We start from the raw sequence: 70,815 nt of genomic DNA, 5'->3' as shown, positions 1-70,815 counted from the left end.
CGTACCCCTGGTGATCGGGGAGATGAGTTTTCTGCTTTCAGGCTCCTTCTTTGTGGAGCAAACAGCTCTGGGGATCTCAGCAGCAGCTAAATGTTGAATTTTAGGTCATCTGGACAAAATGCCTCATTGCACAGGAATGGGAGAAGAGCCCCCGAAGCTCTGATTCGGAGGGGCAGAACAGGTCCTGTTCTGTGACCTGCACCCTTTCATCTCTGCAGCATCGGGAAAACCTCACCAGATCAGTCACACATCCTCGTTGTCAGAAGATTTTTCTCCACAAGTACAAGAAACATCACTTGGTTTAGCCTGGAGCAGAGATTTTTGGGCCAAATTTTGCAGAGAGAAAGCTCTGGAGCAGTGAGTACTTAGGAAAGCAGAGCCCCGGCTTTGGCCAAAAGCAGCTCCCCCGTGCTCTATGCGTGGCGGGGGATGGGGCAGGCATTGGGGTGCACGGAGGGCTGTGTCACAGAGGGGGTGCTGTGGCGTGACCTGAGTGATGGCAGCCATGCCCCACGCCCCCCCCCCGGCCCTGGCGCTGCCTTGCTTTTGTAGCAATTTTCTGCAATACTCATCAGGGAGGAAGCAATAAGAGGGGTTTGGTGAGAGCACTGAGGGCTGCCCATCACATCGGAGGGTCTTGGAGCAGCATTTGCAGAGACCGCGAAGACCAAACAGAGAAGAGAGTTGCTGGTGGACCTCAGGCTTTGAGGCACAGGGAGAAGGCACAGCATGGAGGGGTGCTCTGGAAGGCACCTTTAGCTAAAGACAGAGCATGGATGAAGACATAGTCTACATCCCCCAGCACAGGAGAAACAAATATTTTGCCTCATCTCCCTCCCTTTGCAGGTCAGAAGGTGAGAGTCTGGAGTGCTGGAGGACTCGGGGAAGTGAAATGGGCTGGCAGTGGCTGCCGTGCCCCAGGCACCCAGGGGAATCGATCAGCCCAGCCTGATGGAGCTGCACAGGGAGACAGTATCGGCTCAGTCCCTGCCCTCCCCTGACCCTGCAGGAACAGGGTGCCCGCAGCACCTGCTGCTGGCGGCAGCTGGCAGCTCTGCATCCTTGTCCCTGCCTCCAGCATGGAGAAAATCAGAGCTGCTGTTGTGGGAAAGGCCCACAGTGCCATAGCAGCCCCTCTCTTCAGTGTGTGGATGGTGAGGGCAGGTGTCTCAAGCCATCAGCTGGGGCAAGCACAGGGTTTCTGCAGCTGAGCCCACCACAGTGCTCAATTTTGGGAGTGACCCATCCTACCTAGAGTCTGATTTCCTCATACAGCGCTTGCTGCTGTGGCTGGCTGAGAAGCCTTGTCACTGCCCAGCCCCAGAGCTGCCTTTGCTCTGCTCCTACAGGCACAGGGGGCAGCCAGAGGAAAATGGTGCCTGGCATGCAAGGTGCCCCCAAGCACCCTTTGGACTCTGGATTCCTGGGACGGCCCCCCAAGGGGACAGCCCAGGGACACAGGGTGCACACACACCAGGGCTGCCAGGCTTTCTGCTGTCACCAGCAGCCCCCGCCTGCAGCTCGTGTGCCCGGGCACAGCTGGAGGCACTGCTGTCCCGAGGAGATACAGCCACAACAGAGAAACACAAGGAAAATGATGAAGGGGCTGAAGGATGGGATTTAGGAGGCAGATTAAATGAACTAAATCTGTCTAGCTTTGCCGATCAATCATGCAGGCAGGAGCCGGATAACTGTCTCAGAGTGCCTGAAGGGTGCAAACACTCAGGGAGAAAGAAATTACTTCGGGGACTTCAGGGTGTCGGGCGGGAAGAGGAATGCCAAAGCTGCTGACTCAGCTCTTCCTGATGTTCGTGATGGGTCTGCAGGAGCAAGGGATGGGACTGAGCCCCAACCAAACCATGTCTGGGCTGCAAGGGAAGCTCTGGCCCATGGCTGGCAGGTCAAGGAGGTCTGCAGAAATTGTGTATGGGATGAGGGGAGGGTGATGTTGCAAGGAGAACATGGTGGGATAACGGGGCTGGGCAAGGAGAGCAACGGGGTGAGGAAGGTAGAGCTGGGACTGATATGCAAAAGCAAAGATTGCATTTTCTGCTGCATCCATGTTGTTACAGATCTTGACTTCGGCAACATGGCTTATGGGATGCTGGCACCATGCCTACATGGAGTTTGTCTGAGTCAGCTGTCTGTCCTGGGAGAAAGAGGGTCTGTGCAGCAGTCCATACACAGTGCTTCACCATCCCCTCCTCAAATGCCATAGGGATAGAGGTCACCCAAGTCCTTGGCATCATGGAGAATGCTCAGGCCAGCTGCTGCTGGGGAGGGCTGGTTTTGGGTGCCCTCCCACCACAGAGCCGTCACTCCTTCCCAGTGACATCCACAAAGCACATCTCCCAGCGCCGTGGGCCAGCCCTGCTGTGCTCCGCGCTGCCTTCCCCAGCTGCAGAGCAGGCAGCAGTGCTGGTTTGCAGGACAGATCGTTTTAACTTACCCACCCCCCCAGACCTTCCCCCATCAACCCAGCCTGCTGGTTTATTAGGACCTCTGGCAGAGCTCTGCCTCGTTCGAGCTCTTTATCTGTTTTCATTTTCTATGCACACCTCTGGGGCACTGTGCAGATATAAAATAATCAAAATGACAGTCCCCAGATAAAGGCCACTTTTGTTAGGAACACACCAAGTTCTCATGTAAAAGCATACAAATGGCAGTTTATTTTCTATCTCAGCACCTTTTGGGTCTTGCAAGCATTGAATACCTTGCAAGTCCAAAGGAAAATATCCTGGTCAGCTCTTTCATGCCCGTGAAACATGGTGCAGTGCATAAAGTTCAGAGCCAGGAGTGAATAACAGAGACTTTCATTAACTGTCAAGTGAAACCAAAGGCAGACTGAAGTGCTAATTCCAGTTGGGACCCGTTCAATAGCAAATTAACCTGCCAGCGATCTCCCAGTAGGCTACTGAACAGAGCAGAAGGAATAATTTGAAACTAGGTTTGTAGAGGTAGGTAATATCTTTTTTATTAGATCAGCAGATAATTTGTAGCCAGATATTTATTCAATGAGGCTCTGTGTGCGTGAGTGGCCATCTGCCTCTCCCACTCCCCCCAATATCTTAACAAATGATGAAAAACTCTTCAGATCGTGCCGTGGACTGTTTGCACGTAGGCAAAATTGGAGCGAAGGGTCTCTGATGAGCCTTGCACATCAGGAGATGGGGCTGACGACCCGTGGTGGGAAGGATGCAAGAGCGCTTTCAGTGCTGAAGCTGGTTTCTGAAAACCCCTGCTCGCTGCAGCCATAGGAGGAGAGAGAGCACCGCACAGATGGAGGAGGCCACAGGAATGCCTGTAAAGGCTTTTGCATTTTCCTCTCCATGGCTGGCGGGGAGGGACAGGGCCGGCCGGCTATGAGCAGTGCCGGAGGAGCATTACATCACCGGCGCAGAGGCACGTTGGCTGCGCAGCGCCCGAGGAGGAGGATGCTGTCTCCTGGCAACCCCTGCGCCTGTCACATACATCAGCAAAAGCAGCGGATTCACTGCAGGACCGATCGCCTCTTGCAGCACCCCTCTGCCAAGAGGGGAGCTTGTGGCCGTGCAGAGGAGGTGCCGGGGCTTTGCTGGGTGCTAAGGAGGTCTCCTAGCTGATATGGCTTCCCAGCTGCAACTCAGCTCCCCACCACTCCTTGAAATGGGCTTTTCTGACACTGTGAGCAAGAGCAAAGGGGCTTTGGGGCTGGGCAGTGACAAGGCTTCTCAGCCAGCCACAGCAGCAAGCGCTGTATGAGGAAATCAGACTCTAGGTAGGATGGGTCACTCCCAAAATTGAGCACTGTGGTGGGCTCAGCTGCAGAAACCCTGTGCTTGCCCCAGCTGATGGCTTGAGACACCTGCCCTCACCATCCACACACTGAAGAGAGGGGCTGCTGTGGCGTTGTGGGCCTTTCCCACAACAGCAGCTCTGATTTTCTCCATGCTGGAGGCAGGGACAAGGATGCAGAGCTGCCAGCTGCCGCCAGCAGCAGGTGCTGCGGGCACCCTGTTCCTGCAGGGTCGGGGGGGACAGGGACTGAGCCGATACTGTCTCCCTGTGCAGCTCCATCAGGCTGGGCTGATCGATTCCCCTGGGTGCCTGGGGCACGGCAGCCACTGCCAGCCCATTTCACTTCCCCGAGTCCTCCAGCACTCCAGACTCTCACCTTCTGACCTGCAAAGGGAGGGAGATGAGGCAAAATATTTGTTTCTCCTGTGCTGGGGGATGTAGACTATGTCTTCATCCATCCTCTGTCTTTAGCTAAAGGTGCCTTCCAGAGCATCCCTCCATGCTGTGCCTTCTCCCTGTGCCTCAAAGCCTGAGGTCCACCAGCAACTCTCTTCTCTGTTTGATCTCCATAGTCTCTGGCCATGCAGTTCCGTACCATCCCATGTCTGTACCCCTGCTCCGATCTCTCCCATGTGTGGTTGCTGGCTGCAGATTTGTGCAGGCACCCCGGCAGGAGCAGCACAGACCCTGGGATAAGAGGCAATAAGGGCTGTGAATTGTCCTGGGGCTGTCTGCCAGGGCCTCTGCTAGCAACTGGCAAGATGCCTTCAGTCTCTCAGGAGAGTCCTACAGCACCAGCCCATTCAGGGACTTCTGCTACTAGCCTGGAAGGAGAATGAGGATGAGGCACAAAATGAGCACTTGGCCTGCTGGAGGATGCAGCTCCAATGCTGAGATGGACTGAAGGAAGAACAGAGGGGTGGGGAAGTGAGAGTAAGTCACAAGCATCCAAGGGGATCTGCTTCCGCTTGCAGGAGATGTCAGCTCCTGAGCTGCTGCAAGCCAGGGGCTTAATTTGCAACCGATTCAGCAGCACAGCAGCATCCAAGCCAGCAGGGGGGCTGGAGGCACTCAGCATCCCCAGGCTGCTTCTGGCAGCTGGGAACGTCCCCAGAGCCCGGCGGCCGGGGCAGCGATGGGGACAGCGTGGGAGCGCTCAGAGGTCCAGCTCCTGGAAAAAAGCCACAACAGCCCCACGCTTCCTGGCCACACTCATGGGCTCTCACAGAGCAGGGGGGATGAGACAGGAGGGAGGAAAACTCTGTAGAAGAGAGATGGAGAGAGATGAGGAAAAGGAGGTGGGGGGAGGGAGAGGGAGCGCCTGATGAAGAATATGGGAAGAGGAGGCAGACAGAAAAACTAATCGAGGATGATTGAGGGAGAGAAGGAGGACGAGTGAAAGATTGAGACAGAGTGATAAAGAATATGTCAGATGGACAGGAAAACTAATAAAGAATAATAACCGCCCCTGGCTGAATGCAGCACACGCACCTGCCTGTGGCTGCATGTGTGAGCACAGGCAGCGTGTGCCCCCCCGCCCCATGCCCAGAGAGGACATGCAGGGACACGCTTGGCTGCTGACCACAGGCACAGTCCTCCCGTGGACATACGGTCACACATAGAGCATCTCTGCCGGCGCAGGCTCACACGCACCCCAAGCCCTGTTGATACCCACAGGCGCTCTCAGTGTCTGTAAACCCAGGTGCCACCGGCAGCCACTGCTCACACACGGGTGCTGGCCCCTGTCCCCCAGTATGTGCTGTGTGCAGTGTGCTGTGTACCCCAAGGTACCCAGGCTGCCGTGGACACCCGCTCAGCCCAGAGCAGGGGATGAGGGTGCTCAGAGGGAGGTTTGTCTTCAAGGTGTTTTTCTTACCTGGCTTAGTGGGCAGGACCCAGCTGCTCAGCCCAGGACACAGGGCCACACCAAGCCTTTCCCACCCTGTTCAACACTGTTGTTTCTTCAGTGGATCCACACATGCCATCACGTCTCTGCCCATCTTTGCAGCAGGTACATACACTGGCCGGTCCTGGCATTGCTTCTCTGTTTCTTTTACAACTTGAGATGCTGAGGGAGCCTGGACATGCTTTCTGCTCCTCCCTCTTCACAGCCAGTTTCCCTGTGCTTCCCTCCAACCCAGCCCTTGCTCAGAACCCTTCCTGCCCCAGGGATGCTATGGACCAGGACTCACAGTGCCAGGCTAGACAGAGCTGTCCCAAAAAGGGCTGCATGCCATGGTTGCTGGCAGGGCAGGCTCAGCCTCCCACTCCTTTGCTGTCTCCACTGAGCCTTGTAGGCTGGCAGGTTAAATGAGAGCTGATAGGGTAAGTGGAGGATTGCTCCTGGAGAAGTGTCTTGCCTGCATTGATCCCCCCCCACCACCACTGAGCCCTGGCCCTGGAAAACTCCCAGAGAGTGTCCACCCCCAGACAAGACACGAGTTGATTAACTGAGTCCAGCTCAGGAGCGTGCGGGAGCTCTGTTTTCTCTGGTTTTGTCGTGGGGAGGTGGGATGCTGATTTCAGACTGGCTGAAAAAATGTCTGGTGCCACAGGACAGAAATGAGGAAGGGCAGACCTCAGGCTGGCCAGGCTCTGGCTGCTGACTCACTCTAGGTCACGGCAACTGGGGACACACTGCCAAGGTGACCAGGACCTCTCTCCAGGCACAAAGCAGGCTCTGGGGCTTGTCAGGGGCTGGCGCCAGGCTGCCCTGGAGGAAGAGGATGGAAGACAAACACAAGGGATGAAGAAAGGATGGAGAAAACCAGATGTGACAGCCCACAGTTTTAACATGAGAGCTGTGTTATTTGGTGTTTCCTGGTAGCTCCCAGGCAGGGTGAGGATCAAGTAGCAAGTAGCAAGTGCTCAGCTTTGCCAGGAGTGGGGAAAACCGACTCCCAGAAAGCTCAGCTATGGCTGATTTTATTTTATTTTATGTATGTGACTCATTTGGGATCTCACCATGTCCCAAAAGCTGTTTGATGGGCAACATCTGGGAATGGTTCAAGCGCTGCCTCGAGTGTGCTGCCACACTCAGCCCTCACTAGTGGCTGTGCTGTTGGAGCATAGGCCAGCATCACATTGGGCTGGAGGCAGAGCCCTGCCACAGCAAGTAGGATTTTATCCATTCTTCATCTCCTGTAAATTTGAGCCACGAGCATAATTCAGCAGATTTCAGGCTACAGAGAGCTATGCAAGCCAGGGAAAAAGCAGCCTCTCCTTTGCTTTCTGCTCTTTGGAAATGGCCAGTCCTTCCCCACCTGCCTTGCCTCTAGCAAAGCATTTTGGGGTGTAGGTGATGTCGGCAGCATTTCAGATGAGCTTGTCTACGTGGTGAGGTAGCTATGGCATGGCAGACCTACCTTAGCAGCCAGAGCAGCCCTGGGAAAGACACCATCCTTTCCAGCAAGGTTTGGAAGGGCTGGTATGAGTACAGCTTAACCCAGGAAAGGAACGCTGCACCCTTGCAGTCAGGCTTGGAGGTGGCTGCTGGGCTGTGACACAAATAAGACAGGAGGTGTGGTGCCACTGGGCCTCCCACATGTGAACGATGGGTCTGCTTGCAGTCAGCAAGCACGGTGCGTGGGAGCTGCTCAATCTGTGCGCCAAGTGTGCACGGAGGAGCCTGACCTGCCGGGGCCAGAGGAAGTCCCCTGCGAAACTGGAGACAGCAGAAGCACCATTTGGGACCAGGAGCAGAGCAGCGAGTGAGACAAGATGGACATAATGGGAGAAAGATTTAGTTCGGTTAAGATAAAGCAGCGAAAGAAGGCTCCATCCTTCCTGGCACCTTCCCACTCTCCTCACTGCTCTGCATCTCCCTCCTGCCTCGTTTCTTCTCCTGGTCATGTCTCCCCAGTACACAAGTCCAGCCGCAGTGCTTTGCACACCCAGTCATGCCCAGCTCTGTCCCCACCATGCTGGCCACGGTGGGTGCAGGTACAGCTGAGTGCTGCTGACACACAGGTATTTGCTTCCTTCAAGGTTTTCCTGCTGCTTCGGTTTTCATCGCTTCGAGGCAATACGCATGCAGGGGCAAGTGCAAGTGGTTGCTTGGGGTGGAGCACATGGGATGTACCATCAGGGTGATGTGTTTAGTGTGTGGGCAAGGCAAGATGACCTGTATTTTCCATTTCCTAATGATGGACAACCTCCATTTGCAAACCTCCAGTGTGCTTTGGTGGAAAGCACTGAGCTTTGAGGGTTTCCCCAGCTTTGTGAGTGGTTTATGTTTGAATCTGCCTCAGTGAAGGATTTGATATCACCATGCAAGCAATGAATTGTGAGTGGTCAGAATAGCCTGCCCCAAGGGGTTCTCCAGATCAGAACCATGGATTCACGGGGAAACTGAGGCCTGACCCACTCCAGCTGACTCCAGAAATGTTGCCCAAAGACTGCACGAAGTCCTGGGAGAGCCCAGGACCAGCATTGAAGGACTTATCCTAGGTCTGTGCAGTCTATAGAAAAGACATTTAAGTCACTCCCTGCTACTTTTCTGAGTCTGGGAAGCAGCCTGTGCAGCCCTTTCCTCAGATCTGAAATTATTTCATACGGCAGGAGAAGAAGTGAAAAGCAGCAAAGAACAAGGCTGGGAGACAAAGCAGCAAAACACCCATGGATTTCTCCTGCTGACTGCAAAGAGGCCCAAAGCTGTTGTCTGATGGGTGTAGGATGCTGCTGCAGCTCACCTCCCTGATCCTGCCATGCAGCTGCCCACAGACACCTTTTCCTGTGCAGTGGTAGACCCAGGAGCAGTTTCTGCAGCAGCAGCTCTCTGTTCTTTCCAAGCTGCAGCAGCCAGGAGAGAGTGGCTGGACCACACTGCTAGGACATCACCCTGACCGTGATGGACTTGTGTGACAGCCGCTATGAACTTTTCCTCATTACAGCCCCCTTCCAGCTGACACCCATCTTCCTGCCATCTCCAAGGGCTCATCTCAGCGGAGGAGTTACAATCTCTGATGCCCAGGTTCAGTCTACACGTGCCCGCTTGCAGGCAGCTGAGCATCCCAGGTGGGGCAGCTGGTGGGGAAGGTGTCTGCTTGGGGTTGTGGTTGCGTGGGTTGGTAGTGTGCCCACACCCCAGCATAAATATGTTATAAATCACATCAGTGTGGCAATGCCAGAGAAATGAACAACTCTGGTCTGTGTTTGAATGGTGCAGAATGTAACACCGCAGTGGTTTATGGTGGAAGCCTTGGTGTTATTGGTGTTATTGCAACACTAATTAATCAACGGTAGGTGCTGATGGTCCTCCAGAGACTTTCCACCCTGCTGAGAAAGACAAGGAGAGCATTACAAGGCTCTGGAGTGCTCTGGTTCCCTGCAGCACTGGAGCTGTGACAAGGCGGCTGCAAAGAGAGAACTGAGGAAGTTTTGTATCCATCCTAACACGGCAAAACTTCATTTTTAAAGTGTTTCGAAAAAAGTCTTTCTTTAGAGGCAAAACTAGTAGCATTGCAATTTGGGGCTGTTTCACAAGCGAAAGTGGGACTCAACCAGTTTCTGCAACAGAAGCTGGCTATCCATAATGAGATCAGGGTGGAAAGATATCTCAGGGAGCTGAGATATCTGATGCGTCACGTCTGTTGATTTGGAGGAGCTCAGGACAGTGAGTTTTAGAACGCTGCCTTTTCTGAGGAGTATGGGTGCTGAGATACCTGGTGATTGGCACCCACTCAGGGTTGATGGACAGGTGAGGAGGGAAAGGAGAGCTTGGGGAGGGAGGGCAGGCACGCTTCCCTCTCCACTGGAACAGAGCGTGGCTCCCATTCACACTAATCCCATTAGGTCTGTTTGCACTAAACCCCTGAGAGCTCTCCCTTGTCGAGAGGGTTTCTGCCTTTGTGTGAGCCAGGCTCTGGTCTACAGCCACCATAAGCAAACAGGAAAGAAGAGCACGGTCCAACCAACTCTGCCTCCTTGTGTGATTAAAACATGTTTCCAGACCATCCTGGTGTGTGAGATCAGAGGTTCAAGCCAGGCGAAAGGATGGTTGCTGCATGGCAGAGGGGCTGGACCAGCTCAAGAAAGGGACAGAAACAGCGACATGGAGTGAAAGCTGCTGGGGGCTGAGCATCTGGCCATGGAGGAATGATAGACTCCTCCTGTCTTGGATGATGCCAGTTCCATGCTAGCAAAGGGGAAAAAACTCCTGCTCTTAGATTAGCTGCTGTTAGCTGCACCCCAGCCTTCTCTCTATCAATCTGCCTACCGGAATAAACTGAGCTATGTATTCTGCTGGGGCTTCAGTTGGAAAGCCCCCTGGAGAGGGGGCTGGGCTTGTTCTAAATCTCCTAATCCCCTTCATCATACCACCAGACAACCCCAGACAACGCAGCAAACTGCCTGGGGCTGGGCCCCCCCGCATCCCCTGAGCTGCTTCCAAATCCCAATCATCCTGTGGGCGATTAGAGGGGCTTCTCCTGTAGCACAATATCCAATCTCCCCCAGAGGCCACCACAACATATGCAGGGCTGGGCTCCAAGGCCACTGCAAGCAGAGGCAGCCCAGCTCATCCTATTAACGGCAGAACATGAAAGGGATGAGTGGGGCAGGGGCGACCTCCCCGCACCCAGAGCCAGCCAGGGCAGTGAGGCTTTGTGGCTTCCCCGTACCACAGTCCTGCTCCTGCTGCACGGGGGCTCTGTTCCTCGCAGGGGCTCACTGTGGTGTGTGGTTATCGAAGCCCATCACTGCCCTCTCCACAGCCAGCCCTGCTCTTGTGGCCCCACATCTGTCCACAACTGCTTATGGGCATCATGATATAAAGACATCCCCTGCCAGAAGAGATGGTGTCGACTCTTAAACTGCTTCCAGCTCTCTTTGAACCTCCACCCTGAGCATGACATTGGCACAGCAGGGGCCCAGTATCCTGCTCTCATGTCAGGAGTGCATCTGTGGCCACCATCCCAGCACAGCAGGCAGTAAAGTCTGTGCTGTCCCATCGCTCATCCAAGCCAGGAAGCCACCATGGTGGGAACTCATTGTCTGGTCACTTCGGCCAGCTCTATGTAGAGCTCTACGGGCTCCCTTTGTCCTCCTACCAGGTCTGCCTGACCCGGAAACCATCTCAGGATAATCTTATTTCTTTAAAGATTCAGTGAAAATGAATCAGACAGTTCTGAGATTTCCATCAAGTTCCCTGTTTCCAGCTTGCAGAAATGCCCATTGCTCTACAAGCAAGGAAAGTAAACACAGGTCTTCTCTGGTTACTGACAACACTGCTTTAAAATTAACCATGCTTTTTACTGAGCAAAGCCATGTTGGGAAACAACCTCTGGAGAGGCAGCCTCCATGAGGAAGATGGTGCCTCTGCACCTGGTCACTCCTGGTTAGAGCCAGAGAGCCCAAACCTCATCCACTTTACCATGAAAACACTGAAAATGAACCTGCCAGATCTGTGCAGACAGCTGGAAGCTGAAGCTGCAAGGTCGGACCCTCAGGAGATGTGAGAATTATGTTTTCCATCAAAATGGATGTCCCTGGCCTGGCACATTCCCAGTTCCTGCTGTAAGCCGAAGACCCTATTAAACCAGATGTATTTGAAGAACTCAGGTCAGAGCAAAGCTTGTACAGCAAGTGGTTCCTTGCCCAACCCGTCTACCTTCACATGCTCTCCCCACCTGGCAGCCAGTCAGACCATCCATGGCCCCTCCTTGCAAATGCCCCCACCCCATGGGAGGCTGCCAAGGAGTGGACAGGAGGAGCAGCTTCCCATCTCCTCCACCTTAGCCTAGGAAAGGTGCTTGTAGAGGCCCAGGCTGTGCAAACCTCCAAGGTAGACCTGGCAGGGACACCAAGGCCATGTCACTCAATTCCATTTCAGTTACTTGTGAGGTCTAGCCCAGTGGGACAACCCTGAGCTGGAGGACAGCCTTTTTATGTCTACCTGTGGGGCCCACTGGGCACCAAAACCCATCCCAAGAGCAGCACTGACCAGGGAGCCTTGTGTCCAAACCCCAAGCTGTGTCAGGCCAGATCCTCAACAGCAGCATCTGTGAGGCCCCTTCCTGTCTCAGTAATCAATGTGTGTTGCCATGGAAACAAAACAGTTTCCAGACCAGCACATATCTGGCTGGCTTTGATGCTCGGGGCTGTGCTGGAGGACCAGGAAGGCTTGCTGCACCAGGATGGGGCGAGGGCAGGGCAGGGCACACTGGAGGGGACACAGTGGAGTGGAGAAGGAGAGACAAGGAGGGCATGGAGGAGGTGAGGACGTGGGCATGGTGGGGGGGCAGAGAAAGCTGGAGTAGGGGGGAAAGAGGGCAGGAACAGGGATCACAGGGGCTCTACACAGCCTGGGCTGAGGAGGAGGAGGGAGCCTGAGTAGCAAGGGCAGGGCACAGCACAAAGCCAGGCATGTTCAGAAGGAGCAGGGAGGTCCTGGAACTGTGTGTCTGCTTACAAAGACAATCTTTGGTGAACCTGGTTGTCTTAGTGGGGGTGGGTGCTGAAAGCTCTGCCTGGATGCTACCTGCTCCCCTGTGCCAGCTGTGGGAGTCTGGCACCATTCCCAACATCTGGATCCTCCTTCCCTGGGATGGGGTACGAGGAGGCAACCAGACCACTTGGTTCCCCATGACCCTGGAGGCACATCCCTGCTGCCCAGCTCACGTGTGACTGCATGGAGGGGCAACTGAGATGCCCCACCCTTGAGCTCTGTGCCACATACTCAGGGCAGCTTGGCCATTATCCTTCAGGAGCTGGGGCATCTGTTCCTCTCTACGTGGCCCAGAGGAAAACCCAGGGAGATGGGGATGGTAGAAAATGGCTTTCTACAAAACGCCACAGAGGGGACGATGGTCTCCATCTTCATTTGGAAACTCTTCCTTCCCAGGGACACTTGCCAGTGGCCCCCAAGTTGGGGGTGAGTCTTACCTTTGCCTGATGCTGACCATGAGAAACCCAGTGACTGCAGCTCAGCAAAGAGAAAAGTGTGATGCTATGGGAGAGCTGAGACATGTCGCACCCATGTGTAACCTAACTAATGAGGGAAGCACCTCTACTCTGAGCTAAGAAACTACCTTGCACAGCTTTTGATCTCACCTAACACAGACCTGTGCAAGCACAAAAACACAAGAGCCACAGCTGAGCAAGCTCCTTGAAGCTGCAGTAGGAAACAGCTGCAAACGTGCCCTGGTTTGAAGTGGCCCAGCTGTTTCAAAAGGGTCTAAACAACCTAAAAAAAATCAACTGTGCTTGGTAAAGAAGACGATGAAATGGTGGGAAATGGCATGAGGTCTCCAAGGAGCAGCGACGGAGGTGGCAGGGAGTCTGGAGCTGGTTGGTGGGACTTCCCCTGGTTCCCACCTCAGCTGGTGACAGGCACAAGTGCAGGCAGCCTTGGGGCTGAGGATGTCTTTTTGCTGTAACATTTTGGATTTAAATAAAGGAGGCTTGTCTGTGGCAAACTGTTTTGCAGGGTTATCTTACTTGTACATGTGCAGAAGCGTGCATAAGCTGGAGATTAGGAGAAGGGAGGCAAGAATGGCCATGCCAGGGCTCCTTGCAGCTGGAGGAGAGCAGCCACAGCCACCAAGGTTCTTCACTGCCTCCATGTGCTTTCTTCCCTGAAGATGCCCTTGGCCACCCTCAAGGATGCGACATGTGGGAAGAATCCATCAGGAACAGGCACCCATGTTTTCACACTTTTATTGTAAAGCTTTAGGAAGGGCTAATTACAATGGAGTTGGTCATCTGACAGCTCAGCAAACAAACAGAACAGGAGAGAACGGAAAGGGGATCACGACGGTGTCATGCTCACTGCTCTGAACAGAAAGAATTACAAGGGAATCAATTGTGCTCACAGCGCCCGGGGAAAACCAAGCCCAAGGCCCAAAGCCTTCCCCGCACAGGGAAATGCATCACACATTGAGAGCAATACAACCTTAGCAAGAGGCATTGCCTTAGACATAGGTCACCATCTGAAAAATAGTTGGGTACTTTACTCTGCCATAGGATTTCTCCTTTAGAAAAGCTACACCTGCATGTACATAAAACTGTACAAAAAACAAGGCATCACAAGCAAGGAAATGAAATCTCGTATAAATAGAACCAACACTGAAGAGCTACAAAGGGGTCGCTTAGATCCTTCCCACGCAGCCCGCCTGCTCCCTGGCTCCCACCTTTGGTTTTACCCCTGGCTTGTCCTAGTGCAGTGTGAGATACAGTGAACCCCTCCACAGGGGTGTTGAACCCCCCCTACTCTTCCCTGTGCTTGTCTAGACTGGAGCCCGTGGGGAGCTTCCCCCTCCCCACGTGCACGGAGGCTTTATCCTTCTGGCTTATAATTGTGCAAATGAGCTTCTTTCCGACAGTACCTCTTCTTCACCCTCCCCCAGGACTGATCCCCAGTGACACTGTCAGCTTCACCCCGGGACAAATACCCAATGCCCCCTCTCCCAGGACTGATGTCCAGCACCTTCTTCCCAGGGACACATCCCTCTGCACCCCACATAGCCTCCCACCCCTTTGCACCCCACTGCGGACCCACTCTGTTCCCATTCCCAGTGTCCCCTTTATTCCTCCCCACAAACCCACCTTTCCCCCCCGCCATGATCCCCCTGGTCACTCATCCCCTCTTCACACCCCAGATACAATGCCCTCCCGCACTGTGCTCCCTCCAAAGACCCAACCCCACCATCCCTCTGTGCACACCCACGAGACTCATCCCTCCCTCCCTTCCCCATGGTATCCCCCGCACCCACCCCTCGGGGATGCCCTCTGCACTCACCGCCCCTCTTGCACCACACTCGCACTGAGAACATCGCCAGGTGCTCCAGGAGACAAGACAGCAACCCCAGCCACAGGGCTTCAAGCTTCAGGGTCCCTCTGATGACCCCCAGCAGAAGGTAAGGAGCCCACCCACAGGTGAGGGGCTGGGGGAAGCTGGTCTTGGACAAGCACCCCTCAGATGTGGCTACATTGCTCTCCTGGGGAGTCCCCAGGAGGGGCACTGGACACTGCCACTGCCTGAGCCGAGGGGAGGCGTGAGCAGTCGAGTTGGCAGTGGAGTCAAAGATCCTGGCCAGCGTGGCCAAATTGCACATTCTGCCCAGTTTGGCCCTGAAACTACAGAGCTACAATAAAAAGAAGTTCAGGAGCATGACCTGCTCAGGCAGCCAGGCCAGGGGAAGTGGGCCCTGCTGGGCAGCCACCGCGGGCAAGGGTAGAGCAGAGATGTCCGGACGGGTAGGTGGACATCCACGGGGAGCATCACACTCGCCTCGAGGGACCCCCGGCCGGTCGGCGGGGAGCAGCAGCAGGAGGCCGGGAGGAGGGTCCTGCCTCCTCCGGGTGGCACCCCAGGGTGCTGGGGCCGTGGGCGATGCAGCGTGGCGTGGTGCTGCCTGGGGAAGGCGAGGAGCAGGACTGGGGCACAAGGGAGCGCGTGCGACCAGGTGCCTTCTGCTGCCCTTCCCTTGTCACCCAGGCTCGGCTTGCTCCATGTCCTCTCAGGTCAACCGGAGCTGTGCCGGGGAACTGGCCACATCGTGCCACCACCGCTGAAGCAAAGGGAGAGGAGCTGCTCAGAGAGGGGATGCTGGAGAGGGGGAAGAGACTGGGCAGGGTTCCCCCCAGAGTGCTGCACCCCAACAGGCACTACAGCTGTGGCAGGGCAGTCTCTGCCCTGTAGCGGCTGGGGTGCCCTGTCCCTGTGGTGTCCCCATGCCAGTTCAGTCCAGCAGAGCCATCCACGAGCCCCATGGTGGTGGACTGCGTGGAACAAAGATAAACAGTTGGGGGAACCATCCTGCAGCTACCACTGGCCTTGCTGCCTAAGGAAGATCCCAGAGATGAAGACAACCGACGCATGCGTGAGTACGGGAAGAACAACGGTGCAGCACAGCCCCTCCCCACATCCTGGTGCAGGGGGCCTGGGAAGGGCAACCCAGGGATAAGGTGTCAGTCTCCCAGACCCCTTCTGCCAGGGGTGCATGCGGAGCTCCCCAAAACAGAACTGTGCCCCAGCTCTCAGGGGAGCAGAGAGGTTCAGGAAAGCAACCAGGCATCCCTGTCTGTGGAGTCTCTTGGGGGGCGAGGTGGTCCTGTCCCCTCCGCATGCACAGCCTCACCCCGCTTGGGTACCCTGCAAGGGAGCCGAGAATGCAGGGCAGCAGGGACCCGGTGGGGAGACCAGTCAACCTTTGACAATGGAAGAGAAAGCTGGATCCCGTGAGAGTGGCCCGTGGCCTAAGGGCAGCAGGATTCCAGCGGGCAGGGGCTCAGTGGCCCCTGGTGTGACCCTGAGACAAAGCTCCTCCTCACAAAGGCAATGGTGGCTTACAGGCAGACAGGACAGAGGTCGAAGGCATGGCACAGCCGGCCTCATGGGCATCCCCTGCCCCGGAGGAGGCACGAGGCGATGGGCTGAGACGCCACAGCCAATGTCGACCTCCCTGCCAGCAGAGTCGGACTGAGGGCTTCTCCGGACCCAGCCGGTCCCTTTACTGGGGGCTTCCCCATCCCTCCTCCAGCTGCCGGGTGCAGGGCCACCACCAAGGAACCCCCCCTATAGACCCCATCTATGGCACCGGGACCTAGGGACCCTGCAGCTTGTGGGCACAGTGACAACGTTCAGAAAGAGATCCAGGCTGAAAAACAGCAAAGTCCCTACAGTCCGGCTAGGACGCTGCCCCTCTCCTCCAGCTCCCCAGCTGCTGTTTCAGGGACTGGTCACATCTCTATTTACAATATAGAACATGAGTGTGGGCCAGACGCTGCGCTCCCGTGGGCTCTTCCACGCAGCAAACCATTCAAAGCTGGAACTTGCTCCCTGTGGTTTGTTTCTGTTTTCTTTTTTTTTTGTTTTTCTTTTTTTGTTTGTTTGTTTTTTGTTTAAATGTCTTTTGTTTCAAGGACAATAAAAAGTTTCAATCAGGCAGGACTTGAATGTCATTCCTAAGATTCGTATTTACAGGAGTCTACAGCAAAGAGACAGGCAGCTCACTCCCTGTGTGCAGGGACACCCCTCGTCCTATGCCCCAGGAACTCCACGAGCTCTGTGTGGACCTTTGGTACATAAGCCCTTCTCCCCAGCCATGCCCTCTGCACCAGGAGCCTGCCCAGCCCTCCCCGGTGACACAGCAGTTCGGAGACATGCACCCGCAAGTGCTCAGAAATTGGGTTTCGGATGCTTTCATCCTTCCCACCCACCCCGGCCCCAGGAAAAATGGGTTAAAAAGGCGCTCCTCGCATCCCTGCCTCGCCCTGCCCTGCTGTCCGCCGAGCCCACTGCCTGGAGAACTGGCCGCCGGAGCGATAAAGCATTGAAGTTTGAAATGTTCCTCTGGACACTGGCCTCAGAAGCGCCTCTGCTCTCTGCTCCTCAGGCCCAGCCTCACAGGTATATCTCCCTCTTGGTGGTCTGGGACGAGGGGGTGGTGGCTGGCTGGAAGTCCGAGGTCTGGGTGAGAGGAATTTCCTCCATGGGAGAGTCCTTGCAGGGCTCATGGCTACTATTGGAGAAGGCACTGTACGTGGGGAGCAGGCGGAGGTTGGCCATTTTGGTGCTGCGCTCTTCTGAGAGTCTGGGGCTGCCATTCCCGACTTGCTCTTGACTCCCTCTGTCTTGGTAAGGCACAAAAGTGGAGAGTTTGAGGGCGTTCTTGGGCCTGCGGCTGGGGGAGGACTGACCAGGCATCCAGCAGGTATCGGAGTGGCCGAACTCTGTGCATTCCCGGGTACAGGTCCCAGTCATGGCTACATCGGGCAGAGGCCGGAGATCTGCAGAGAAGCAAGCGAGAGCATCGTTACGTACACCTGGATACCACCGGCTTGGGATGTGAGGATGGAGCACAGGGACGAGCAGCAGAACCTGGATGTCTCCATCCTACCCACAGTGGAAGGAGACAGCAGGAACCATGGCCACCCAGGAAGCAAAGGCAGAGCTGGGAGGGGAACCCAAGGCTCCCGGCAGCTGATGCCCCCTGTCCAACCTCACAGCCCCAGCTCCCCCTGGACAAGCATCCACCCTGCAGCAGGTGTGTGCAGAGAAATGGGAGGCAGAGCATAGGGCCAAAGCACACTGACCCCACCGCTTTTGGAGATGAGCATTGGACAGAAGGAGCTCCACAGACTGGATTTGAACAGCAGGAGACAGGTTGCCATTGGACTCATCACCCCACAGCTGTGGGCACCACCTGGACACTGCTGGGCTCCAGCAACTCCCTTGTTCCAGCACCTTTGGGCACCACTGACAGCTTCACCGTGCAGAGACAGGGAACTGCCTTAAACACAGTCAGGCTCTTCACTGCCCTGAGGCACAACCATATTTCCTGAGCACCATCCTTGGGCAGCCCTGCCCTGCTCACCATCAGGCATGCCAGGCCACCTGCAAGCCTCCCCAGCACCCAGCAGCAGGAACCCCAAGCCCAGCCAAAAGTCCTCAGGAACTGGCTGGTCTCCCACAGAGCCTGGAATCCCCAAGCATAATGAAGCACACATGGTCCAGCCTGTGTCTACCACCAGAGGGGCTGGACACATCTGATACTCCTGAGTCCCTGCTCCAGGAGTGCACAAGCCTCTCTGTGCACCAAACACCAGCCCCTGAGAGAGCCGGGTATCTGAGGGCACCAATAGATCCTTGCTCCTGGCATAGCTGGGAAACTCTGACAACCAGCTACAGCAGTTCATGGTTTGGTGTACTCACATCCCAGCCACCCTCCATGCCAGACACTACAAGGTCTTCTTGAGCATTGGCCATGTGTCCTTAACACAGGGAGTATCTGTCACAAATCTTCAGAGGCCAAAACTTGGCATTTCCATGCAGAGGTGAGTATCCCTCCAAGAGCCATCCCAGACACAAGCCATCCGTTGCCATCTACCCCAATGTGGGGCACAACATAGCCTCCTCCTGCTGCCTGGGACACATCCCTGCCCACTTCCACAAGCACCTGCTGGCAGATCAAGCCCGGTGCTGATGCTGGGATGAAAGGGGGAGCTGCTCATGACCTTGACACTGCTCTGACTTGCAGATACCCTGTCTCATTCACAGAAGTCCTTTCCGTCTCTCCATCCAGCAGCTCACTCCACTGCATTGCTGACAAACAGCCCTGCAGACTGACAGAGGGAGATACTAAGGAGCTCTGGAGACCTGAGACATATGGGGCTTTCACCAGCTCAGGGCATACCCCTTCCCACCAGATACACACTGGGTTCACATAATCCCTCCTCCCAAAAAAGGACAGACCCACTGGCCCCCCTCAGCCCTAGGAAGAAGCAAACCAGAGCCATTCGCACGACCCTGGGGGCTCTGCCCTCCTTGGCACACGACTTCTGCCACCAGGTCAGGGCTCTTGGACAGAAGTGTCCACAAGTTACGATGGCACAGCTTTCAGACACAGGCAACCCCGGGATGTGAGGAAGGTCTCTACAGGAGAAGGCTCCATACAATGCTGGGAACAGTTGACAAGGATCATAAGTGAGAGCTAAAGAGATGGGCATGGAAGAAGTGGCAAAGTTAGCCACAAACCAGTGCATGAGAATGTCTTGCCCTAAAACAACCCCCGGTGACTGTATCCCAAATCCTCAGTTCCTCTGGTGACTGAGGCACCCCAGTTTTTCCCCCTGGTTCCTGCAGAGGCTCTGGCACCCACACTGCTCCCCGTGCTGGGAGCTTCCTCCTGCATCCCGTCCCCTGGCGCACACGTAAGCTGTGATATCCTGGCAGAAGCCATAAGGACATACCTCAGCGCAGACCCCCTTCACAGCCTGCTCCGCTCAGGGGACTCTAATGAGGAGCAGAAAAAGGACGAGAGGGTCACATCATTGCACAGGCCCCAGCCTCCACACCCACCCTTAGGATCCTCCTGGACCCTTCAGCCTCTGCCAGCCCTCCCCATCACATCACACCGAGCCCCACAGCATCCCTCTCGTACTCACTGCCTTCAGGAGTCTCCTGGCCTCTCCTCACCCTGCTCCAGCCTCCTTGAGGCTGCTTGGCCAGCACTGCTGATCTCTCACTTGTTTCTCCAACCTTATCCCAGCCTCCCTGGAGCCCACTGGCCATGCCAGGACTTGCATGGGAACCTGACACAAAGCTTGAAGCCACCTGGTTTGTGGCACCCTGACCCCTATGTGCAGAGGGACTGTGGCTGTGCATCCCACGGTGATGTTCACTTACACACGGGTACAGCCTGGCTGGATGTGCGCTGACATGCTCATGCACCACAAACGGGCACACTCAACCCAGCTGGGGTGCGGGGGACAGCCATGCTCACACTGCAGGGTGCAAAAGCAGGAGCCCAAAGCATCGCAGGGGACAAGATGGCCACACAGGCCAGTGTGAGAGCTTAGCTTGCCAGGGCATGTCTTGGGGTCATTCTCAGGGCTGGCCACAGACCAACTGTCCTATTTCCTGAGCATGCGGAAAGTTGCCTCCTTTCTCTCTCTTAGCTACAGATAGAAAGCAAGATATGAGACCAGAGCCAAGTCAGCTCCGTTTTCATCTCTACTCTGTGCTAGTCAAAGCAGAGACTGGAGTCTGTGTCCTAGATGATGCACCAGCTCTTCCCCTCAGGACAACAGGATGCCCCGGTGGCCACTGGTTTCACCAGTTTGAGGTCGTGTTCCAGTGTCTTTCACTTCTTCTATTCAAGAGGCAATATTGATGTCTCTCTCTCATCCACTTTCCTACTGGACAAATGGGACGACTCATCATAATTTCCACTTCCAGAAATGCCTTGGTGCTGGGTGCTCCCAGGGTGGGGAATAGATGAATGCCATCACTTCTTGCTCTGGCAGAAGGTGTTTTTTGCTGAATCTATGGAGGGCACTGGCAGGACTGAAATAAAAGCTACCTCTCCAGTGAACAAAGCTATGGTGATTTCCTTGCGCCAATGGCAGCTTAGAATCGCAGGATCAAGCAAGAACGCTGTGTTCAGGGTCTTTTATTCTGGTTTTCCTGTTGTCTGTTTCTGGCACTAAATTCTTTTTCCAGTGTTGTCCCTTTGCTTGCAGTGAGATGCTGGCATTGGAGCTCTGCTGCTAAAGGAGTGTATTATGTGCCATGAGCACAATCCTTTCCGCTTTAAGAGCTCGGGAACGGGGCAGGGTGTAATTCCTGAATAGCTGTGATTTAAAGAAACACGACTCTACAGCCTAATTCTCAGCACATACCAGTGGTTCAGAGACTTCGATGTGCCACTGCAAACAAGTAGAAATCTTTATTCGGGGGTAAACACTGGTGTAAATTTTGCCCTACAAAGTGCTGGTTTTGGATGCTCTGCAGTATGGTGAGGAGGCGGAGCCCAAAACTCACCTTGGAGTTGAGGTGTCCACTTTACTTTATGAACTGTACTCAGGATTTTGGATCCCTCCTCCACCCCAGAAATGCAGTTTTGTGACTCTGAACCCCTGAAATCAAACAAAGTTCCCAAGTGATGAAGAGGATGGTCATGCCCTCTACAGCATCTCCATGGCATCCTGACCCTGCAAAGTAAAAGCTATGTCTGTTTTCCTGAGCTTTGCCCTCTTGTTGTGCTCTTTGGAGGGCTGGCCCATCCTGTTATCACCATCTCCATGCCAGAAGGATGCGCTTAACAGCCAGGAGGGTTGTGTGGTTGGTTGGGCACTCACAGCCTTCACAGGCTTTCCCCTTTCTACAGCTTTGCATTTCTCCAGCATCGTCTTGCTAGCTGCCTCGGCACATTGCAGAATAATGTATTTGGGGTAGTAAAAGTCGCATCCCTTTGAAGTTTTCAGGTGAAAAGGGGGCATGGTTAGGGCTTTACATTCAATGGTGCAGTCAGAGATGCATCCTGGACCCTCGTTCTGGCTGGTGGAGAGGGAGCTCTCTTGAGCTGCGGCTCTGTTCTCAGTGCCGGTGTGGCTGTTCCCATCTCCTGACAACCAGGGCACCTCTGCTCTTTGTGAAGGAGACTGTGCCAGGCTGCCTCCTCCGGGAAGAGGCACATATTGGTGCCGTTGCTAATTATTTCTCTCTATATATCCCCATGCAGGGTAGGAACACATCCTGTTGCAGCCATTTGCAAGGGCTCCTCTAACAGTATTATTGCTCTTAGTGCAGGATTTCAACAGTGCATTGGAGCAGTGTTAGACAGGAGACAAAGGCAGGCAGCCTTGTTCAGGAGGCACTTCCATCTCCCGTAGTAGATGTGCAGAGGTTCACTCAGCCACCACAAGCCATGGAGCTTCAAGTGGAGGCTGAGCACTAGCCTCAATAACTTTTTTTCTTTTATTTTTGCCACCATCTGCAATATCCGCAGTCTGTTTTGGTTCTCCCTGTCTTCCATTCATGTCAGACATCAGCACCACATGCAGGGTGTGCAGCGCTGAGGGAGCAGGGATGATGCAGCCCAGGAGGCCAGATCTTTTGGATGAGGGAACGTAGTGGAGCAGCTCTGGGAGAGAAGACAGTGGGACTGTGGGGATGTGACACAGCAAAGCACAGCAGAGGATGCAGAGAAGCCCAGAAGGGAGGTGCAGCATGCAAGGAGGGACCAAAGAGGGTCAGTGGTCCGGAGAAATGGGGAACATGACAGTGTAGGGGGAGAGAAGCTTGGAAGCAAAGCAGGGTGCTTTCCTTAAGCATTAGATCAGAAAGACTCATCTGTCTCTACCTGGTGGCATGAAGAACATCAGCCACTAATTTCAACCAGCTACCCCTGTTCAGAGGCCCGGAGCACTGTACCTCTTCTAGCCTCGTTCAAAGGATAGAGAGGTGGAGCATGCCCCATGCTGCAAACCGAGGGCTGAGGTCCAAGGTATTGCTTTCAAAATGTCTATCTTTCAACCAGAGAAAGATGCAGTGTTTCCAGTACAGACAGCTTTACCACCTCTATTGCTGTGGTGTGGACACCTGGAAGCACCCCTTCTCCCACACTGAGCCCTCAAGGCTCTGCAGACCACTCCTGGGATATCCCTTACCGTGGTGACCTCCCATGACACATATCCCAGCAGCACTGTCCTCCCTGTCCGCCCTCACAGCATCTATGTGATGAGAACAGCCTCCCTGGTGCTGCTCTTTCCAATGACCTACAGCACAGCTCCTGGGAGTAGGCACCATTCCCCTACTCTACCATAGCTTACTGGTGCCATTCTCCTGCACCACTCACTGCTGCCTCCAGGTACCTCTCCCTGGAGTGCTCATACCTACAGGTACCATTGCCTGCAGCGCTGTTCCCTACCAGCACCATCCCCTACCCCTACCTACTGCTGACAGGTACCGTTCTTCCTTGTCACTGTTCTCTATAGGTACCACTCCCCTACAGCGCAACTACCTACAGGTATTGCACCCCTACAGCGCTCTTCCCTACAGGTACTATCCCCCACAGCGCGGTTACCCAAGGTACCACTCTCCCACGGCACTGCTCTCTCCGGGTGCCGTTCCCCCGCAGCGCCATTCCCAGGAAGCACCGTTCCCCATGGCGCTGATGCCTACAGGTACTGGTCCCCCATGGTGCCACGTCCTCCAGGTGCCATGTTCTGTGCCGCTGCTCCCTCCAGGTATTTTCTCCCCCCACTGCTCTCTTCCCTTCAGGCACTGCTGCTTTAATGGTGCCACTTCCTCCAGGTACCATGTTTTACAGCGCTGTTCCCTCCAGATACCACTCCCCTGTGGTGCTGCTTCCTCCAGGCACCACTGCTTCGTGGTCTGTTCCTTCTTCACAGTACAGCTATTTGGATACTGTGCCCCAAAATCCCATTTTCTTTTACCAGCAGATTCTAGTCTAGTCTATTCTTTCTGTTCTGTCCTGCCTTGTCCTTCATGTCTTTGCACCCCAGCATGGTTGGGATGAGTGCCTTGCACTATTCCACCCCTCAGCTTACCCTTCTGCATGCATTTCCGCCACAGCAGCATTCCCAACCCAGTAGTCTGGAGGAGTTCCCCCCACACTGGCAGTAAGAGATGCTCAACAGCCTGTTCCCACTTGGTCAGCTCAGCCTGGGCTTCTTTTGGCATACAGAAGCTCGGTGGCTCCTTCCCAACATATCTTCCCTTTGCAAGGGTTTTTGGGAGAGGGACGCTGTGCTGTAGGTAGCTGTGGAGCTGTGACCTCCTTTGCAAAGCCCTGACACAAGGTCCCCATGTTCAACGTCCCCAGATGAGGAGGGTACGAGCAGTGCTTTTTCCCTCCAGGTAATGCCCACCCTGTGACACAGGGAACCAGATCAGCAAGCTCACCTTCCGCAGGTCTCCTGTCTATCTCCATTCTAACCCCTGTTTTCCACATCACATGGGAACATGACCGGAGCCTTCTACCTCCAGGGCAGCACAGGCACAACACCAATTTCACTTTCCAGGCCTTGGGGAAGGCTGCTGGACCGCTGCCCACTTCCACAGCGATGCTCCAGAGATCAATGATTACAGAAATATCGGAAGCTGGAAGCACAAGCGGAGAGCTCCCTGCAGTCCACGTCAGCCCCTATTTTTCCTAGACTGAGCTGACATCATCCCTACAACACCCAGGCAGACGGTTTGCAGGGCCATTCCTAGCACTACAACACCCAGACAGACGGCTTTGAGGACCAATTCTAGCACTACAACACCCAGACAGATGGCTTTCCAAACTTAACACAGTCACTATAGCATGGAGACAGATGGCCTCTGGTATCTGAGACCGACCCACCACTGCCCATAAAGGTGGTTACTGCAGTTCAATACCACACCTACGGCTCTCAGGGCAATAACGAGTAACACCCGCTCTTACAATAAATACTGAGAAAGATGCTGAGATCAATGCCAGCACACAGATGGATTTGTCCTAGGCACCAAAGTCAAGAGATATAATGTGCACAGCCATCTTCCCCAGACCCTACTGCACTGAGCCTCTCTCCCCTCATGCTAAACAGTAGTATCTAAACACCAGTAGAGACATCTTGCTCTAAAGCTAATGGCCTGTCAGCCCCCAGATGCACACACACAGATCAGACCATGGCCTCTGGAGTATATTACAACAGCACACACTAACTGTAGCGCCAAAGCAAATGACTTCCCAGCTCCTGCCAAGGGTATCACAGCAGAACTGGCACATAATTAATGTGGACAGATGCACCCATCAGCCTCAGCCTCACCAGCACAGGTAGCACAGTACTAAACCACTTTGTCGGTAGCAAGGGCCTGAGCATGGGCTCCCAGAGGACATGTTCTTCCCTCACTCACTGTAGCTGGAGCTTGAGGGACCATCTCCCTGCTGCCATTATGCCTACAAACCGCAGGCAGCTGTGTGACAGTGGCAGTCTAGCTGGGTTACACAGGCATCCCACAGCCACATTGCCACAGCAGCAGGATGTGACCCAAACCCAGCGCCAGTGGCAGCAACACCCAGACAGGTGGCTCTGGACAATGACCGTGTTCCTGCAGGGACCAGGCAGGGCTCACAGGGCTCAGCAACAGACTATGGCACCTGTGAAACTCCCAAAAGCATGATCTGCCCCTCTGGCTTCACTGCCATCCTCATGATACCCAGTGAAACAAATTCAATCCCTTTTAAGAGATCTTGTGCTTGTGGTGCCACTGACATGATCTTGTACCCTGGCACAGTGGGGCTTCAACCTCCACTGGACTATAAAAAGCAAGATTATTACATTAAATTACTGAATAATTATGTTAAGAGCTACCTTAATAGGATTACAGGGTTCAAAGGTTAAGAAATGCCAAAATTAGGATTGTCCATGCAGTCTTAATTCACTTCATGAAAGTCTGCTTCATGATGCAGACCGGAATTATACCCTGGTGGAAAATATTTTCCCTGGGGTCCTTTGTGTCTCTGCGGAAGAGGACAGAACCTCCCGGGAGATGTACCAGGCTTTTTGAGTGAAAGAGACTTTGCCAGTGAGACTCTGTCCCACAGGCTCCAGAAATTGGAGAAGACAGAATGAAAGGGTCAAGAGATCACAGAAAATTACATCTCCAAATTAAGGGGCTGAAGGACAGGGGGATTCCTTTACTACTGAGAAAAAACAGCAATTTCTTTTCCTTCCTTCTTTTAGAGGAAAAATCCAAGCAGATTTCATTGCCACTTTTCAAAAGTGTTGGTAAGTGGCATACGTCCACTACAAAAAAATGTGTCCTTGCAGTTAAAGTTTGCCAAAATGTCAAACAACTGAAAACAAAGTCAGATAACGAGCTTTACTGGTCAGTCCTCTTTACCCATGCTATATAACACATAGCTCCAAAATGAAATCACGGTTCCTATAATATCCAAACACTATCCTCTGGCCAATCAAGAACTTCTCATGACACCTACAAACAACAAACATTCAACAAATAACCACCAGAAAGGTTGAGGAGCCATGCAATAACCAAACCAAACCATGCAATAACCAAATCATCTTCCCAGTCTCATTATTTGCTCCTGCAATATCCAGCCCAGGTGAGTAACAGCTCCTGTAGTACCTTCAGGAGTGCACAGAGGTCTTGACAAGAAGTCCTGGGCAGCAGAGAAGCTGCCCTTCTTCCCTGCCCCCCACCCCCTCCCCCAGAAGAGGAGCAGGTGGGAGCACAGGGCTCTTCTGGCTTTTGAGTCCCTTGCATGGGGCTAATGAGGGTTGTGTGAACACCACCTGCTGTCCCCGGGGGCTGCCAGCTCATGCATGCCTTGTATGCGCATTCCTGTTACCCAAATACCTACGCAATTGCTCCTTCCACATTCCCACCTTGCCTTTGCTGATGCCTCCTGTGCATCAAATTATCAGATTCCTCACAGACCCTCCCGGTGGGGGTCCCAGCCTGGGTCTGCGGGGCTGACCCATCCCCTTGTGCAGCCAGGGGCTCCCTGGAGACACAGGGATGCATTGCCCAGAGCCTCCTGGCATGCCCCGGGTACCAGTGCTCTGCCAGCTGATGGGAGGGCAGTGACCAGAAGGAGCCAGGCCACCAGGGCCAGAGGCAGTGCCATCTGTGCCAGTGACACTCTGGCTACCCACTGACCTGGCTACAGGGTGCCTACAGCTGAGGTGCCCTTGCCCAGCCCTCTGGAGCAATGCAGTCTCCAGCTGGGGTCTGCTGCTCATGTGTGACAGCAGGAGAGCTGAGGTTGTGGCCCTTGTGGCATGAGGTCCTGGGGAGCTCCTGGTCCATATTATCGTGGGTTGCTAACACACAGTGGTCCTCTTACCCTATCTCCCTCCCGCCCTCTCAGAGCATCACTGAGACACGCAGACCCATAGAATCGCTTAAGTCAGAAAAGATCTTCAAGATCATCAGTTCCAACTATTAACCCAACACTGCCAAGTCCACCACTAAACCATGTCCCTAAGCACCACATCTACACATCTACATCATGGCTTTCAGAGGGCACTAGAGACCTGTCCCGTGGCTCCTGCAAGAGGGTTGTGCTCTGCACTCCTGCCACAGGTCCAGAGGCTGGGGACACTCCCCTTGCACTGCAAGCCTTGGGGACAAGGGCAGCAAACCATATGCCCCAGGCCACCCCACAGCTGCCAGGCACAGGCTGTAGCAAATTCTCCTTACAGAAGGAACCTGAGCACCTAATCCTTGAGCTTTACCCTGTTGCCCAAGTCTGTGAAAGGCAGAGATGTAATTCTTTCTGACCCAGCCCCTCTGCTCAGGCACAAGGCTTGGGGAGACCACACAGAGGGGTCCCCTCCAGCCTCCACATGCTTCCAGGTGAACTGCAGCCCGCCCCCATCCCTGGGGCTGGCCTCGGCACCCTCCATCTGCTGCAGCCCACCACTCCAGCCAGCCTCCCTTCAAGGGTTAATCTTCCTCTCTAGAGCTTCTCAAAGCTAATTAGAAAGAGCCTGGGCAAGTGTGGTGGCAGACACCGATGCACTTATCTCCCCACTTCCGGGGCTCTGCCCTTATCATTTAATTAAAGCTGCAGTCGTGCTTCCCTTCCTGGCAGGAGCTAATCAGAGAGGGCACTGGAGCTTGAGGCAGCCTTTGCCAGTCAGCTAGGGTAGAAGCTGGAGAAGGGTGGGAAACATGCCCCAGGAAGGATAATAAAAGGGAGAAGAAGATAAAGAAAGAGTCCCTTTGTGCTGGCAGCTGGGGACCAGGAGAGCAGCGAGGGGCTGAGCCCCAGTGCCCATCTGCCAGCCAGGGTGCTGTATGTGGAGGGACTCAGGGTCGTCTCAGCTCTGGATGGACCCCTGTGATGTCAGGCCCAAGAGTGAGCCGAGAAAGCTGCCTCTGCTCCAAGCAGGCTTGGCAGCACTGCAGGCTGGCTCCATGTCCCAGCAGTAACAGGACCCTGGACCCCCACCCTGCCCCAAAACAGCTCTTCCAGCAAGGCACACACAGATGCACCCTGACACCAGAGCCCGTGGGTGCCACATGCGCCGGCAGCAGAGCAAACCACACTCAGTCCTCCCATGAGCAAGGATCAACTCAGACCATGCAACATCCAGCACCCCCAAGAAAACTGGGGACCTGCGGCGTACTGGGGAAGGAGCACGTCCAGGGGAGATGCCATCAGGCAACAGGAGAGATGTCCATCAAGCAACAAGCTCCTGCACCAGGTCTCCAAGGGAGGGCAAGGATGCATAAGCCCCGAGAAATGCTGTTATTTGAAGGCCACACAATGATGTGTGGGCACAGCTACACAGGGATGTGTGCTGGCATACATTCAATGAGAGACTCAGCTGTTTTGGGGTAAACAACCCCCAACTGATGCTGACAGTTTCCGTGCCAAATTCCACAACTCTCTTCCAAAACATGGTTAAGCTAATAGGTCTTGAAAATAAATTCTTATAACCAGTTTGTTAGCAGGGCTGAGACAGCATGTCTTGTTCTCAAAAAACAGCTGGAACACCTCTCCTAAAACTTAAGAAAAAAACAAAAAACAAAAACAACAAAGAAAAAGAAATCAACCTGAGGGAAACCCAGCATGGAAAATTTAAGCTTTAGAGCTAGAAATCTGCTGAAGTGATAAGCAATTGAAAATAAGTCTGTACAATACAAAATGTCAAGCAGCCCGAGGCTGCACAGTCTATATAATGATCCTCATTGCAGGTTCCGAAAGCTGCTCTGGAGGTGCAGCCCGGTTGGGAGATGGATGCGTGCGCTTGGCGCGCTCCAAGCAGGAGGAAGAGAGCAATTGTTTCAGCTTTATGCCAACACTGTACAGTCCTATCACTGCTCCTGAGAAAGGTGGTCTTCTCCCACCATTGCTCACCTGCCAGTTCATCAGTCCTCCTAGTGTCATAAACGTATAAGCAAGAATTAAAACATGATATTTGAATTTTTTTTTTTTAATTAATTTTCAACAAGACCAGTTTTCTCGCTTTGCCTACAGGGAGGCGCGTGGCCCCATGCACAGCCCAGGAGTGCACTGGAAGGTGCTCCAGTTCACGTGCACAGGGACCTGGGAATACTGGCCTGGTTTTATGAGCATTCTCTGTGTTTGCTCCTTGGCGGCTGCCTTTCATTGTACCCTTGTATTGAAGCTCTTGTGTCAAGGAGAAAAGAACTGGCATACGCGTGTCTGCCTTTGAACAAAACCATTGTTAAGCTCCATCAACAATTTAATAATCTTTCACTAGCAGGACAATGAATTGGGGGAAATTATTCTTGCAGGGGGGCTGATGGCCACATAGCAAAGTGCTGTTCAAGGCCTTTGAAGTCACATAGGTGTTTAACTGACAAAAGAAATCACTTTATGAAAAGGGCTTGCCTCAACAAGGGGATCTGGAGACAAAGAAAACCAAGACCACTTGGAGAGAAGCGGAGCAGGGAAGAAGGAAGAGCCCTTGGAAGAGAGTCAAGCCAAACCCCAAGGAAACTGGAAGAGGAAATGACAGTACCAATTTGCATGCATATGCTTTGTTTTCTTTCCATGGATCTTTCCTGGGCTGCTTAAGAGTAAAGTTAGCACAGTCACTTGTCATTTCAGCTTTTTTACAGCCTGTTCTGACTGTAGAAACACGCCGGTTGCCTGAATCGTAATGCAGACGCCGAGGTGGAAGAGGACAGATTCTTGCCAGAAGTTGTGGTGGAATGCTGAAGGTTCAGGCGATGGCACTAAATCCAGGGCTGCCGCTCCTGGGCTGCCCTGAGGAGGAAACGTCTGGCTGCTGATGGAGGATGCACACACAGACCCGGATACCACACCCAGCCACAGAGAACCAAACGCACGTGAAATCCAACATACAGCTGTGTTGTGAGCATTAGACCGGGGTGTGGTCATGAAAATTTGGAGGGATGATCTGACACCAAATGAGGGTGGTGGCAGACTGCTGATTGCTCGAAGATCAAGAGCAGCCCACAAAGGAGAGCCTGAACCTCTGAACTAACCAGCCCATTTCTCTGCAGAGAAGACACACGCCATCAGCCCAGCTGAAAACACACATTATTGATGCCACAAACACCCACAGACTCGAAGGCTGAAAATCTGCAGTGGATGCTAAATGGGGAGAGATTTTGTGGCTGGCACATAGCAGAAGCAGCATATGCACTGGTCAAATCCTCCTGTGGTGTAGCCAAAATACATGCCAAGAAATCAGTCCAGGTGGTTAACATTTCTGAATTGAACCACTTGCCATCTTGCTGGCATGATTCCCCACTGAGGCGCTGGAAGGATCTGCAGCGCTGATGGCCGCAGCCGGGGAGAAGTTGCCTTGTCATGTAAAAATAGGAGGTATCAACGCCAATGCAGCTTGCTAAAGGTGCAGCTCTGAGAAAACAGGAGGATATCAGCGTGCTGATGCAAATGGGGAGGTTTAGAAACAGGTTATGGCTTGTTTGGGAAGACACAGGAAAAAATCCCACATCCTGATGAATACTGCTCTGCCTTATGTTTGTTCTTAGGATGGTAGGAAGGCGCTCTTGTGGGAGAGTGGGGAAAAAGAAGGATAATCGCTTCTGATAGGGAATATCAACCTCCAGCTACCCCTGGGTGCTGCAGTTTACAGACTGCTGGAGGTTAGATGCAATAAAGTTTGCACCACTCGAGGGAGACCTGCCAGAGGCAGTCCTAAAGGCGCAGGATGAATAAACCATGCTTTAAAGAACGAGCAAGGATTAAACCCGCTGCCTAACATCCTGGCAGGAAAGCGGGGATACATCATTGCCCTGCATTAGAGGCAAATAGGCAAAGGGAATTTGCCAGCTCTGTCACCCCCAAAGCACAGCACAAGGGAACAGCAGGATGATCACGAGAAGATTTTGATTTCACGGTCCAACAGAGATGTATGAAAACTTCCAGAATCAGTCCAAGGGCATAATTTTTACAGATTATTTTTCAAAAGGGAGAAGACGGTAATAGCAGGCCTGCTCCTTATGCACAGTCTGTAGCAATAGAAAATATGCGTGTAGCATTGAGCAAAGCAGCGGTGTACCTATTTGAAAGAGCAGGCAAGACCTGGACAGGTAGAGAGCTCAAAATGATCTGTGATTTGAGAGGTCCAGGATCAGCAATTGACCCTTCAAAGGAAGCCATTAATCATCATTAAGAAGGTTTATGTCCTGAGGGACCAAGAGGCAAAACAACATGAGTCCTGTATCTTATGATGTGGGTTAGCAAAGAGACTTGGGGAATGAAAAACAAAATGTGTGTGGGCAGCAGGGTTTACCTGCAGCGGGGAACTGCCTGAACATGGGAAGGGTTCAGGATCTGGCTGCTGAGGGAAACCGATAGGGAGAATAATACCCTCGAAGCAGCATTGTTTTCAGGAAAGGCAAGGCATTTGCCTTCTCTCACTGATTTATCTGCATCTCTGTGGGTGCCCCTTCCTGCGTGGCTAATAAGCAGCAAGACGCTAGACGTGGAATACACAATTTCTTTTGCTTTTATTCATTTTCTTTCTAGATATAATAAATCTTGCTTTTGTCAAAATCCCTGTTGTCTGGGTAATTTCATCTAGAGATCCTCAAGGAACAGAGATCTCCATATCCCTGAAAGTTTAATATCTTGGGTTTAGTTGGCATATTTTCAAGCAATAACTTATACAGCTGAAGAAGAAAAAAAAGATTACTTATGTCTAATTGGCATTATACTAATTACCAGCAAAATACATCAGGCAAATATCACATTTACTCACTCTCTGTCATTTTACATTCCCTACTCCATCTTCTTTTTCCTCAGCAGCTATAAAACAACACAACATGCTGTTCTGACACATCCCTGAACAAAGATCATATCCTAACCCTCTCCTCCTTTCTCTTGCTACCTCCTTGGGTTTTTTTTACTTCCAAGCAAGGTCGTTTTGAAACAGGCACAGACATATAACTGATTGGGGACTCGTGACCCTGTACTCCAGCATCCTGCTCTTCTCTGCCGGATCCCTTCCCCAGCCTCCCCCAGTGTTTCTTTTACAAAGGGTTTATGGCCATCTATGTATATTTTACCTTTTATATCTGAATAAGTACATGAACACAGACTAAAACAGAGGCACACATCCTCTTGCACATGAGCCATCTGAGCTGTTTTATTCGTGACTCATGGCATTTTTGCCAGTTTACCCTAAATGATTTCAAAAGCAAAATAAGTTAAACCAAATAACACCAGCCTTAGCCTGGAGTAAGAGTCCTGAACGTAGGCTTAAGCACCTCCAAGACCCACCACTAGCACCGTCCTCATCATCTGGTTCATTCTAAGGTTAGCCTGCTTTCGCCTGGTTCAGAGCAGCCCTCTGCCAGACAAGAGCCCTGGCGCAGTTGGGGGTGAGCACTATGGAGGAACCCTTTTCCCAATGGACAGGGCAGACGAAGCAACACTAGCTGAAAGAGTTTAGCCTCGTAGACATGAGCTGTGCTGGTCCAGTTGGCCTCAAAGACCAAGAACAAGGCCTGGCTCTTTGTTTTTAGTGATACAGCAGTGGAAGGACTCGTGTAGGCCTCAGTGTCCATCAGACCCTGGGCAGTCCTGTTCTTCCATCGGTGAGGTGCAGTTCTCCTTTCCTATGAGGAGCAAGGCTGGAGCCCGGCACAGAGATTATCTGGGAAGCCTTGTACCCACTGCAAAGGCACAGCCCCTTCTGCATCCTGCTGCAGTCTCTAGTAACAACAATCAGGGACAACTTGTCGCTGCAAGCCACCAAGACCTGTCTAGATGTGCCTCCCTGGGAAAATGAAGCCTGTCAGCCATGAAGCACATCAGCTTCCCCCATTTCTACTTGTTGAAAGCTTCTCGTCCTGCTCAGACCAGAGGGAGGGCTGAGGTGTTGGAAAGAAAGCCCAGGTCCAACCACACTGCCCAGGGATGACGGAGCTGACCACCATGTGGCTTCTTTGCACCTCTGTTGTGTTGTGTTTTCTCTGGCCCCAAACAGACTGCATGGTTGCATCAGCTCACATGAAATGAGCCCTGGTTCCTGCAGAGGAACCTCATCTCCCTGAAAGAAAAGGCAAACGCGGGGGCTGATATGGTCAGATAACCTCTGAGTCAAAGCAGCCTATCCTTGGTATCTCTCGTCAGATGCCATGACTAATGTTAGATTTATGGAGTGTCCTCTCTGCAAGTAAAGCAAAGAGCTAGCGTTACAACCACTTAATGGAGGTGACTTCAAATCAGGATGGATGAGAGGTAGTGAGAAGGAGACAGGAAGAAAGATTCATTGATAGTGAGAGTATAAAGCACAAAATCCTGGGGAAGAGCGAACAACTGAGACTGACATTTGACCTGTCTCAATAGCAAAGCTCGCATTGATTTCACTGGGGACAGGAATGAATCCCTTATCCTCTGTCTCATGCCTGCGAGAGGGATTTTCCACCTGAGGGATCTACACCTGACCAATCCTCCAATCTTGGGCACATGCTATTTCTATGAGAAAGAAAATGCAGTGTGAAGTCCTCAAGAAGCTCAAATGGGAGACTTCATAAGCTTCTCTAGCATTAAGTTTAAATCCCACACTAATGCAGGTCCTTTTACATGGGAGGAGGTACTGCCAGGCAGGAAAGTTTAGAGACACTCAGAACATTCAGAGGCAGATAAAGGGGAAATATCTGAGTTAGATCACACAGGATCTGGAAATGGCATGTCAAATTACTTCAAAAGGAGCTTTCTAAGGAGGCAGGTCTTTGAAAACAACAAATAGGCTGGGACTGCTGAGGGATCCTAGTTGACTGTTGCTTTTACGTGAGGTTGCTTTTTCTGGTTTAGACATGTTCTAAACGTGAACGCCAACTTCATCTGGCTGCTCACCGCCCCTCTGCAGAATCACAGCTGTCTGCAAGCTCAGCTCTTTGCAGAGCCACGGAGCAGTCAGGTTAGGAAAACTGTTCTAACTGAAGAGTAATACAGCAAAAAAGAAAAAGTGATCCAGCAAAACTTCAGTCTGATCAGGTCCCCAACCCAGTTTGCCATGAAGCCAGACAAACAGCTGTGTTGGCACAACAGAGCACATGGCACAGGGACAGGGATGAGAAAACCAATATAGAGAGGAGGGAAACTGCTTATTTTGGCACTCTTGCTAACAAAATACTCGGGATGCTGGCTGTGGTTAATAGGTTCATCAACAGAAATGCTCATAACTCAGCTGCTGGCTCACCCCCATGGATGTCACATGGACCATCTGCAATTGCTCCGGAGCACCTGTCCAAAGGCAGGACACTGGGTCTCAAGCCCTGTTCAAACGCATATTTTAAAATGTTATAGAAAACACAAAAGAAGAATCTGAAGGAGCTTCGTCCAACACCTAATTCTGAGGAAATGTCCTCTCTGGAAAACAACGTGGTACAAATGAAGATGGGACCCACCCTCTTGTTCCTACGGTGGATCCAATTCTGAAAGCTTCTTCCTGTAACACAGTTTGGCAAATGTGAGTTGCACCCGCGAATAGCTTGAGTATGACATAAACTACTCTTTGGAAAACAGACTTTATACCAAAGAAGAAGTGTTTATATTTGGTCCAGATAAGAATAGCTGTGCATGACCATTTGCATGGGTATTTGCAACCATTGTCAGGCAAAAGCAAAAATCCAAATTCCTGTGTGGGCTGATTGGCAGTAACCTGTGTCTCACCTTGCAGCCACCTGGTGAAGGTGAAGAGTTCCCTGTTTTAACGTCACTAGTGCTGTAGGGGTGCGTGTCCTGCCAGGTGAGAGCTACAACCCAGCCCCAGCCCTGCTGAGGTGAAATTCCGGTGGAAGGTGTTCCTGCCCTAGACTGGAGGAGGTACATGACACTGCTTGGTCTCCCTGGTCTAGGAGACCAGGAAATCCTCCTTTCCCTGAGACAGTATAAGTCATCTTCCTTGCATAAGCTTATTTATAGTTCTTAGATAAGAATATATAGTTACATACTCCCACCTGTTTGCAGTTGGTTCCTATAAGAAAAGTTTCAAAGTTTGTTGTGGAGCCGACCAAGCCTAGTGAACAAGGAAGAGTGGTTCCAAAAAGTAAGCTGAGTTTTAGGCCACCCCTCAGCATGTTCTCCAAGCCTGTGGTCTCTGCAGCATTGACTGGTAAATCAGCAAATTTAGAGCAGGGTGCCATCCCTGAGATGTGGCCTCATGATAGTGCAGAGCAGGGTCATGTTGGCTAAGGTTTCCAAATAGAAGAAAGAATAAATATTAAGAAAAATGATGGGATTTTCTCCAGTCAGTACATTCAGAGCAGGAAGAATGTGAAGGATGTAAAGAATAGAGATGACATTCACTAATTTCAGTCATCTTGCCGCAGACAGCAAGAGGGAATGGAAGATGTCACGGCCCAGCCCAGGATCAGAAGGAATAGCAGAAAACTCAAAAAATCCCATCTTGAATGCAGGAGGCACACATAAAGCCACAGGGACCTATGTATTCTACAAGAGAAGGCACCTTCCTACTGAAATACGAAGCTTTTTGTCTCTTGGGCATTGACTCAGAGTGACTGTCCTGACTAGATTTTTCATAATCGCATAATGCAACCACAGTTCAGGGACAGAAAGGGTAAAAAAGCCATCAGAATACAGTAGGGAAATTTGCTTCCTTCAAATTACTCCTCTAGAGATGTCCAGGATCTGCCAAGGATCTTTGGAGAACTTCAGGACAATCTTACATGTGCACTACCACATAATCCTGTGAGACAAGAAAAACACTGTCAAATAAATTATTAAAGCTATTTTGGACAACCTCTGAAGCAAGTAGCATCCTTCTTAGAAGGTCTTGAGAGGATTAAAGGCATTCTCTGTAGCTAGTAATGATGTACTTGTTACTCAGTCTGGAGAAGAAAAAGATAGTTGTACCCTGTTTACCCTGGGATCCTTGGTACAATTAGGAAGGTGACCTGGTTGACATGACATGCCACAACTGCTCGGAACAGCTCTTTCGTAAGAGTTTACCCAAACACGGGTGCTGGAAAATATGGAAAAGAAATAGGGTGAGAACAAGTTTGCAATTACAGCTGAGACAGAAACGGCATGTTGAAACCAAGATGGTGTAATCCATGACCATTTGCAATCTGTCGGATGTTATGTCTCATGATAAGAATCTTTTCCCACATCTCTCTTCAGTAGCGATTAGGAAAATCAAAAGCTGCCTTTGGGGATGAACCAATATTAAGTGAAGGAAATAGAGAAGCTCACAATTTCTTACGAAGAAATGCAGATGCCTGTAGAGCTGAGGATCACTGAGAAACACAGACATAATTTGTTGAAGCAGATGAGATGCAGCAGATGGTCACAGAGTGTATGCATACCCTAAACAAGAGCAGGACTTGGAAACTACTAGCAATGACAAAACATCTACAGTAAGAAATTCCAGCCCTGATGTCAATAGTCAGTGCTAAAAAGGAAATGGCTGCAAATCACTTTAAAAAATCCCACAGTACCTCAGCTAGAGAGGAGTCTAAGCACCAGGCAAACACAAAGCCAATAGTCCTCAGCTGGTCAGATGTGTGACCTGCTGGTTCTCAGTCAGCAAAGGGGAGACCGGTGCACGGTCACAGCCAGAGGACATCTTTATTTATTCCATGGACAGCGGCATTTATCCTATCCTAGACCATACCCTCGGTTTTCTCCCACAAGGTGTGAGATCTTTCGGTAACAAAGAGGGCTCTGTACCAGACATCCAATCTGGGCTCACCAGTGTTTGACCAGGAACACAGAGCTAGCCGAAATCCTGCATCCCAGATGGGAGCCCAGTCAAAGGCATTCCTCAGCGCTCTGCAACAAAGCAAAAATGCTGCAGGGCACGTTTGAAAAAAAAAAAATCCCCGAAGACTGACTTTCTGCAAGACAAAAGGCACATTTAAAGATAATACAAAAAAAAGAAGAATAGGTTTTAAGATCTAGAGACTTCACCCTGACAGAGGAGGAGACAGAAAGTAATTTGTTTTGTCCCATCTGCTAGCTGGAAGGAGCTGAACAACAATCACAGTGAGAAGCTTAAGAAGAAGCTGGTGACCAGACGGACACCAAGCAGAATGCAGGAGGTAGTGGCTGCCCAGTGCTGCAAATCCATATAACTACCCCGAACAGCAAAAAGGGAGCGTTGGCTTGGGAGTCCTCTGCTGAGCCACCCACCTTCTCAAGGTGCAGTGACACTGCAGGGTGCACGCACAGCCCACTGTCAGCCAGAAGCAGCTGTTTGCGTGAGGTGGACACACATGCCTGTGGGGAGACCATGAAAAGACACATTAGCAGTGACATTATCTCTGTGCCTGGTGCTGCTATGGATGCCACCGAGTGCTGCTGGAGAGCTGCAGGCTATCATCTGGACACATCCGCACCGCTAAAATGTTGTTGGCAAATTGGCGACCATGCAGAGAAAAAAATGACATGAGGGAACAGAAGACTTGAACTATAATCAGAAGTGTAGCAAAGGGGAGTAGGAGGAAAAAAATCTCCCCAGGCTGCCTTTGCAAGGGTTGCCAAAAAGCAGCACACCCATCCAAGATGCGCCAGATGTTGCTGCTGCCCAGGAATGGGGCTGCAGGTCTGTGGTGGCGTCATGAGCAGATGGCAAAGGCTGGGAGGAGCCCAAGGAAAGGTGGGAGGAGAGGAAGAGAGACCCAGCTGCCAAACCGCCTTGCCTTGGCTCTGCTCACAGTAAGGGACTTGACTCAGTTTTTGAGAGCATCAAAGAGAACTTTAAACGTTGACTTGCTTACATGTGATCTACAAGTACACATGAAGTGAGGTGTCTTCCAATATCGTAAGATTCGATGGAAAGAAATGAGAGCTAGAGCAGCTCGAGTAGAATTTAAGTGGAGGCTTGTGAAACTGAGGGCAGAGAGAACCTATCCCTGGAAGGGCTCACCAGGGGTCTTGCATAATTACCACCATTTGCAATCTGCTATCAAAATGAGATCTTTCCAAAGGGAGCTCTCCTGCTCAACCATGGTGAGATGCAAAAATCACAGGGTGAAATTCTATGGCCTGTGTCACACAGGGGTTAGACAAGCTGCTGGTTCTGGCTTTACAATGCATCAATCTATCACTCTTTCTCGGAACAAATCAAAATCTGGACTGAAATGGTTTTATTGAGTCCAGTAGTCAAACTCTGGATATGGTATCTCAATTCATTTGGTCAAGCTGTGCTGAGGTGTACAGAGGAGGTAGGATACCATGAGAAAAAGGCTGGACTCGCCAGAAAAGCCTATGGCTATAAACCAGGTGAGGATTTTGCATCTAGCTCTGCCGCGAGGTCCCAAAGCCACGCTCCTCGCACCTTGTGCGTCAGCAGCTGCCTGGAGGTGGTCAATGCAGCCTCTGCTTCACTGTCCAAGAGCAGCTGGAGACCTGCCTTGCGGCTTAGGAGCACTGGCACCCTTGGGCAGCCTTCGCCTTCTGAAAAGAGCAGAGCGAGGAGCTGCCAGCTCATCCAGGGGGCACCCAAAGCTAGCAGACATCTCAGAAATGCAGATTATCATTTTCTGTTTTATTCCCCACCTATGATGGAATTTCTTCCCTGGAAGGAGAGCTGTGAGGATAAACTCATTAACATCTGTGAAGTACAGATACTACTGCACTAAGTGCATTGCAAAAGCTCATGAGATGATTGTTAATGACAAGTTTAGTGTGATGTTGTAACGGCATGCATTAAAAATGGTATGGGGTCCCCACTTTAAATAATGGGGATAAAACAGTTTAAATATTTGTCCCTGTTCTGTGGGCTGAAGAACACAATTCAGAAATGCTTCATCCAATATATTGTCATCACAGGTACCCGTGTACCACACAGGGATGGAGTGAAACAGCCATCATGTAACATTTCCTAAATTGCACATATTTGGTCCTGTAATCTTACTAAATTCTCTTCATCATCAATGAGACTGGCACTTTCATAATCCAAGCTCTGCGTGCATTATGGCAGGACAGATCCTCTGCAGAGCAGAATCACTCCCAAGATCCTTCCAACTAAAGCAAATCTGTGATACAGGGAGAGCAGATGTCTTTAGCAAAAGCAATGGGTGGGAGACTCAGCTCAGCTCCCGGCTCAGTGTACCCCACAGAAGTGGATAACAGCACGGTAAAATGTTGGGGAGGAAACAGTGGGCAGCTAGGTAAAATACCATGGATGACAAATGCCTGGGATGACTGAGGAGCTGGCACATCAGTGCCAAGATACTGGAGAAGTCTTAATCAGAAATATTGTAATTCCTCCTGCAAAGGACCTGGCTCAGCCCCTGCAATACAGCATTTTACTGCAGTCTGCACAGTAAAAGGTGTCCAAAAAAAGGAGGACACTGATATGTATGTTAATCAAGTGAAGAACCATCTACAAAGAAAAGGCATGGATCTGTCTTCTAGTTGAAAAGCTATAAATAGCCTTGCATACTTGCTTATCAGATTGGTTCGGCTGCAGGGATAATCTCCTGGAGAAAGCAATGGAAGCCCTGTTATGTTGGATATTTATAACTAGATGAAAGCCTAGAAAATGCACAGTTGTGTCAGTCTTGCGCTCGTGCCGCAAGATAGAGTGTATGGGATCCAATTAGTCTCTTCAGTTTAATACAAGGTCAAGAATGGCTTAGTCTTCCCAGCCTCATGAAAAAAAAACCCAAAATCTGACCTCTTTGAGGGGCTGTTGCTGCTTGAGCACCTCCAGAAGCATAGACAGAGGCATGGTGAGACAGCACCCCAAAAGGTCATGGAGGTCCCAACATCACTGGACATTCTTTGCAGGAAGCAAAACATGACCCTTCTCTGGACAGAGAAGACAGAGAGTTCTTGTTTGCACCACGGAAAGGTCTGATGTGCCTCATCTTGGGCACGCAGACCATGCAAAACACAACTCTGATGAACTGATCTAATACGACCAGCAACTCGTCATCTTCGAATCACCCGGCCTGGTGCCAGGGTCCCCTAATGGTCTGCTTAACAGATCATGACCCTGACCATAGTCCTTCGAGTTGATTGAACTGCCCTTGCCAGATTATCTGCAGAGCACCAGGGCTGACTAGAGTTAATGCCGTTGGATTCCTCAGAGCCCTGGCCTGCCATGGCCCCTGCACTGAACTGGGTTGATCCAGGTCAGGGCAGCTGCTGGAGGTACCGGAGCCTGGTTCCCAACCATTGCCACGTGAAGGGATCCAAGTCAGGACAGGCTGGGGAACAGCAAGCAGAATGGGGTTACAGTTGTCCCCTGGGAGCCTTTGCACATCGTATCACACACGGATTTGTTTGTGGGTAGGTGTTTGGTGATTTCTGTCCTCCTGGGCTGTGAACATACACAGGGTCACTTGTGCAAAGGAACAGAACTACCTAATTTATAGGAGAAGTTGGGTTTTGTAATGCTGTGGGTAGGGACACATGCCCATGTGCTCTCTCTGTGACAGCCACTGACCTGGGCAGTGTCTCCTAGCTATCCTCGGGTCTGCTCGTACCCATCAGGCAGACAATGGACATGCCAAGGACCACAGACAGCCCTCTCTTCCCTCCATCTCCCGCTGCAGAACTTCCAGGTCCTCCTCTCTTTCTCCCCTTTCTAGTCTTAGCCCTGTTCCTCCCTCATGGTCTCTGGGTTGCCTGGCACCTTCAGGGGCTCAAACTTTCCTCTTCCAGCTCCATCAACACCACAGACGTGGTGTATCCTTCAACACAGCCATGTGGCATCTCCTTGCCCACAAGTCCATCAAGCGCCTCTTGCAGGCACCTGACTCCTATTCAAGGGCACTTGGGAAATCCACTACCGTCATCCTGCAGCAGGGACTTCTGGAACCTCTCCACACTGCTCTTCCCAGCTGACTGGCTGGTACTTTCGGGGAGAAAGTGATCTGCATGACACTCCTAGGCAGGACGGTGCCTCATATTGCAAGAGCAACAAATGCTTTGGGAAACCCTACCAGACCTGGCACAACCATGCCTTGCTTTGATGGTTGCAGTGTAGTGAACTCCGGTGTTACTCCAGGATCTAACCTGGGAAGAGGGCAGAGATGTTCCACTAGACCTTCAAGACCAAAAATTACCCTGTCTCCCCTGCCTTCCTTCATGAGGGACCCAGCAGGTTTGAAGCTCCTTAAACCAGCTGAACATACTCTCAGCCATTTTCACAGCACATCCAGACCTGTCTCAAAGTCAAGGTTGCTCCCAGAAGTAGAAGGAGACTTCAGGAGGACCCTTTGCACCTCCTTGTTTTCCCTCCCAGCAGTTTCTTTGAACTTATCATCTCCACTGCAACCTCCCCTCAATACAAGAGCACAAAAGCCAGCAGGTATAAGAAAGTAGATGTTATGTGCACAGCCAGAGCCAAATCCAAGGAAGCAACTTAAGATGACCAGAGAAGATGTCTTGGGGATTGGGTTGGTTGAGGGTAGGCAGGCAGCACAGAGGCAGCACAAGGAGCAGAACTGGGGTTGAAGCTGTGCCAGGGCAGGGGAAAGCCAGCTCTCCTGTGGTGAGATTGCAAACACCTCCGTGGGGTTCTCAGGTAAAGGTGGACCTGAGCAGGAGGTGACCTGAAGGGCCCAATGAAGGCAGGACACGTCACTCTCAGGTTTACCACCACCACACTGTCTGATCCTCTACTCCATGTACCTCCTCACCCCAGTCTGTACCACTAAACCTGCTCTTCCCCTTTGCTCCCCAGGAAACTACCCTGGCTTGACACCCACCACAGCACGGGCAGCTGCATCACACCCAACCACCCACACACCCCTGCCCTGCCACGGGGACAGGCAACCACAGGACCACCTGACTGCAGCATGCAAGCTCACCATCGTCTGGGCTACAACTCCCTCCACATGCCGTCTGTGCTGCCATCTCAGACTGTTCTGTTGGGATCCCTGTCTACATCATACCAAACCCATCTTCTGCCCGCCAAACCCTTCTGTTTCCTCAGCTCTTCTCACTCCCTCATCTCCTGGCCTCCCCCAGACCTCCTCACCCTCATCCACCTCTTCCCTCCCCACCGAGTCTTTGTTGCTCTCTTCTCCAGCCTCCCAGCCCCACCAAACTTGTGCATGGTAAGCCTGTCCCAACCAAGCTTCTCACCCCATCTCACCCACACCAAGGGAAGGTGCAGCACTGAAGATGAAGAGCTTTGGGCACAGGGTCCCTGAGGAGGGGGCAAGCACATGTGTCACGAGCACCTACCATTCTCAGGGTGCTCCATCTCCCCGATGCTGCCGTCAGGCGTGGTGCGTTCATAGTGATCCTCAGGCAGGGCTAGTGGCCCGATGCGGGGCCCCGACGATGATTTGCTGCTTGGGGTTTCTGACTCTTCCAGCCCGCTGTCATAGTAGCTGTGCTGGGAGGGATCCTGCAGGTCCTGAGCCTGGCTGGCTGCAGAGAATGTCACTCGGCGATGAGGTAACTGTGAGAGAAGAAAATAGCTGTTGCATCACCCACTCAGCAGATGAAGGCAAAGGCGATGTCATCAAACCTGACCCCTAAACAGAGGCAGAGCACAGCAGCAGGGACCATCATCAGCCCCCCACAGCCAGCCCACAGACACAGTACCCGGGCTCCACTCCAGCCAACAGCATGCCATCAGACACCACCCCATGCAGGGAGCACACTTTGCATGGTCCCTGTGCTCCCCTGACCCAGCAGCTCTCACCACAGCATGTGCCACAGCCTCCTCTTTCACCCAGAAGCGACCTCAAGCAGATGCTCTCTCCCGTGACGGGCAGACTCCAGAAAGGACACCTGTTAGCACAGCATCCTGAATTACTGGTCCCCAACGCTTCCTTTGGGGTGCCCACTCTGCACTCAGATTCTGCATGAACCCTTGGTGCTCTCAGAGATGCACCTGGCCCAGCCCAGCTCTCCGAGAGCCTCACTAACGGGATCACTGCCCAGCACAGAGCTATGGTGACATCATCCCTCACCTTCCAGCCCCTGGCCTGACACCATCTTTCATCCTATTATGTTCTCCATCAACAGTCACCATTGCTTCTTTTGTCTGCTTGTTAAACATTTCAAAGACCCTACTTCACACTTTCTCTCCCCAGCTTTGCCTCATGCTTGGGAGGAACTCCCAGCAAACAGCCATTAAGCCACATCATTATCCTCCCCAAATCCTTCCATAAAATCCTTCTTTGTTGAGATTATCGAGGAGTGGAAAGGGTAGCACAAGTTCATAGGGCAAGAGCAGGATGATGAGCACAGAGAAAGAAACACAAACACCAGGAGAAAGAAAAAGGCACAAAATCACCCACACATGTAGGTAGGAGCCCAAGAAAGGAGCTATTTGATGGGGATCTGAAGGCAATCAGAGAGGCACCAACACACCATTTAGGCTGAATACCTTTCTGCTGATGTCTTTACTACAACTGAGTGGCAATCAGGCGTCCCACACAGCTAGCACCAATGAGGAAGGGGAAGGAATTGAGACTAACTGATGGAAGGAACACACAGGGAGCATTTAGATGAGCCAGCTGCTTTTAGGTTGGTTGGACCTGATTAAATTCACCCCAGGTGCTTAGAGACCTGATTTAAGTAACTTCAGAGCTGTTAGGGATTTTTTTTTTTTTAAGAATTTGTAGAGAATCAGGGAGCTTCCAGAAGACTAGAAGTGAGCTAAAATAGCGTCTGTCTTTAAAGATGAGAAAAAAGAAGAGTTGGAGAATTATAAAACAGTTAGCTTAATTTCAGTTCCTGGAAAAATACTGAAACAGATAAAAGAACTCTTTGTAAGTACCTACAAGATAACAAGAAAATGAGTAACAGCCACTGTAGGTTTGTCACAAACAAACATGTCAAGCTATTGAACTTCTTCCTTTGAAAAGACATCAAGCCTTGTGGATGGAGGAGGAGCAGCAAATGTTATATTTTGACTTTAGGAAGTTTTTTTTGACACTATTTTAGACAATATTCTCATAAGCAATGCAGGAAAACACTGTAGGTGCAGCATAGTACTTCTCTGCTTAGGTAATATAGTGCAATTCACTGCAGGGCGGATGCAAAGCATTTAGAAAGTTGTATTCAGAAAGTAATTACTGAAGACAGGCCTTTCAGCTGGGACAATGTATCAAATGAAATTCTTCGGGTTGTGTCCCGAGTCTGTTGCTAGCCTGTATTTTCATTAACTGCTTGGATGACAGATGTGGAATATATCTGTCACATTTGCACACTTGGAAAAAATAATCACCATGCAAGCAGCAGGCTGGCTGAAGGATTGGGGGTTACAACAGATCACGGCTCGACTATCTGTCAACGGTGTCAATCTCTCAACAAAAAATGCATCTATATTGGGATGTGTAAGCAGGCATGTTGTCTTTGAGTCACACGAGGATCTGCCTGATCTGTTGGGCTCAAGTAGGACTTCAGTGACAGAACTGTGTCCAGTCCCGGCACCACTTTCAAGAACATGTGCACCAGTTAAGCAGAGAAGAACAGAAACAAGGAGCTGTTAGAAACCATTACGAATGATGAGAAGACTGAGCAAACTGGTTTGGGGAGGAGAAACCAAAGGCAGCAGTCACCAAGCTCATAAAAGCCTTCTGCAAAGAGAAAGCTGCTGCTTTTTGCCATGGACAAACAAGAAGGAATAGCCTTCACCTTCAGCAAGGAAAACTGAGGTTCGCCACTTGGAAAAAAAACACAATGGTAGGTGTAACAAAGTGCAATAGATTGCCCAAGCAGACGGTGCAATCCTCGTCATGAAGGGACAGGCAAGCCCCTCTCAGTAGGTCTTTGTGTCCAGCTCTGGAGGAGGTGAGGTCAAGGCAGTCCTGCCTGCAGCAGGATTGTGAGCAGGCCCCCCGAGTTCACCTCGCAGCCCACTTGGTAGACTGTGCAGCTGTGTCAAGCCTGCAAAAACCTTCACAGTTACTGCCCACCGTGCCTCGCAATGCCGTCCCACAGCCTCGTCCTGCACCCAACTGCCTGTCTGACGCTGCTTTCCTCCATCACTGTGTCTTATCCCCAGCTCGAAGCTTCTGCTTTTGCTCTGTGCTTGTAAAACCCCAGACAAACAACTAGGGCTCCTTGGGGTGCCTGCAATAATAGAAACAAACAGCCTCAGAAACCCAGCCTGTGACAGCTACTATCCCTCCCCTGAGGGGTCTCCTTCCAAATAACATCACTTTTACCTAAAAACACCTCCTTTAAATGTCAGATCCTGACTGGCAGCCCTTTGAAAGGATTCTTCTTCTCACTGCAGGGCAAAGAAAATCCACACTCAACCCCACTCCCCCATGCACGGCAGCACGGCACTGACGGGGTAGGTGCCCCCTTTGTGCTCCGCACGGTCCCCACCATGCTGTGATCAATGCCCTTCAAAAATCATAGTAGCTCGTGTCTGGCTGAAGCGCTCCACTTCCAAGGAGAAGCCTTGTTCTGGAGTCATGGAAAGACACTGAATCCATTTCTCTGGCACTGACTTACAGAAATTGGGTTTTGTTTGACCTTTCTCTGCTAGGTTAAAGAGCCTTTCAGCACACAGTATTTTCCACACAAGAAGTTGCTTGTACAGTGCAATCAAGGCACCCCTCAGTCTTCTTTTTGAGATGTTAAACAAACCAGGTTCCTTAGGTCTCAAACTGCAACCCAGAAAATCAGTGCTTTGGCCGTCATCTTTACCTGCCCCAGATTTTCCCCGTTCCTCATCAGAGCTGATCCCCCCAGGGCTGCTGGTGCCATCTCACCAGGGCTTTCTGCAGAGCCTCGCTTCTCCTCCTGCATCTCAGGTTTTTCCACCTAAGGACTGCATTAGCCCTTTGGCAGGAGCGCTGAGAGTGCTCATGCTGAGTTACTCATGCAGTGTGACCCCTAAATCCATTTTAAAGCAAATGCTTTCCAGGATATAACCCAGCCTTTTCTACTTCTCAATGTACAGCTTTGCATTTGACTGTGTTAAAATGTACTTTGTTTAAATGGGCCCAGTTTACCAAGCAATCTAGATTGCTCTGCATGACTGCTCTATCCTCATCATGATCTCCCACTCCACCAATCTCCTTGTCAGCTGCAAATTTTATCAGTGGTGATTTTATATTTACTTCCAGATCATTGATTACAACACTGAATGGCAGCGGGCACAGTACTACTGCCGAAGAGCTCCTCCAGGAGAACCTCGTTCCACGAGGACTCCCAGCCAATGACTGCTTTTCTTCTCTAAGCTGTTGATAAACCAGATCTTCATCTATCTAACAATGCTTTACTTATAATGAGTAGTGTTAATTCAAAATAATAATAGTCATAACATAATGCATTATCAACTCGGCATCTTGATCAAACTCCAAGTCAATCAGCTGCACATTGTAATCCCACACCAAACACAAAACCAGCTCTGCTGCTTCAGCCTCGAGCAGATCCTGTTCCTCACGGTGGCCAGGAGCAGATGCCTTAGGAAAGGTTTAAGAGCTGAACCTGTCATGTAATGACACTGCCCAGTATCCCTCCCCATCAAACTGCGTTGACTGACGTCAGTGCTATTTCCATCATCGAGTTTCCTGCCTCGGCTATTAATCCAGTTGTTCCCCGGGGCTAGTGAGGACAGTGTGTGCTGCACATAGCAGCCCCATCATTATTGCAGCTAGCTCATGGTGTCACTGCCCCCCGACTCCTCCTGGCCCACCCTGGGGTCGCCAGCTCCACTGGCACACCCGGATCAGAGAGTTTCTCCACCAGACATTTTAAGACTCTTTGTCACAAATTATTTTATTTGATTATTTCAAATATCACTAATTCAAGGAGATGGTATTTTAAACGTCTTTGCTGGTTACAGATGCATTGGCAGGTACTGCATCCTACATTGTTATGTCTCAGTCCAAATTACTACAACTATTCATTAAATACTTCTGCATTTTTCTACATAATTAACAATTTTGCAATCTCCATTTGGAAATGACAATTACTGGATTCCACCTCTTCCTAGCACATTTTTTAAAGTACTCCTTATTGTGTTTAACTTGTCAAAATCGATTTTCCCCAAATGTTTTTTGCTTTCCTTGTCAATTTTCTACATTCTGTAACTACTCATTTCTACTAATTGCTATACACTCCCTCCCTTTTCCCATTTTTTTCCCCCCAGTACTTATTGTTTTTCGGTTTCTAAATGCTGTCTCCACTTTGCCACTGTGCTAGAATGGGATTTGAGGCAAAGCCATCTATTTTGTTAGCTGAGGAATTGTGGCTCTTTGAAAAAACTCCTTTCAAGGGCTCCCCAGTGCTTGCTGTTGTATTCCTGATGGGCAGAGCTGCCTGTACATCTGAGGAGCAAACCGAGCCCCCGTCCCACACTTTCTGCAGGGAGCACCAGCACCGACGGCTGCCTCCGGCATCAGCGGATGCTCTGATGAAGACGTTCATCCCCTGGTAAATCCTGCGGGTTTCTGTTGTGCTGCAGCTCAGGATTCTTTTCCTGAGCAAGGAATCATTTGCAGCTCATAGGCTTAATGACCTCCATCCTCTGTGAAGTGCTCTCACGCCTTTTTGAGTCCACACCTGCTTTTGGCCTCCGCGGCATCCTGCAGCAATGAACTCTCTGCCTGTGTGCTGTGTGGAAAGCACTTTCCTTTGGTTTTACATCTGCTGCCTGGTAATTTTTCCTTGAACTTCTCCTACCTGCAGGGTTATGAGAAAACATGAGTAATTGCTCCTCGCTCTACCCCTTTCCAATTTCACAGCTCTGCACTGTATCCTGCTCCGCTGTGTCCTCTGCGAGCTGCAGCAGGCAGGTCTGTGCATCCCATCCTCCTGCAGATGCCAGGCAGGCCGGGCCAGCCAGCTCTGCTGCCCTTCTCTAAGCTGGTTCCAGCTCTGCCACAGCCTATCTGCAACAGGGAAGCCAGGGTCACATCAGTGGTTCCAGTTTTTGGGCTTATCTGACAGTAGCTGGGACTTGTTTTTATAAGAAATTTTCTCAGGCTCTCCCTGAGAGCCTTTCCCAGCCCGCCTGGTCCTGCCTGCACACCCCAAAACCCCCCAACACCAGTCCCTGCCAAGGGCCTCCTCTGTCCTGATGCTCTCTACCATGAGGGTCCCCACCCATGGATGCTTGAGGGGAACTAAGGGGACTCCGTCCCTCTTCAACCCCACTCTGCTCCCTCTTGCCTCTTCCCTTCATCACAAACATCCCCAGCTCTCATCGGAACCTGCACCAAGCTGATTCTCCTTGCTAAACCAAGGGAAAACAAACTCAGCCAAAACGAGAGCAGTGCTATGAGGGGACAGGGCTGCGGGGTGTCACACTGTCTCCCGCTAAATGCACGGCATGACCTCCTGCGCAGACAGCGTGGACCAAGCAGCAGGAGATGCAGTTCTATCTGACAGACCAGGAATTGCGCTGATCCACAAAGGAAATATTAAAATTTGCCCAGGGCACCCTTTTCCTGCCAACAGGAATGGTGTGGTGCAACAGCCCCCACAGAGGTGAGCTGCCGTGCTCCCCCTGCAAGCGCCGATTAATGCTGGAATGTTGGAAATATCACAATTTTTAACTACCTTGCTGCTGCTCCAAAAGCAGGACCTGCGGCTAATGGGCTCCTCCGGCAGCCTCCGATTGCTCCTGTGCCTCCCCACATGCCAGGAACCTCAACGGCCTTTCAGCCAGCTGCCAAAGGAGCTTGCTTCCCCAACAGCCGCCACAATGCAGCAACTCACAGGGCTGCAAGTGAAAGGCAATGTCAGACCCAATGCCCAGAATATAAAAATAAGTGACAAGGGAGCCATTGTAGTACATGAGTTAGTCAACTTCAGATTAATTCATGAACCCTTCTCTTTTACAAACCGACCTGGAGCTATGCAACATCCCTGGTTACTAAAAAAAACCCGATAAGCCGAGGGACCATGCCCCAAACTATACAGATCCAGCTTTTCATGTATGGAGTCTTTGCTACATGTGGGAATTATTTTATTTGCTAGTGTCACGTCTGGAGAGGAGCACAGCTCCGGCACAATGCAACACAGGCTTCAGAGCAGGAGGCTGAGGGGAATATTATGCCCACGGAAACCAGGGCAAGCCTCGAGGAAAGCTGGACCTGAAATGTCAAGAACCATCCAGGGCAACACTAGAGCTCTAGGAAACAGGACACAAGCTCAGCTTGTGGCCATGAACAGTCAACCATTTTACAGCTTGTCTGGGCAACAGCGTGTGCTTCTGCTGGCGTTTCAGAGTGAGGATGGAGTCAGAGCAGATAGCTCTTTCCATCCTTTCCTGTGTTATCCCAGCAGCACACTGTCCAGCTGCTGCATCGAATTTTGGAGAAGAAACCCCCCAAGAGCATCCCCCACTACTCCTGCACCCCCACTCACAGCCGGGGCTGCCATACCTGCATGTGTCGTGAAGAGCTCACAATGCTACGTGGCAGCAGGCAGAGCAGCACAATGAGGGAAACTGTCTGCATATGAGCAGCAAAGGCAGGTGCTACCCTGGCTTTGTGTCAGCCTCCTGCCACCTCTGGTAACCCTCTGCTCCTCAAGGGCTGCGCTTCTCCCTCCTGTGCCCCTCTGGTCCCCTTAATGGTCTGGGGATCCTGTCTGCCCCACAGGCTCCTCCCTGCCCTGCCACAGCATCTCCAGGTCCAAATTTTCAGAGCCGCAAGGCCTAACTTGTGTCCACTTTGTAAAGTGGACCAAACCACACCAGAGCTGCAGTTCCCAGCAGTACTAGACTGCTCCCTTTTAGCACAACGTAAAGGAACTGAGGAAAGAGCTGGTGCAGAGCAAGAGAACAGGTCCCATGGTCTCTGTCTGCTTTGGACAAGAAAGGGTGGAGCAACCAGGCAGGACAACTGCCTGTCTGGAGCTCCAGCCAGCACAAACAAGGGAGGGCGACAGATGGACACTGCTCTAAGCAAAGCTGTGGTCGATGCACACCTGTAAGACACCTCCTGCATTCAAAAAAAAAGTTCAGGCCTTCCCAAAATTATGTCATTGAAGGTGATGTCTCCCAGTCAGCACTGACAATTCTGGACAGGACTACTTGCAGACTTAAAGGTCCAATTTTCTGATCTACCAGTCTGACAACTTCCTGGGGTCACCCCTGTCACAGCTACTGTGGTTGCACAAGACACATTAGCAACAAGGCTGACAGTTCTGGTCCATCTGGTTCATGAGGTCTTGTTTGATGGCTGTGCTTTGCCCACAAATCCCTGTGTCCATCCCCATGCCAGTGTCTGAAATGAGGACTGTTCCCAACAACCCTTTAGCTCTTTCACTGTTGACAAATGAAGCTACAGAAGGAATCCACAACTGGAGGAAAGACGTACAGAAATCCATGTGAATCACACTTCTCAACACCAGGTGTTAGCTGAAAAGCAACTGCTCACTCTTCTAAGTGGCTCTTCACATGGCTTCTATGGCTGATAACTAGCAAGTGCTGACCTTGCAGTCAGAAGAGAGGTGCTACAAGTCCTGCTGAAATAATGATAGCAGAACAGCCATTCTAAAATGGACAACAGATCCCGAGGCACTATTTAATGAATAAATCTGGGTAAAATGTGGGCTGACTCCACATAGGTGCCCCGAAGCCTCCTGAAATTTGCATGATGCTCAAAGAAGCCGCCAAAGCTCGGTGCCAACCTGCCTGGTCAGATTGAATTTATCTAACTCATAGCAAGATCTAATGCAATTAGAAACCCATTTAGACAGCCTCAGGACAGAGATTGCCTAACCTTGCAGCCTATCAGAGCTCTGCGCCCATCAAGGGTGTGCAATTTGGCTTTTCTTTGGTTGAAATGAACACTGGAAAGGAAAATATGGAAATAAATCATCTGAACGGTGAATCATAAAATCTAAAGGGGTCATAATCTTTATGGAATAATGTCTAAATTGGACTGACCGTGGTGTCCTGAAATGTCTATCACCTTCAAGCTGATAATAGAGCCATTTTGTAGATAGCTGGCATGGAGCGGAAATTGCTCGGGACACAGAAGGAGGTCTCATAATCACATTAAAACCATCTGAAGATCCCAGGGAGAAAAAGGTTCCAGGACAGGGACTAACACTTGAATAAAGCCCTTAAGGAATCCAACAGCTGTAGAGTGGGAAAATAATGCTGGGAAAATAATGAGCTAATCTGACTCCCAGTTGCACCCAGTGGAGCTGACAAATAGTATTGAAAGCTCTGGGGGGAGCAGGGGGTCCCAAGCCAGGACTCTAAAAAAAGAGAGATAAGCAGGAATGCTTCAACGGAACACTTTGCATGGAAAAAATGTCAATTTGTTGAAATCAGATCCTTTTTCAAGCGAGTTTCTTGTTTCAGCGTTAGGGCAGGGGGGATATCTTTGCTGACATGTAGAAACGAAAAAATGATGCTCTTGCAAAGGTAACTTTCACTTCAGACTTCAAGCCAAGTGTTAATTATGAAGCTAAATTCAAAAAGGTCAGTCAGAAATGTGCCTTTAGAAATTATTACTATATATATATGTGTATATATATATATATATATATATACACCTATGTCTGTTGATTGACTTGAGCCAAAAGACAAAAAAAAAAGTTGACAATTCTGGCTGGTATTTTTTTCAAGTTTAAAATTTTCCTCTGATTGCAGCCCTGTTTTCTAACCACCTCTGTTTCTACAGGCAAAGGGCAGAAGCTTTTCCTGCTTGGTCAAGGGACTGTGTCTATTCCATAAGTATGTGCACCAACACACTCTAAACACTGGCAGCCCTCACTTCAGTGGTCTGTGACCAGCCTGCGCCTAATGATGAATAATGATACTGGGTAAGACAAGCCTTCATTTGGAGAGGTCAAACAGGAAAGACAAGTGATATTGTAAGGATTGTTAAAGCCACATATTGTACCTGCACTGGCCTGGCACTACCACTCTTACTGGCACAGGACTGCCTGGTATGGACAAGCTGAGGCCAGATTGTGGCTCAAGCAAAATTTCCTGGATGTTAGAAAAGGCTCCTGAGCTCTCTTCTCTGAGCAAGAGACATTAGTCCCTAATAAACTGTGATCTACTTGAAATCCTTGGAAAACCATCCCAGACTCCTCCAGGCACTCACAGGGCCTTGAATCACAACACCCTGAAAGGTCTCACCCAGCCTGAATAATAACGAAGGGCTCTTCAACATCTGAAATACTGATTTTGCTTTCTTCTGAGCTTGAGTGCTTTTGATGAAGAAGCAGAAAGATTAACAGATTAGTGTAAGAGGAACATCAGACATTACATTAGCAAGACATTTAGAGCACGATCTCAGTCCCGAGCTCAGACAAGAAGTTCCCCCCACAGCAGGGACAGAAACTGTCAGAGTTCCCCTGGCAGCAGCTTTGCAGCTGCTCAAGAGCATCGGGGAGTTTTGGAGCATGCGAAAACCAGGCCACATGGGAGCTAAATAGCTCCAGGCTTTCAGGTTGCTTGGGCTTTTAGAGATGGCTCGGAGGAGCAGAATCAGGGCACGCTGCTCCCACAACTTTGCTAGGGAGCAGGATCAGTTCCAAGTGAGAGGTGGCGAATTGCTGTCCTCCCAAAATGATGGCCAGCTACCCAGCCCTGCCATGTTTAGATAGTAGATTAGTAGGTGGGTATTTTGCAAATGAAGAGGTACTCAGAAGGATGTTTACCTTCTGGGGCAGGGGCGTCGTTAGGGATCTTTGGACAGGATTCCCAAGGCATGACTGTGAATGCCAAAATGGATGGAAATGATAAGATAATGTTCTCCTGCCCTCCTAGCAGGTCATTGCCACAAACCTGCTCTTCCACCCACTCTTTCCTGTGACCATCTGAAGGACTGAGGCAGTAAACAGCTTACACCATGTGAAGACATTGATGCAAAACAACTAGGAGATATTTGTAAGGGATCTTAGGGAGTTGTTTTGTTTCTGTTCCTTTGTCTGACCTCCTCTTCCTCTTGTGCTCTCAACCACAGGATTGAATTGGAAACCCCACTAGGAAAACAAGCCTATCCTATCGGTGGGATATGGGAAGCAGATCCTCGAGCATGCAGACTGAGACCTCCAGAAAAGTCCAGAAAGTCAGAGAGAAGACAAGGTCAACCGGGGAGAGGCTGAGTGCATCTGAGTCACAGGTGACCCTGGCCCCTAGTGAAACCAAGACCGAGCTTCATCCAGGCTGGACTGATGAATGCTGCAGCCAGTGTCAGAGGTCACAAGAGGGAGACCAAGGTGCCAGAGATGGCCTGTGCTGTGGCAGCCAGGCTCCTCCTCACCCATGTTCAGTCCTCTGCCTCAGCCAAACAGACTGTGCTTCCTCGGGCACAAAAGCAGCAGGGGACTGTGGTAAGAGGCCCTTTTGGAGTGATAACCACCAACCATCTTGGTTTCTCCCAAGGCCAGAGCTTGAGTTGTGTAACTGGAGTGTGGATGGGCTGGCTTGCAGGGCAGTAGGTAGGAGCACAGGTCTCCCATGGAGATTGGCTGTACCTGGGGTTTCACTGGCAGGTGTTCCCACATGACAGGTATGTGTGGGGGTGGAGCGGGAGGAAGGTGCTTTAGGTTTGGCACAGGGCTCAGCTCCAGGGGCAGCATTCAAAAGAACATGCCTGCAAGAGAGAGATTTGGCAGGGTACTGCAGGGGCCGATTGTCCAAGACCCCACAAACTGTGCAGGGGAACTCCTGGTCTTTGTGATCCTCCCCAGCACAGCCCCACACGAATCAGCCCGTGCACAGCTGCACATCCCTGGCACACAATTCACACTGGAGGTCCTGGGTGGGCAGCAGCTCCGGGGACATAAGCACATGGCTGCTGCCCTCCCGGGCCTGCCCTCCCCACCTTGAGCTGACACAGTTCCCAGGGACGGAGCCGCTCTCTGCTCCTTTGCTCCACACATCCTTTAGCCCTCACTCTCCTGCACAACACCCCACCCTGCCCTACATCACACACCCTCTCATTACCCCAGCCTCCTCTCCACCCCATCCCAGAACATCCCAGCTTTGTCCTCACCCAGCAGCACCCCCTCCACCCCCTTTAGCTGCATCCCACCCTCTGCCCTTCACCCCATCCACAGCCTCCTGGCTGCTCTTGGGGTGGAGGGACCACAAAGCGCCTGGGGTACACACCCCACCCCAGAATCGGGTTCTACCCCAGGATTTGGGTGCCTGATGAAGCAGGCTGCAGGGCTGGGCCCTGCTCCAGGCTGGTCTGTGCGTGCAGAGAACAGCACTGCAGCTGAGAGCCCGGCCGAGCAGGCAGAGCAGTGCTGGGAATATCAATCAGCACGGCTTGGACCCGGCGGCTGCCCACACAGCCAGAGCTTTCATCACACAGGGGATCCAGAGCTCGGCTGTCTGAGCCAGCCAGGGACTCAGCCCTGTGCTGCAGAGGGCTCAGCATCCCTCTGTATTGGGGCCAGCAGACAGCTGGTCCGGAGAGGTTGATGGGGAGGGGAAAGTGACAGGGAGGGGGGAGGTCACTGCCTGAGCAGAGCAAGAGGAGAGACCAGGAGAGGGATGGAGACAAGCAGATACAATTGTGAAAGAAAAGAGGGGAGGGTCAGAGGAAAAAAAGAAGTCCCTCAGATCCAGGCTAGGGAAGCCCATGTTCACAGACCAACACCAGCTCCATGGGCACCAGGCCTGGGGGTCTGAGAAGTGAGAGGAAGAGGAGGGCAGGGAGGAATGAGCAGCATCTGTCTCAGCAGGGTGGGAAGAGAGGAACTGGCCAGCGCTACAAGCCACCCAGGCAGCCCAGCCTGATGTGAGGAGCCCCAGGCAGGTAGCACAGACTGGGCGAGCCTTCAAAGGAGCAAAGGACGCGTTCCCAAGTGCTGGTGGAGCCAACGACTATCAGGCAGGAGAGACCTGATACTCTTCTCAGTGGCATAGGGACAGCAAGCACCACTGCTCTTTGCAGACATGCTGCTTACAGAGTTGTCACCTGCCAAGGCTGCACGCTATATACACCCCACTGTCCCCTCCCATCACATACAGGTTGTGTGCACCCACTTCCACTACTCCACAGTACAGCTTGCACATAACCCTGTGCCACCTCTCCCTGTGGTACCAGTTGTGTAACCTCTCTGGTGCCTCCTCCCACTGCAACACAACCTGCACCATCCTGCTGCCACCTCCTCTGGGGACAGGGGTTGTACCCCTCCCTGTGCCACCTTCTCCAAGGACAGGGGTTGTACCCCTCCCCTTGCCACCTTCTCCCGCATTGCCTAGCCCTGCCACGCAGCCTGTACACGTGTCACAGAGACAATGCACACCTCCGTGCCACCCCTGCATAGGGTACAGGCTGTGAGCACCCCGCTGCCACCTCCCACACACAGCGCGCAGGCTGAGTACACCCTGCTGTCACCTCCCCCTGCAGTACAGCCCACGCATACTCACAACATCTCTGGCTGTACAGGCCAGGCTGTACCAACAGGATTGCTCATCTCCATGGCTGAAGCTCTTCACCTTGAGGTCCCAAATGCCCCAGGCTGTCTCAAGGCACAGGCACCTCCTCCCTGCTATAAACCAAAGTCCCCCCAGCACACGCCTGCCAGGAGCCACTGCACATTCCTGCCTTGCTTGTGTGGCTCTAGCAATCTCACCAGCCTCCCTAGAAGCCAGCATGGTGTATGACCCATTCACCCCCTTTTGTGCTCCCCCAGCTCCTACAAGCCCCACAGTGATGCTCACAAGCCACTGTGCATTCATAGGTGCTTTGCAGAGCCCAGCCACTCTTCCCGGCACAGCTGGGGCTCAGGTCCCTCACTGGTGCCCCCAGGACCTCAACATTCCCTCTCAACATGCTCACTCATTTGGTCTCTGCATGCCAGAGCCAAATCTGAACCAAGCGCAATTGATCCCAGGAGCAGGAGCTGATTTGCAGTGCCTGGGAACTTCTCTGAGCTCAGTGTCTTTCCAAAACTGGGGAAAAACAGGGCAGGTCCCCCATGAACCCTCAGCTCCATCTGCAGCTCATTTCTGGATCCATTTATCAGCTCATTCCACGTGAACGGCCTTGAGAAAAATCCACTGACCCAGGACAGTAGGAGACTTTCCCAGACATCTGCCAACACATAAGCCTGCAATTTATGGAGACTCTAAGCTAAATTCTAAACGAAGACAATTTCATTTCTGTCCATTACAGCTACAATATTCCTCTTATTCCCGCCCCACAGAGAGTAATTAATACTGTGCCATGCTCCTGAGCCTGCAGGCAGGCGCAGGCACCTCTGCTGAGCTCACAGCAGCATGCTGAAGTTAACACCACTCCAGATAGCTGCTCGGACGGTGGTGGGGGGTGGGGGGCACGCTGTAAGGACCGGGGCAGTCTGGAGTTTGTGCAGTCAGGAAAGGATGTAGCATAGAACACCCAGTATAAAAAAGCCCCAGAGGATAGAGCCTGGGAGGTGGGCAGAAGAAAGAGATGCTGCCCACGCCAGCATCTGAGAGGTTGTGTTCTCGCCTCAGGTTCATCAAAGAGCTACTGAGGACAAGGAAGGAAGGGAAACTCCTCTCTGAATGTTCCCAAAGGGAAGCAGATAGCAACACCGAGCCAAGCCCCTAGACTGCCCTGCCCAGCCCTGCAGGCACTAGTTATTGAGGTGGTTGCCGGTGTCTCCTTTCCTGCTCTGCAGCCATCGCATCTCCCCGCAAGTCCCAGCCCTGCCTGCCTAGGAGGCCCAGACACTTCCTGGATGGTTCAAGATAAAACCTTATGCTGTTAGCAAAACAAACGAAGAGGCTGTGAGAGCCAACGCTGGCACAGGGCTGAAACCACCGAAGCCAGAACCACTGGTTTCCCCGGATGATCTAATCTCTCCCAGCGCCAGGGCTCCTCTTCTCCAGCAGCCTGGTGCGGCTGGCTGGAGCCCCCAGGGAAGAGGTGAACCTCGTGTGATTGGCGAAGGGATGTCTGCCCCAATTTGAAAAAGAGGGGATCCCCAAGATGTGATGCTTGGCTGGAGGGAGGAGGGTGTAGGATGGTCAGGGTGCTGCACTGCACCTGCCTACCAGATCCATCTTCTCTCCAACCTGCTGGAGACAAGAGCCTGAGCAAGCCCCATGGCAGCAGCATCACCCCAGACCTGCCCACTGGCAGGGGCAGAACCATCTTTATGGGGAGCATGGCTACCTGGGTCCATCGCCCTCCCACAGGTCTGCCACTACCAGCAAGCCAGCCTGGGAGGACCTCTCCTTCGCTGCAAGGATGCCCATTGCATCCCGGGTTGGGAGGAGCACTTTGCTTCGGGTGCTTCCTTCCCCCAGGCGCTGCTGACGCACCGAGGCTCTATCTGCAACTGAGTGTGTCCTGATTCCAGCACTGTGGCAGGCAAGAGGCAGGCATCTTCCAGCCCTTGCCGGCAGGATTTGGGTCATGCTAGCCAGACACCGCGTGGCAGGAGTCTGCTCCTCTATGCGTTGGCTTTGGGACATGGGTGGGTCTCAAAAGGACATGGAGATGAAGTAGGAGAAGCTCTGCAGGGTGATGTTGGGGTGGAAGAAAGCTGGGATGGCTGGTCCATGGCTGAGACTACATCTGCGTCCACACACGTACACGTGTGTGTATGTACATGCATGTGTTGTGAACTGTGTCCTTGGGGAAGCTATCTCCTTAGAGGGCCTGGCAGTGACTGGAGATGGGAGATGTCAGTCTGGGGAAAGGGAGTTAGTACCATGAGGCCTCTGGACTGGCCATGCTGGGGCATGGTTGGAGAGCTTGTGGAGATGGCTGGCCCACGTGAGCATCGCTACTGGGTGCTGCGGGGCCTGGGTGCTCCAGTGGCTGAGGACATGGAAAATATGCCTGGGAAATTGCTGGGAGCAAGGCCATCTTCAGTGGCAGCAGGGAAAATAAAGCACAACTGGTCAAAAATAGAAAACTTTATTGAAATCAAATCCAACAGGGCAGCTGAGCTCAGCCCCACAGCAGGAGCCCAGCCTGCCACTCACTGGGGTACAAAGAAGGGAGCAGGGATCTCCATAGGGCACAGAGGGTACAGCATGTTGGGGGAGTGGGTGGTCCTCACCCACGGGGCCCCAGGAAGAAGGCAAAGCCACAGGCACTCGTCCCCCTTTTCCCTTCCTAGCTAGTTAAGGATAGACGTGACAGGCGCCAAAGCAGAAATGTGCAAGCTAACTGGCCAGACAGACCAAGAAAAGAAGGTCCTGCAAGCTCTGGGCTGATCCCATGACCTCCTGGGACAGCTCTAAGCTCCAGTGCACACCAGCAAGCAGCCCTTCCCCATCCGCAGCCAAGACCTGCCTCCGCCCTGCCCCGCACGCAGCAGAAACCGCTGGCTAGACCAAGAGCAGTGACCCAACTGCAGCACACAGCAGAGACCCCGGTGCCCCGCACCTCCAGCCCCGAGCATGAGACCCAGCCCCAAACGCGGCACACGGACAGACCTGAGCCCCCGGGATCCGCTCTGCCCCGCTGCAGCAGCTGCAGCATGGCTCTCACAGAGCCGTAGCTCTGGGCCCAATGCTCACACTAAGGGAAGCCTGGTTTTCTCTGCGCCAGCTATGGCAGAGGGCCCAAGCCTGGGGGAAACCAGAGCCTGAGCCTGGGAAAAAGGCAGAGTTTTGCTCCTCCACCCAGCCCCACCTGCCCGGGCAGCCACAGCTGGTGCAAAACTGCCTTTTGGGCGGCTTTGCGTATGGATGGTGAAAGGTTCAGCCACACCAGCAGAGCCGGGCTGGCAACGGCAAGGCTAGCACCTTCCTTGCTGCTCCCTGGACAGGGGCAGGGCTGGAAACCGGCTGCCCAAAGCTGTGTCAGGAGCAGGACCGGTTTGTCTTCCCCACGACTCAGCCCAAGCAGAGGGATGGATGGGAGGATGGGCATTGCCCTCCTCAGTGCTCTTAGAGCTTGTCCCTCTAGAAGACCGGGTGGTTGGGATTCCCTCCTCGGAGCTCCACATGCAGAGGCACACACATGCAGCACCCTTCACGTCACCGTCACCCAGGCAGTGCTGCCAGGACCCAGCCCCAGGCGGTCTGACAAGGGTTCCAACAGTTTTTGGCCTCCCCCTCCCACCATCCCCATCCCCTCCCTGCCCCACAACCAGGCTCCGTGGTTGGGCTCCGGGGTAGTTCTCTGCCATTCCCCAACACTGTGCATGCAGGGCTGGGGGCCAGTCCATGCTCACTCCCACACCTCTGTCCAGATGGCTCCCCGGTTCAGGGGGGGAGCCGCTGCCGGCCTCAGGATGAGCTCTCCTACCTGCTTGTTGGTGTATTTCTGGGGATTGGTGCGGTAGCTGTAGTCTGAGTACTGCTCAGAGCCCGTCGAGTTGTTGTCCCCGGTGCCAACAAAGGTGTTGGTGGCCGGCAGGTCCTGCACCACTTGGTGCTTCTTGGAGGCAGAGGGCGACTGAGGCTGCAGCTGGATAGAAGGCAGCGGCGAGTTGGAGCGGTAGTGGCGACCCAGGTCTGGGCTGCCTGGAGGGTAGTTGAGGGGCAGGTGGATGCGGGGGCTGTCACTGACAGAGTCATTCATGAGGTTGAACTTGAGCGATTTCTGCAGCCCTGTCTCCTCCTCATCCTCTGTGGGCTTGGGAGGCTTCGGGGACTTGCTCTTCTTCACCTTGCTCTTGTTCTTGCTACTCTTGCTGGCCTGCTTGGGTGCATACAGGTCCTTGGTCTCCTTCTTGCCTGCCTGGTAGCCACTCTTGGCCTCCCGCTGCCGGCAGTAGCGCACCAGGACAACCAGCACAATGACCAGGGTGACAGCCACGATGCCGGCGATGACCCCAAAGAGGATGTTGCTTCGCTGCTTGCTGCGCTCGTATTCGGGGTCTCCAGCGATGTCTATGTCGAGTGGTGTGTCCAGGCTGTGCCCCACCAGCGTGTCCAGCAGTGTGCGGTTGGCCAGTGTCTCATTGACGTAGAAGTGGACCAGTGCTGTGCCGTGCCGCGAGGGCTTGCCCTTGTCATTGACACGCACTACCAAGCGGTGCAGGCCATGGTGCTTGCGCAGGATCTCCTTCTCGAGGGTGATATCTCCACTGTGCGGGGAGATCTGGAAGAGCTCAAAAGGGTTGCCTCCTGTGATGCTGTAGGTCAACTCTGCGTTGACACCAGAGTCAATGTCCTCCGCCTTGACCTTGCTCACCTGCTGGCCAGGGCTGGTGTGGGGCAGGATGTGTTTGTAGGTGGCATTGGAGGGTGATGTGATGAAGGGTGCATTATCGTTCTCATCCAAGACATTGATGGTCACCCCCACGTAGGCAGACCTGGGAGGATCCCCACCGTCCACTGCCTTGAGTCGGAAGGTGTATGTGCTCTGCTGCTCCCGGTCAAAAGAGATGCTGGAGAGGATGGTGCCGGTGCCATTCTGGATGACAAAATCCCCGTTGTCTTGCTCCACCGACAGCTGGATGCGGGCATTTTCTCCTTTGTCAGCATCAATCACTGTCACCATGCCCACAGGGCTGAGGGGTGGCATGTTCTCCATCACTGAGAAGTTGTAGCCGCTCAGCATGAACTTGGGGTCATTGTCATTCCTGTCCATGACGTTGATGGCCACAGATGCTGTGCCCTTGAGGCTGGGGCTGCCCTTGTCTGCTGCCACCACCAAGAACTCATAGCGCTCCCGCTGCTCTCGGTCCAGCACCGCCTTCACCCGGATCTCCCCAGAGTCGGGGTCAATGGTGAAGGAGCCCTTGGAGGAGGGGTCTGTCACCAGGGAGTAAACCAGCTTGGCATTGGAGCCGCTGTCAGCATCACTGGCGCTCACCTCCATCACCAGGTCGTCTGGCTCGTTGTTTTCAGGGAAGGCCACCTCGGTGAAGCTCTGGCTAAAGACGGGTGCGTTGTCATTCACATCCATCACCTGCACCTTCAAAGAGTTGGTACTGGAAAGGGGCGGGTTCCCTGAGTCCACCGCCACAATCTCAATAGTGTAATCCTTCACCGACTCATAGTCCAGCGGTGTGGTGGTCTGTAGGAAATATTTCTTCTTGCTGTCACTCCCTGTTTCACTAGCCTGCCGCAGCTGGAACGGGACATCACCAGCCACTACACAGGTCACCACGGCATTTTCGCCCTCATCTCGGTCGGACACCTGCACCAGAGCCACTGCTGTCTCTACTGGTACGTCCTCCGAGATGTTTGCCATGCCATCCTGGTGGGTGACGAGCCCGATACCTCGGATCTCTATAGAGGGTGCATTGTCATTCATGTCCTTGATGGTGACCACCACCTGGGTGCGGGCGCTCTTGGGGTTGGCCCCCTTGTCTTTGGCCATGACAGAGAACTTGAGGATGTTGACATCCTCGCGGTCAATGGGGCCCTGCACGGTGATGAGCCCTGTAGCACGGTCCAGGCGCAGCAGCCGACGCACCATGTCTGAGGCTTGGTGGAAGGAGTAGTCGATCTCGGCATTGGCACCCTGGTCCGAGTCGTTGGCTTTCACCTGCAGGGTGGAGGTATAAACGGTGAGCAGGGGGGCAAGGCAGCATGAGCCTCTCTGCAAACTGCCGTGCTGCCCACCACAGTCTCCTCTGGGAGGAAAAACCAGGATTTCCTCTTTTGGGGCCAAGGACTATGGGGCAAAGAGCCTGGGACTGGCAGAGCAGCTGGAAGAGGCCCTCCAGCATGGAGGCTTTTCCTTGCTCTTCCAGTGAAACCGGCTGGGCCGGTTGGCTGTGCTCCCTTCCTAGCCAGCTCTGGCATGCAGGGAATCCTCCGGGAATCCATGCCGCTGCAACCCAGGCAGCAGCAGGGAGAGACATCTCCAGCCATGCCCACTCTGCAAAACCCTCCCCAAGAGGGGAGGTGAGGATGAGGAGGGAGGTGAGGATGTGCAGAGCTGCAGCAGCTCCATCCCAGCATTCAGCAATGCAGCCAAGCGAGGACCGGGGCTGCCCAAGCTTTGCATGGCACCAGCCATCCCTGCCTGCCTGTCAGGAGCTCTGCATTCACATAAACCTGCCTCTACACCTATTATTTGCTTTCTAAAGAAGATGAGGTTTGTCTAACATTTGCCTCCCTAATCGGCTCTCCGAGCAGCCTCTTCTCTGCACCATTTGCTGCTCTGCCGTTATCTTGCTCAGCAGATTTGGATGGAGAACGAAAGTTGTTAAATGTAAATTCCACCTTTTACCTCCACTCACAAAAAAGGTGGAAGTCATTTTCCCCCTGAAAGATAAAAGCTGAGCAATGGCAGCAGCGGCGTCTCAGCCCATTCTCCTCCCGGCCGCGCGGCTCCCTTATCTGCTTCCAACTTCCATTCTCTTAACAGTGAAAAATGAATTCTTAAAAAAATTCACATCAGAATTAGCAAGCAGATGAGAGCTGGCCACGCTCCGCTTATTAAGATGGCAGCTGCAGATAAACAGATGTCGGCTACTATCATCTCAATGCCCCCTCCAAGCCGAATCCACCGAGATCCAACCCCTCGGGCTCCCCGGGCTGGTTTGCACTGCTGCCTGAGACAGGGCAGAGCCCCAGGCCCCTGCAGACAGCGAAACCCCCCGGAGTCATGGGGAGTTCCCCCAGAGGGGCAGCAGGGGTGCTGCCTGCCCCTCATCTCCTGTGCAAGCCTGAGTTTCCGCGGAGCAGCCGAGGGAATGCAACTTATGAAAGGGTCTATGTCTTGTCTGCGGGCAGCATTGAGGCCGCTCTGGCATGAAGCCAGCCTCCCCATGGACCTCGGGTCCCAGCCCTCCCGTAACTCTCAGCCTTGCTCCCACCTACCCCCAGCCCTGCTGCTGCCCCCCTGTTGTGTCCTGCAGCCCCCGCTCTGGCTCATCTCCTCGCACATCCTTTTCAGCCTCATTTTAGCAGATGCGACATCCCAGGGACCTGCCTGCCCATTGGCCGCAGGTGACATTGTGCATTCCTATGGCTTGTAGCCCTTCTAGGCTCCCTCCTCCCTTGAGGAACCATGGCAGCAGGTGGCCGTATAAATGCTCCCCGGGTTGTCCCTGCTGCAGCCAGGCAGGAGGGGGGCTGGGGAGGAGAGGAAAGCCCACGCACTCACCTGGAGGACAGAGTGCCCCACGGGGCTGTTTTCAGAGAGCTCTGCCTCATACAGGGCCTTCTCGAACTTGGGCGCGTTGTCGTTCATGTCCAGGATGGTGATGCGAAGCAGGGCGCTGCTCGCCCGCGGGGGGTTGCCTCCGTCCTGCACCTTGATGGTCAGATCGTAGGAGTCCCACTGCTCCCGGTCCAGGTTCCCCATGACAATCAGCTGCGGCTGCTTCTCATCCTGATCCTCTGCCACCTGCAGCCCAAAGAGCTCCTGCGCCTCCGGACCAGCCGTCAGCTCGTATGAGGCAACGCCATTGGGGCCTGAGTCCCTGTCCATGGCTAGGGGGATGGGGAAGAGCGTCCCGATGTTAGTGTTTTCAGGGATGGAGAGGGTGAGAACAGGTGAGGCAAAGTTGGGGGTGTTGTCATTGATATCGAGCACCTCTATCTGCCCCTCGAGCAGGCGTGGGCTGCTGTTCAAGATCAGGTCAGTGATGGACACTTCAAACTCCAGAAAGCAGGGCTCTCCGGGCAGCAGGTACTGGCATTCACGCAAGCTCTCCCGGTCGATGGAGGTTTCTGTGGTGTAGATGTCCCCAGTCTTGCCATCCACACGTAGGTATGGGGCCCCCACTTCCAGCTTGTAGAGGTGCCCCACGTCTGGGAAGCCGTAGTCGGAGGCCAGGCTCCCTATGAGGGTGTTGGGGGGTTGTTCCTCCTGCACTTTGTAGACCACACGCGTCCCAGAGACCAGGGCAGGGAGCTGGAAGAGGAGCCACAGGCCCAGGCAGGATGCCAGCAGTTTCATCCTGCGCTGCAGGGGAGCTGCAAGGAGACACACACATGGGAGGTCAGACAGCCCCCAGTCCTCAGGACTTCTCCGCCCCAGCCCACTTCCCTGGCATATCCCTTTCGGTGCCATGCAGGACTGCACGTGGTCCCAAAGCAGCCCCCCAAAGGGAAGGGTGTTCAGGGGCTTGCCTGCCAGAGCTGACCCCTGCCACAGTCTCCTGGCAGCCTCGGCAAGCAAGTGCCCAGGAGGGCCAGTTCCGGCTTGCAAAGTTCCTGCAACACCCTGCTTGAGTGAGCAACCCCGTCACTGAAACCTCAGCCTTCCTGTCACTTGCACTGCCACTCCTGCCACTGTCCACCCTCTTCGTCACCACGCAAACTGTAATTAGACCCAACGAGGCACACTAACAGGGTAGACTGCACGCAGCCTGCTGCCAGCAACCCGATGGGAGCCGGCCAGGCACAGGGGCGGCTTCTCACCACAGAAACACAGGAGCATTGTATGCCACGCACTGCAGGGACACTGCCTGCCACGCATGGTGGGGACACAGTGGCACTCTCCACATCCACCAGTCCTCCATAGCCAGGAACACCAAAAGTGGGGCAGGGGCTCTGCCTGTTCTGCAGAGATGGTGGGCTGCTGCCCATCCAGCACTGCACTGACATGAGGCACTACCAGGATACAGAGCAATCCGATCCCTCACTGCAGGGACACAGGGCAGTGCCCTCCCTGCACTGCCGACACAGGCGGCACTGCCAGCCTCGCACTGCTAGATACGAAGGCACCACCCACCCGGCACTTCAGGGATGCAGGAGCCCCGTGCATCATCCATCCCGCACTGCATACAGGGCACTGGCATGCCTGTGCGCCCCTGGCAGAAAGAGCAGGACACAGACTCACTGCCCAACCTGCACTGCCGTGCAGACAGACCCCATGGGCAGACCCTGTATGTCTCCAAGGAGCAGTAGCGCTGTACAGCCCCAGCACACTGCAATGGCAGGCACAGCATCTCCCCTCTGCTGCACAGTCACTAGGCAACCCCACACCCTGTGCCAGCAAATACTGTTCCCTTCCCTCACTGCAGACACAGTTCCTTTCCGTTCCCTCCCACTCCAGACTGGGACACTGCACACACACACTGGGTGCCCACCCTGCCCCCCAGGGACAGCCCCGTGTTGTCCCAATGTCCATCCCACCAGCAGCAGAGGCAGTGACAGCAGTGCTGCCCCCCTGCATTGCAGAGACACACACTGCACACGCTGCACCACAGGCACCCAGCCACTGGAAACCTCCTCCCAGTACACACACACTGCAGAGGCAGTGACAGGCGCATTGCCAGACCCAGAGAGATTGTCCCCTTCTGTACCAAGCCACATGCCCTGTCACCAAGCCTCTGCCTGACACTGTGTCTGGCCACCAGTTTTTTCATCCCCCGCTTTCTGTTCTGGGAACGCACCTTCCTTCTCCATGGTCCAGGTGCACCCACACAGCCTCTGTTGAGCCATGGAGGGGTGCAGCCCAGCTCGCTGGCACCCAGAAAGCCAGGCTGGGTGGTTGGATGCCCTAAAATCAACAGCCACAAGCATCTGACATGGCCCCACAGCAGCAACCCTCTCTCCCCACTCCCATCGTTTGCTTTCTCCATAGTCTGTACCCAGCCTCTGGGATGGGTGAACGTTCCTCCACCATCTCCCCACTGTGGTGTCACACATAGCAATTGCCTGATTCCCTGTGCAGATCCTGGCATTGTAAAGATCCTCAACAAGTGGAGCATCCTGCGCTGCCCACTCAGGTACTTTCCACGAGCCAGCAGCTCCCAGTCCCTCCACCCAGCCACTTCCCCATGAACAACTGCTTCATCCATGGCACGGAAGAGAGGAGCTCTCCCTCCACAGGTGAAAATATCTGTTTCTGGAGATGAAACCATGGTCCTGACACAGGCCCTAGCCTGACCCTGCTCCCTTCTCCTTCAAGCATTCTTCGTGCAGAAAAGAGATATTGCCACCTTGCTGAGGGCATCCACAACTGTCCAGATCAGCTCTGCATGTGGATGCCTCTGAGATGTATGAACCTGGGAGGACAGGAGGAGACAAACAAGACTTCTGCACAGGGCTGAGGATGGAGAGCATAAGAAGCTGAGCTGAAACACAACGCATCCCTGCGTCAATACAGGCAAAATCCAGCAACGCGCGTACACACACACACATGCATCTGCAGTGACTATGCATGTATCTGTCTGTGCACTATGAGTGTTTGTGTGTGTGTGTGTGTGTGCACCTGCACAGAGCACAACCGTGTCTCTGTAGGACAAAGCATGCACATGCACACGTGTGCACTAGCAGGGTGTGCAGATGTGCCACACGCGTGCACGCACTGTGAGGAGCACATCCATGCCTGCCCTGGGAGAGCCTGTGCACCAGACACGAGTTTGCATCCCTGCACCGAGTGCACGTGTGCGTGCACCAAGCAACGCGTGTGCCCGCGCAAGGGGAGCATGTGTGCGTGCCCCTGTCATCACCAGCTGTGCATTCATATGATGTCACCCTGTGCAGAGGTACTTGTGCGTGTGCACACCCCAGCTGGGTCACATATGTGTCTGCCCACAGCACGCGTGTGCACTTGCCCCAGGCCCCCCAACACATCCGTCTGCCTTCATGGGGTGTCTGAACCCACACTGAGCTTCATCACCCTGTTGCCCTGTGTGCCCTTTGGAAATGACTGTGTGGTGAGAAAGGGAAGACGGGCAGCCCCGGCTGCTGGGAAGGTGCTCTCAGAGGATGCCCCATCCAGCAGAGGCACCTGCATCTGCCGCTGGGCTGTTTGCACAATACTGTTTGCACTAGGCTGGGCCCCGGCTGCCAATGACGTAGCGCCATCCTGACTAAGCCTTGGGGTGAGGTGGAAGATCACAGCTAAAGGTAAAAGTCCCAACACGGGGTGATGCCTCACGCAGCCCTGACTGAGCCAGGAGGGAGGGACCCAGGCGCTGGAAACACCAGGAGCCCTCTGCCAGCCTGGAGGAGGAAGGGAGTCACCCAAGGGTGCCCAGCACCCACGCATTCTGCTCCAAAAAAGGGGCTGGAGCCTGAACCCAAGCCCTGTTCCCACAGGTGAAGGAACCCTCCAAAGCAGGGAGGCTGGAAGAAGAGAGGGGCTGGGACCGAGTGGGACCGTCACCCCAAAAAGGGACTGCCGGCGGGTGTGAGGGGCCCCGGGTTCACTGGGGTAAGGAATCCTGCTTGGTGCCTAAGGGTGCGAATGACACAGCGCAGACGTGAGAGCCCAGAGCTGGGCGTGAGGAGGAGGAGGAGGCAGAAGCCTCCACCACTGGGGAAATGCACGTCTGTGCAGGAGACAGAGGCTTCCCAGGGGCCAGTCCAAGGCATTAGGCTATTTTCCCATGGGATCTAAGGACCATCCCACACTTTCTTCTCCGGTGCCAGGCACCTTTTTCCGACCTGCTGGCAGAGCACAGAGCACTTAAAAATAAAAACCCCTCCCAAAACAACTATTCCTTCGCACACACAATTCTCCCTACGGGGAGAGTGTGAGAGAGACTGAACCACATGAGAGAGGCGTTAGTCACGCTGCTTAATGCATGACTGGGAAGCTCTCAGAGGACAGTGGCATGCAAAATCCTACAGAATTCAGCCATCCCTCCCAAAAAGAAAACAAGCCCTAATGAGAGAGAGGTTATAAAGCACTGAGAATTTAAGCAACTGCTTGAACAAGCCTGTGTTCCCTGTGATTCCCACAGCCCCTTGGCCCCGTTCCACAGAAGGCAGCGCCGCTCCGGGAACGGGCACCAAAGTCCACCCTCTTATTGCTCCCAACGGCTGATTGCGTGGCTCGGAGCCATGCTCACAAGTCTATCCAAACCCTGCACTGAGCACACAAGTACTAATTCCCCACCCCCCCACCCCCCAAGCTCTGCTCTGACGCTTGGAGCTGGAGCAACACCCGAGCAAGCAGCAAATGCTTATCACGGCTCCACTCCACGCGAGGGGCCGAGATCAAGGACCATATTGTCTGAAAAATGGCCACTGATGTTCGGTCCTGCATCGGAAGGTATGGATGGGCTGAATCCTGGGCATTTTGTGGCACGTCCCATAGTTTCTCCAGCTCTGGCTGCTACTGCGGCTGCTCAGCATTTATCCAGGCTGGGCCCGAGCACCCCGAGCCGGAGCATCCCACATCGAGGAACCCCACTCACTTGTGAACAGCTTTACCCCAAAATCATCTCTTAGGAGCTGCATAGTGATCAAAAGAGGGCGAATCCCCGGGCCCTCCCTTCTCCTGCCTCCTCCACATCCTTTCCAAGTCTGGTAGCCAGTGAGGCAGAGACCTGTCAGAGCCTTCCCAGGGCGGCAGCCCCCATCCTTCCACCCCGGGGGTCCCCCACAGCCTCACCGGGATCCAGTGGGTTCCTGTCCCACCCTCCCCGCCACCATCCTGCTCGTCATCCCAGCCTGAAGGGGAGTCCTGGGGGAAAGCAAAAATGTCGCGGGCCTGAAACACCCCGGCAGGGCCGCAGGGAGCCGGTAGCAGCGGGAACGGCTCTTCTCCAGGACCACAGCCTGGAGGGGCCGGGGGAGCTTTAGGAAGGGGAGATAGGGGACCCCCTACCTCGCAGGGTGCCGGGGAAAGCCACGGCTCCCGGTCCCCCCCGAACCCGCCGGCTGGAGGGAGGCTGGAGCCGGGCTCGCTTCAACGGCCGCTGCGGCCGCGGCTCCCTGGACCCTGGCGGGGCTGCCCGGGCTGAAGCTCCGGGCACGGAGCGCCCCGCTCCGCCGCTCCCCGGCGAACCCCGGGACATGGCCGGGGCGCGTCCTGCCAGCCCCGCACACACACAGACGTACATGCACAGACACGCAGACACCCGTGGAAAAATCACCGGAGCCGCTCTCCCGGCACCGGCTTCACACTCAGCTTGGCGTAAAGGCGAGGAAACAGGGATTTTTCTGAGGCGCAGACACGTACAGCCCGCTCACACACTCACCGGCACATACACCCCTCGGTAACACAGATACCCCGCTTCCCGCACACACCCGCACCCCACATCACTCCTGGAACCCACACCCCGCTGACACACGCACACCCACGCAGGGACACCCCGCCACGGAGCCACCTGCCAGACCCCTTCACCCCTCTCCTCCCGCACACACGCACACCCGCACAGCCCCGCTCCAGCACCCAGCGCTCGCCCCGACTCCCAGCCGCTTCCCATCCGCAACTTCTCTCGTTCCCACGCACCAGCGCACCCCGAGCCGCGCTCACACCCCGGGCGCACACACCCAGGGGTGGATGGGGGACACACACCCAGAGCCACCCCCGACGGCACAAAAAAAATAAAAAACAAACGGGCTCACCCCGACCCAGTCACACACCCACAGGCACCCCACGCCACCCAACCCACCCACGCTGCCCGCGCCGGGCTGGCCCCGCTCCGCGCACAACAAGTGGCAGCGCCGGCGGGATCGGTAACCGGGAGCCGCCCGCCGCCGCTTCCCGCGGAGCCCCGCGCACCCCGGCGCGGAGAAGCGCGGAGCGGGATTCTCGCCAGCGCCGTTCCCGCCGCCGCCCGGCCCCGCGCTCCCGCCCGGGGTATCCCGCCCCGCTCCGCACCGCACCGCACCGCAGCTCTCTGCGGCCGCGGTGCGGGGGCTCCGGGTCCTAGCGCAGCCCTTACTTAGATGCGGACGGCGCTGCGCTCCGTGCTGGCCCCTTGCGCGCTGATCCAGCGGCGTCTGCATCGCCTCCTCCCCGCCGGGACCGGGCTCCCCCCGCCCTCCCGGCTCCTCTCGATCGTTATCCACGGATGAAAAGCAAATTTAAAAAAAAAAAAAAAAAAAAAAAAGGATTAAAAAAAAAAAAGGAGGGGGACAAGAAAAAAAATGTCCCGTGGGAACCGCCCCCCTTCTCCGGGCCGGGGCTGCGGCTCCTCCGGCGGAGCGGCGGCGGCAGGGCTGGCGGCAGCCCCGGTGGGCAGCTCCGTCCGTGCCCGCCTCCGTCCCTCGGTGTGTGTGAGGATGTGCAAGGGAAGCGCAGCGCAGGCACGGCCCCTTCCCCCCCCCTCCCCGCTGCCTCCGCCTCTCGCCGCCACCACGGGGAGGTGGAGCTCCGGCTCCTTATCAGATCCCGAGCCCAGCCGGGCCGGGACCGGCGGGCACCGGCTACCGGGCAGAGCTCGCCCGGCTCCGGGCTGCAGGCGCCGCGCTAAGCCCCGTGGCGGTGGAGAAATGGGGAGGAATCCCCGCAGCCCCCCGGGACCTCCTCACCCCGGAGACCCCTCCACTTCTCACCAGCACACGCGTGGGACGGGTCTCCCCTTTCGCTCCCCGCCCGGCGCTCGAATTTATTTATTCACTCATTTGTTTTTCCACCCGGCGCTTCACACCCCCGCAGCCCCACTACACGGGGAAAGGGGGGCCGGATGGCAGGGCACCCCGCTTTGCTAAGGACCCCCCCCCAAAGAAGCGAGCCCACCAGGGTGCTGTGCCAGCCACTCCTCCGATCGCTCCAGCCGAGCAGGGCTCCTGGCAGACTGCAAGCAATGGCTCCTGCAACCCTGCCTGGGTGAAGAAAAGCAACTGTCCCTTCCTGTCACACCTTTGTGAATCATGCTTTCATTGCAGGGTGTCGGGACGTGGGAGCAGAGAGCACCTGTGAGCTCCCGGCTGCCCTTGTGATGCCATCACAAGCTGTTTCACCTCTGCTGGGTCCTCACTTGCCTGCTGGCCCCCCATGGGGCCTCGGATGGGCGAGCACAAGTCCCAGGGGGCCTGGGGACAGCGTGCTTCAGGGTCTCCCCTTCCCTCTGTGTCTCCACTGCCCTCTGTGTTCCTGTGAGAAAAGCCAGTGCTCCCTGCCAGCGGGCTGGGTCTGCAGCCTGGCCCTGCCAAAGGCCTCAGCGCTCTCAGACGGAGACACTGGGGTTGCTCTCAGCACCCTGCAAGGACTGCGCACCCCACGGGGTTGCAGGGCCCCCCATGAAAGCAACGCCCGCCCTTCTCGGCCGGTTGCAGTGCGGATTTCTCGCCAGGATGCTGGGAAGTCCTTTCTGCTTCGCCGCAGCGCGAGGATGGGAGCATCGCTTCCCGCTGAGCTACGCCAACCTGTTGCGCAGCTCCCTGCGCTGCACACATGCTCAGCTCGGCTGCGATGACTGCACCATCTAGAGGCTGTGC

General features: G+C 53.4%; 1 protein-coding gene across 2 annotated transcripts; it reads right to left on the bottom strand.

Annotated features, from left to right (window-relative positions):
* Positions 1-14,507: 14,507 nt before the first annotated feature.
* Positions 14,508-69,447, bottom strand: PCDH1 (protocadherin 1). Of its 2 annotated transcripts, XM_082063594.1 has the most exons (6): positions 69,318-69,447; positions 62,846-63,660; positions 59,084-61,276; positions 42,165-42,384; positions 19,471-19,513; positions 17,374-17,508 (listed from the first exon to the last, which is right to left on the bottom strand). In XM_082063594.1, exons 1-5 carry the CDS (start codon positions 69,379-69,381, stop codon positions 19,488-19,490), a joined length of 3,318 nt encoding a protein of 1,105 aa, XP_081919720.1. In that variant the 5' UTR covers positions 69,382-69,447; the 3' UTR covers positions 17,374-17,508; positions 19,471-19,487. The 2 variants fall into 2 exon arrangements, with proteins under 2 accessions (XP_081919719.1, XP_081919720.1); XM_082063593.1 differs by lacking the exon at positions 19,471-19,513 and having other exon boundaries at positions 14,508-17,508.
* Between the last annotated feature and the right edge of the window lie 1,368 nt (positions 69,448-70,815).

Source organism: Streptopelia decaocto, assembly GCF_964273445.1.
Source record: "Streptopelia decaocto genome assembly, chromosome: 12".
Taxonomy (NCBI): Eukaryota; Metazoa; Chordata; class Aves; order Columbiformes; family Columbidae; genus Streptopelia; species Streptopelia decaocto.
The sequence above is the reverse complement of the archived record's forward strand: the minus strand, read 5'-3'. Positions and strand labels throughout refer to the sequence as shown.

Bases quoted from the DNA above. Each gene is read 5' to 3' on its own strand.
- PCDH1 (XM_082063593.1), bottom strand. From the start codon at position 69,381: ATGCAGACGCCGCTGGATCAGCGCGCAAGGGGCCAGCACGGAGCGCAG. The intron at 63,661-69,317 runs GTAAGGGCTGCG...GTCTCCTTGCAG, and splicing joins GCAGCGCCGTCCGCATCTAA to CTCCCCTGCAGCGCAGGATG. The intron at 17,509-42,164 runs GTAGGTGCTCGT...GCTTCTCTGCAG, and splicing joins GATGGAGCACCCTGAGAATG to ATCTCCGGCCTCTGCCCGAT.